At 37.3% G+C, this 64,168-nt stretch overlaps 2 protein-coding genes across 2 annotated transcripts in view; one reads left to right on the top strand and one right to left on the bottom strand.

Annotated features, from left to right (window-relative positions):
- Nucleotides 1-3,949: 3,949 nt before the first annotated feature.
- On the bottom strand, nt 3,950-51,781 carry LOC117438330 (cytoplasmic dynein 2 heavy chain 1-like; the record flags this gene model as incomplete). The annotated part of the gene is given in 55 exon segments (XM_034073879.1): nt 3,950-4,091; nt 4,908-5,021; nt 5,976-6,084; nt 6,873-6,923; nt 6,925-7,046; nt 7,049-7,124; nt 8,203-8,327; nt 8,462-8,629; nt 10,150-10,252; nt 11,662-11,806; nt 12,344-12,495; nt 13,262-13,508; nt 14,156-14,415; nt 15,456-15,611; nt 16,437-16,566; nt 17,070-17,277; nt 17,601-17,865; nt 18,527-18,726; nt 19,762-19,821; nt 19,824-19,876; nt 20,679-20,902; nt 21,059-21,241; nt 21,439-21,621; nt 22,755-22,957; nt 24,474-24,624; nt 26,629-26,748; nt 26,840-26,952; nt 27,123-27,240; nt 27,331-27,463; nt 29,116-29,498; nt 29,666-29,836; nt 30,237-30,351; nt 30,448-30,603; nt 31,511-31,716; nt 32,560-32,709; nt 34,049-34,176; nt 35,924-36,039; nt 37,247-37,374; nt 38,426-38,654; nt 38,746-38,885; nt 39,845-39,943; nt 40,053-40,205; nt 41,993-42,088; nt 42,867-43,062; nt 44,071-44,246; nt 45,146-45,270; nt 45,446-45,557; nt 45,752-45,865; nt 45,960-46,094; nt 46,321-46,553; nt 47,289-47,433; nt 47,989-48,107; nt 48,421-48,556; nt 49,561-49,731; nt 51,535-51,781. Coding segments are annotated over 55 exon segments (8,447 nt in total), but the record flags the coding sequence as incomplete, so codon positions are not given.
- Nucleotides 51,782-53,854: 2,073 nt separating this feature from the next.
- The window catches only part of LOC117438332 (DCN1-like protein 5), a 13,701-nt gene continuing 3,387 nt past the window's right edge, over nt 53,855-64,168 (top strand). The window contains exons 1-4 of the mRNA XM_034073880.1: nt 53,855-54,204; nt 56,832-56,923; nt 58,995-59,065; nt 59,512-59,603. Coding sequence (XP_033929771.1) covers nt 54,119-54,204; nt 56,832-56,923; nt 58,995-59,065; nt 59,512-59,603 — 341 coding nt within the window. The 5' untranslated portion in view covers nt 53,855-54,118. The remainder of the gene's footprint in view (nt 54,205-56,831; nt 56,924-58,994; nt 59,066-59,511; nt 59,604-64,168) is intronic.

Genomic DNA, 64,168 nt, shown 5'->3' with positions numbered 1-64,168 from the left:
CATTCTAGAGGAAAAATATTAACAAAAATAAGAAACCCATTCTTCACCTATAAGAAGGCATTTGAACAAGGATGTCAACTAAAATTCATACTATTCCTTTCTTGAAATCAGAGCATCTGCATGTACCAACAGAGGACACTTCACAAACCCACGTTAGCCACTACACAAGGCATTTCCAAATATGAGAGTATTTTGAAAAGCCATATGTTAAAAATGTCTTAAATACATACCTGCAGGTGGTTCTGCCTTTTTATTAGCTCTCTTCTTTTACTGTTATTGATGGCACTGTATATACGAAGGAATGTCATATACCTGCTAGGTGTTGCTCCATACATTTTACATGATTTGTGGATTGCCAGAAATGACTTCAGAAAATCAGAATCACCTGTACAACACAATTTGTTACACAGAAATAATATTTCATTTCTTATCTCACATTACAATAACCGAGGCAGGGCAACATAATACATTTTTTGCGATATAAATTAAGGGCATTAAAAAATTCACAAAGAATACGTATTTTTCAAACACTTTCAGGGAAACAACATATTTGAAACAACACCTGAAATTCATATTCCTTAGAAAAAAATATGCTGAAATTGTTTCATTGACTAATGCTTTATGAAAAGTAGCTAAAAGTATTATGCAAATGAGTGTTGGGTCATGTTTAAAGTTTAAGTTGTATTATAAAACCAAATTACTCTGAAAAAGGGGCATTATTTACAAGAAATTAGTTACTGGAGATAAAGAATTATTAACATAAATAACTAGGTCTAGTGCAAGAGTATGGACAAATGCAGACTGCATAACTCTTAAATTATCAGATGCTGAGGTTGTAAAATAACATTCACATAGAAGGAAGACAAGAATAAAACAAAACAAGGCTTAATCAGTTTATAAAAATGAATTGCAATTGCTTGTGACAGAAGAGATCATTTTAGTCAGCCAGGATGTATGTTCTAGACCACTGATGCTCAAAATGCCTGCTATTTGAACACTGCTAAAGTCTATGAATATGCTGGCAAAACCAGGCTAAAAGTATCTATGCTATTATCTATGCCCAACAGAAAAGTGGTGTTTCAATAATAACAAATAGTGGGTCCACCTAAATATTACCTGAGTGTTTTTTCTTAAGTTCCTTATGTGCTTTTTCAGTCTTTTCTTGTTCATCTGTATCATTCAGAAGCATTTCAGGTATCTAAAAAAATGAGCATTTTTTTTGTATGAAAATTATGAACAATGAAAATATGAGTTAAAATTATAAAACCCAAACCTTTAATCTAGTTTCTTACTTGAAAAGACTGAATACGATAACTTTATTCAGAGTAAGGTATTTACTGAGTACATACAGCATTAAAAAGATCAGTTCTGTCTTTCCCTGTCACTACATTCCTGTTGTCTCCCACAAAAGGAGCTTTTGCTGGCTGCAAGACAAAGAAACTAATTCTCAGAGGACTCTTACAGTAACCCTAATGTCAAACATGTAAAAATATATAAAACTCAAAAGGAAAACAGCCAGTCTGAACTAAAACTGTTGCACTGGAATTAAACAATGCCTAAATCTAAGTCTTTGAAGTGTTTTTCATGTTCTACAATGGGCTTACTTTGATTTGTTATCAACTATACAACATACAGTAGTAAAAATAAAGTATTTCCAAAGGTTCTGGCATATGACTAAATGATCACTCAAAAAAAAGACAAAAAAAAACCCTACTGAAGTGGAAGTGAAAATACCCTGAAAAATACTTTTTTTAGCTGTGGACAGAGCTGGTCCAAATATCTTTGCCAAACAAATTTTTAGTACAAACTGCTGTACTGAGGCACAATGGAAAGTGAAAGAGTCCCAGCAACCCTGGCAGAAATGGACACTGTGTCACCAGCTCCCATAGCTCTCCCAGGAGGGTGACCAACCCCATGGTCTAGGTGTGAATGATGTGAATGGGAGAGGCCAGATCACCTTACATAGACTGAAGGGATTACTGCATAGGAATCTTGGGACACATTATGGAATACAATGGAAGACCATTTCATATTACACAAGACTTACTATGGGCTGGTGAAGGACCCACAGGAGTTGGCTTGCCAGAGGTACTAGAAGGTCCAGGCCAGCTGCCTGAAAGACTGTGGAGCCTGGCAGTCAAATGAAACCCAACTGCATGTGTCTCTATGTGTGTCCATGCCTGTGCAGGATGCAATCAGGAGATCCTAGATCCAAGGCGGCTACGAGAGGGACTGGATGTCTAAGCCCAGTTACTGGATCCTACTACGTGTGTGTGAACGCACAGTGAGGCAATATGTGTACAGCTGGAGTAGGTTTCTGGCCTCAGGAGCCTGTACATCCAGATGCCAGCAAGTGGGGAAAACAGGGCATCCAGAGGCAATTACTGGAGGTACTATGTGTCTACACCCAGCTAGTAGTCAAATCCACATTCTGCACATGTACATGTTTCCCACTAATGGGCCTTCACTGTGATCACTCATAGAAGGGAACAGGAAAATGCCAATAGTGCTGTTTGTGTTTGTGCTGAGGGTTTGTTTGTGTTGTTCTGTGTTGCCAATTAAATGTATACACGTGCTATATATATGTGTCTATGGCTGTGCCTACTGGGAATACACGTTCAGCTTCAGCACTGGTTCAGGTTGGGGCTGTGAAGCTTCACAGAAGCCTTTCCTCTATCAGCATATTGAATTTGGCAACCTCAAACATATATAAGTAATGTATATCTCACACACACACTCTGACCATCCTGAAGCAAGCAGATTTTGATCCTAAAAAGAATATATGGAATCTATTCCACCAAAAAGACTGAGAAGTAACATGAGGTTTACAGTGCAGTCTTAGATCTAGAGAAGCTCATATACATATTACAAGCCTATTTTTTAACTAGGTGTCAAGCACACTAGTAACAGCAGATATCATCAACATAGCTGGTGCGGTCGGTTGACCCTGGCAGGATGCCAAGTACCTACCAAAGCTGCTCCATCACTGCCCTCCTCAGCTGGACAGGGGAGAGAAAATATAGCTGAATACTTGTGGGTCGAGACAATGACAGGGAGAGATCACTCACTGAATACCATCACGGGCCAAAAAACCTCAACTTGGGAAAATTAGCTTAATTTATTACCAATCAAATCATAGTAGGTTAATGGGAAATAAAAATTAAATCTTAAAACATCTTCCCTTACCCTCCCTTCTTCCTAAGCTGAAGTTTACTCCCAAATTCTCTACCTCCTCCCCTCTCAGCAGCACAGGGAATGGTGAACAGAGGTTGGGGTCGGTTTCTGCTGCTCCTTCGTCCTCAGGGGAAGACTCCTCACTCTCCTCCCCTGCTCCAGTGAGGGGTCCCTCCAGCAGGCTGCAGTACTTTACAAACTGCACCAGTATGGGTCCTTTCCACTGGGTGCAGTCCTTCAGGAACAGCTGTCCGACTGCAGCTGCCGGTCTGAAACTTTTTTCCCCCTTTCTTACCTATGTTATCCCAGAGGTGCTATCACCATCACTGATGGGCTTAGCCTTGGCCAGCAGTGGGTGCATCTTGGAACCGTCTCGATTTGGTGCTACCAGGCATGGTGGAAAATTCTGGCAGCTTCTCACAGGAGCCACCCCAACTACCAAACCCTTGCCAGGCAAACCGAAGACAGTTGGTTTTAACATTTTGCTTGCAGTCTATTTGTATTTTGTTCTTAAATGCTGTGTTTGATCAGTCATAGTTAGCATTTTGTTCAAGTCAGCCCACAGAGAGAACAAAAATTGGTGCTACTGGTTAAATAATAATGCCAATAGTTCTTAACTGTTCTGCAGAATTTTCTGGGTTTGTACTACTGCACAAATGAATTAAATGAGCACAGTGACAATTATGCCTTCACAACTTCAAATCTTTTGATCTTATTCACCAAAGGTCAGAGCTACTAATTTAAAGAAGTCACAGGTTTTCACTAATTAATTTACCTTTTCATACTGTTTTCTGACCAGGTTTCCATCCACAAAACTTGACACTTCTTGTAAAGTGCTGGATTACTTTCACAGTTTATTGTGAAATTTATATTGGTAGAATCCATGATCAAGACAACATGCAGGTTTTGTTGGATCCCTAGGAAAATACAACATATTAAATATTTAGTAGATAATCTAACTACCTAATGGTAGACTTATTGCAACCACAACATAAATCACCATCTTCCAAATACTTATAACAAGCTAATTTCTGAAAAAAAAAAAAAAAGAAGCTATTACATCACACTAAGTCCTGAATGTTTATAAGCAGAACTTAAATTAATTTACTATAATGGATTCTCATTATGTATGTTACACTGTATTCTATTTTTTAATTTAGAAGAGCTGGTAGTATTCAAATAGATACCTCTAGTACAGACCAACAGAACCAAATAGAAGGAGTTCCAAGGCCTCTGAGTACGACTGCCAGCATTTGTATTCTTTCAGTTAAGTTCTTCTATTTATTTGTAAACTATTTAATCTACTTGTTTGTCCAAGGAAGAAACCTAGTTGTAAACTTGCTTATGATTACTCAGACTTCAAAGTATTTGCAGGTATAATTGACAAATAGAAGAAAACTCTGTAACTAGACATATAAGCTAAATAAACCAGAAAATGATGGGGACAAGATCTTTCTTCCTTCTAGTTACTTTCAAGAGCAGATTTCATAGCAGCTTTGTAGAACTTTTATGTATACAAAATCCAAAAGACAAAAAGTCCGAAGAATGAATTTTAAGCTGAGAGTTCTGTGCCCCCAAACATCACACTGTAACCATTATCCCTGCCTGCTTTTAACAACAAACTAAGAGGTAAAAATGCACACAAAACAAGGTCTGTTAGAAATTATTTGTCCATTATTATACTACTTTTATAACTTTGCAATAAATTATAACTTATAATTCTGTTCACATACGGTATGTGAAATAGTTGAAAATTGGTCCTGTAAATCCATCTTGTGAAGCTTGATCCTTCAGAGGAGATAGCAACGGTTCCAATTCTTCTATTTTATACAGCCCAGGAACTTCTCCTATTTCAAGAATGAATTTTAAATGGCAGATCAAATACACTATAATTCTTCAAATTCCTCTGAAGGATTCCCTTGAATCATCTGTACAGAGAGTCTGAGTATGGCATTATTCACCTCCATACTTTCACAAGTGTTGTCCCAAGTACTCCATCATTCTTTTCATTATATCACGAAAACAACAAACCAAATTATAGTACTTCCATTTAACTTAAACAGCTCACTTTGTTAATATTACCTGGAATATACACAAAAACTCATTCCAATCTACCTAAAGACAGTGATCCAATATAATATAAAAAATCAAATAAGACTGACAGAAAACAGAAACATGAAGGAAAGTACCCAGGTCCTCAGACAGAGGTTCAGCACTGGAATCTGATATTGTAAAGAAACTTGGATTTGCACCTAGGAGACAGAAAAGATCTGCTGCTTTTATCAATGAGCTCTGAAACTACTTTAGTTCCAAAAAACTTTTGGTAAGAGTGCTTCAATGAACCCCCTGATCAAGGAACAAAGCTAGATAACCAAGTCACTTTTGTTCCTGTTATTTATCATCTCATTACTTTCAGAAAATTGCATTTTGCTGGAGTTCATTTAAGTAAAGGACTCAGTCTATACAATTTAGTAAAACATTGGAACACCTCTCAATTTTGAATTGTATTAGAAAAGGGAAGCTGTAGAGTAGAATACATTATCTTTTGTGGTTACACTATTACAAAGAACTCCTTTGAAATAAGTGACTTACTGCAACTTTCAGGAATTGAAGCACACCTACTGTAGGATAGTTTAAAGGATAGCTAAGTGAATTGCAAATCAATTTCTCACGTACAAGCATTCCAGCTAAAACAAAGTATAAAGCTAAGTAAGACTTCTGGTATGGACATAAAGTTCTGCCTCACTGACCTAAATCTGTGCGGTAAAAGTAGAACCATACTCTTTTTGTACTTGTCTCACCTGAAGACAATAAACTGTTGACCATCTCAAGAAACATGGAATGAACAAACTGATAGTCTTCGAGCAGCAATACCACCTGCTTTGCTTCAATGCCAGCAAGCTCCATCACCTAGAAGCAAGGAAAACATTTAAAGCTCAGTATATTGAGTATATGTATTGTTTGTAACAGAATAAGTTTTTCCTTGATTATATATTACATATTTTCTCCACAACATCTACACTAATATATATTTACAGAAGACTACTAGGTGATTCAGTTATATGAGATATCAAATATGAAGAACATTCTACCTAAATGAATAGCATGGTAATGAAAAAAAAGTTAAAACGGACACTTTCACAGAACATATTTACGTTCCAGATGTGACTCGATTATAGAGTTGTATCACTTTTTGTGTGGGCTTAGCTTTATATTTTTCTTTAGCATTGTTGAAGGTACTGTGGAACTCCTGATTGAGGGTTTGGCATTTGTTTTTAAATAACATGTTAAATTTTCCTCAATCACTAAAATTTTACTTGATTCAGCTACTATCCTGTTAACTGGCAGACCAGTAGAGCAGAAAATAAAAATATATACAAATATGAAAATACATCTATGAAAAAAACATTTCCAATATTCACATAAACTTAGAATTTATGAAGTCCACAACACTCATAAAAAACATGTCTGGTATTCAAAAAAGTTGAGTTTCAGGTAATTACTATAAAGAACAGTGTACTAATCTAGGCACTAAGAACTTCTAAAAATCTGCTCGTTTCATTTAGACTGCTAATATTTTGCTTTTTCTTAAAATATCTCTTCATGCAACACTTCTGTCCTTCAAATTCCCATGTTCTTGTTTTTTATTTTAATACATGCCTACAACACTATAAAATGGAAACCACGGAGTGACTTACATATTTAAGATCATTTTTGAACTGCTTCAGTTCATAGCCTCTGGAAATTTTTCGGAGAAAACAGAACAGCTCCATGCATATGACTAACTAAAGAGGTAAACTGTTTCGCACGACCTACACCACTCCGTCCTGCCAAAAGAAGTGATCCTCCAGGAAAACTTAGCACTCTGTCCATTTAGACATATAACTGAGGACTTCATGGAACAGTAAGATCTCAATCTCTTTTTTGTCTCGCCCATAATGAATAATACCCTATTAAAAAAGAGAAAAAAGAGAGATGCATTCACTAATAATAATTAGAAGCAGTGAGGTATAAAAGTATCTAACATTTAAAAGTTTAGAAAAGAAGGGCTTGAAAACTTAACAGGCCACACTAGTATTAAATTACAAATAAATTATTTATGTGACAAAATTTAGATACTCTGCCTAGCCATTATCAGTAATGAGTACACCACATTATCCTCAGCCACCAGGATACCCTAGAAGTCTTTGATATATTGAAATAGAAATCTACCACTTAATTAAATAATTGACCAGAACAAAGTCTGAGCTGTGTCTCTGACTACAGATTAATTAATACATAACTTAGAAGAGTAGTTTAGACAGCTAATTGCTGCATAATTGCAGATTATGGAATGTCTTAATGAAGCACACATTATAAACAGATCCTGAAATTAAATTCTGGCCTTGTTATACTTCATAAAACCTCATCTTTAAAGCCCAACAGAATTGTGTAGTCAGAAAAAAAACAGACTTCTGTTTATACTGAGGCTACTGAACTTCACCATTTCCCATGCAGTCTATTGGTCACAAGTTGGCAATTAAGGAGAGGAAGCAGTTTCCCATATACAAAAAAAGCCCCATCACACAATGCTAATAAGAGATGATATCAATGCTCTCATCCTGGAAATCAGTCAGCCTAGCACAGTTAACATATTCACGTTTTCTCATCGAGCTCAGTTTTTGTGCATTACAAATCTCCACACAAACTATTTGCATTTCTTCAAATCAAAATTACTTTAGAAAATTACAAATTCAGAAAGCAAACATTTTATAAAACCCTAATACACAAATATGTATGCACATCAATATTGCATATCAAACCATTGCAAATCACCAGGACTGATGCCCTTTCATTAAAATAACCTTGCTACATGATACTTCCTACTGCCTCCATGTAACATCGCAAACTTTCCCTCACTTGATCAAGTGTAAAAGATGATCCCTCAAACAAGCAGCAGACCCCACACTAAACCTGGCTGTTGCATGCTGCTTCCCGGAAAAAAATATCTAGAATAATTGCTGTGCACATTCTTTAATCTTGTCTCACTTTTTGAATAATATCCTTCAGGTCTGTTGAGTTTAGTTTGCCAAGTGGCCTCCCATGTGGTGGTAGTGCCTGTCCTGGTGTGACAAATGCCTCTTGACAAGCTCCCCAGGTTACATAGAAGGTATCTGTGAAAATGAAATTACACATTTGAAAGGTTAGGTGCTCAGCTCATATGCTATTTGACTTGATCAGACTGATTTGATTAAGCAGTTCCTAAACAAATATTTCAAGTTTGTGTAGTATGTCTCAAATGGTTTACCTGCCATATTGTCCAGAACATCTGAGCCCAAATCACCTTGAAATACTTTCATCAAAACATTATCAAATATCTGAAGTTCTTTCATGTCAACAAGTTTGTCACGGAACAAACGATGTGCTTCATAAGCAACAATTTCCAACACATAGTCTGCAGTTTGTATTGATGATCCTTCAAAATTTAAGGAGAGATTTAAAATTAAATATTTATAATAAATATTACAATTCTCAAATTTTCAATTTTAAAATATGAGATTGAAAAAGAGAAAGTAGAATTACATACCAGCAGGAAAGCATCCATAACGAAGGAGTAAGAGAAAAAGCAAACATTATTAAGTGCTTTTTAATAATATCATTATGGACCATTGCAAAATAAAATAAAACATATTCTATTAAAAAAAGTGCTCCAGTTCAGTGTCAGCATTTTAATGAAAATGAACAAGGTGTTGCACACAAAGTAAAAACTAAAAGGCAAAATTCCAGGTAATCAAAACAAGAACAAATAGAAGACTGTTTTAAAGGAGAAGAGAAAGACTGATAACAAACACTAAAATAACAACAAATATCAGTAACAGTCTGTATTACAAAATGCCACTAGAAAATACAAAGCTGCAATATTCTTCAAAAAAGTAAGAAGGAAGACGAGATGAGTAAATGACATCCCATATTGTTCAACACTGAAAAGTGTGTATGTCACCTTAGAATACAGCAATGGAGTCCTTAAATGGGTTGGGATTACCCATGCATTGATTATCAGTGTAGGTTTTCTAACCTCATTCAAGCTACATTATACCATCCTATGATCCAAGAATGAGCACAACATTCTTATCACTTTTATAGTCTTCAAGCAGCCCTCTGTGTAGCCCTTTAATTAATGTAGAAGCTAAAACACAATAAGGTGTAATTGCTCATGACCTAGTAATAATAGCAGCTTCTAAGACAAGATTAGACAGAAGCCTATGCTGTTATTTGGAAAAGCATACAAAATTAAATACCTTTACAAGTTTCGTAATTTCCAAAGTTAAGGAAAGAACTTTCAGACAAGACTGTGATTATCAAGCATTCCCAAACTGTGAAAACATTTGGGATCTTCTATAGATATTTGTAAACTCTTACATCAATGAGATAGTTTTCTAGATGTTTTCTATATGTTTAAGGGTGGTTATAGTCTTCTTTCTTCATTAAGCGGTCATAAATGATGTGTATTAGTTGTAGTTCTGCAGTTTCCTCACATAAATGTTTATACAATAACCTCATCATGTTTACAAAGTCAGGTATAAAAAGACAAGCATGAGAGGCAAGTTTCTGGGAATCCAGAAGACAGACATGCTGAAAAAAACCCCAACACAACCCCCTCCCCCCAAAACAAACAGAAAAAAGTTGTGGGGAGTAGGGGTACATTTCAAGTTCTCATAATAGATAATGCAGTCCCAACCTACTAACTTCCCTTAATTTACAGATGGCCCCTACACATATTTGAAAGCACCACTGGAGCTTTTAAACGTGTTTACTACATGTTATGGAATGAACTGTTAGGCATTTTTTCCCTCCACTGAGTTACAGATAGTTCACAGTTTAGGAAGAGTGCCATAGGTGAACAAGCTGCATGGGAAGTCAACAGTAAGACTGACATCAATAATAATTTAGGGTATTAGAACTACTTTACCAATGAAAACCAAATAAGTGACTTACCACCTGCTAAATCATATCTGAATAAACCAAGAACCCACTGAGTAAGAATACATGGTGTGAAAAGGTAGTGACTGTGATCATCAACTGTGAATTTAGCTCGTACCTAAAAAGAGAAGGGAGGGGAAAAAAACAATGTTCTAGAATGTAAAATACTTAGAAATGTAGCTTTATTTTTTTCTAAAGTATCAGACAAATTAGTTTTCAGTTTAGCCTATATATTTATTTTATTAAAGAACTCTTTATTTAGCTTTTTTTTTAAAAAGTTCAGAGATTAATTAAGTGCTCTGAATCTCTTCTCTGCCCAGCCTGTAGCTTTGCCTGGGATTGCTCCAACCCAGGTGTAGGACCTTGCACTTGTCATGGTCAAACTTCATAAGGCTGGCATCAGCCCACCTCACAAGCATGTCAAGGTCCCTCTGGATGACATTCCTTCCCTCCAGCGTATAAACTGAACCACCCAGCTTGGTGTCATCAGGGCACACTCAATTCCACTGTCCCAATACCGATCCCTGAGGGACACCACTCATTACTGGTCTCCAGCTGGTCATTGAGTCATTGACCACAATTTGCATGCAGCCATCCAGCCAGTTCTTTATCCACTGAGTTGTCCACCTGCCAAATTGATGTCTCTCCAATTTAGAGACAAAATTAATAATAATTAGAACATTTCTTCTGTACTATTTTTGATGCAAGCAACTGAACCTAGGACTTTTAGTGCAGTAATAGACAAAACACACCTTTTTTTAAACTGAAATTAAATACATTATAATGTAAAATTGAAAGGGAATAAAAGAGTGTAATAAAAGAATACCTAAAAGAGTAACAGTCACTACAAAAGACTTCACAGCAATACTTTTACCCCAGAGAGAATATTTGAATTTACAACTATATCTTTAATTCAGAGAATAACTGAATCAGTTATTTGGTTCTGGTTTAATGAGATTTAAACTTATATTTCTTAGAATAGACTTATGGTATCGCATGAAACTCCTGGTAAGTGGTGCATGCTAGCCAGTGACTATACCTGCATTCCAGGAGAAGAAAATGAACCTGTGTGTCTAAACACCTAACAGTGTAAAATTTTAATAGGTAGTCCCTGATATGTATAAAGCACTGCACCCTTGTATCTCTCTTCTCTATTCATAACAACAAACCATAACATCTGAACATTTAACAGTCTTTGAAGTACACTCTATCCCCATCCATTAAGTAGGTAAACACTATAATTCACATTTTACAAATCAAGAACTGAAAGTATAGATGTGTGAAGATGCTTGCCAAAATCATACAATAAATCTGTTAGAAAGCAGGAGCACTTACTCTGTTTGCCTCTAATACCTAAGATTGTCTGCAAATAAGCAGCTTTAAAATTGATACGAACATATGAAAAAGATATAAACTTGGATTTTAATACTGACAAATTGTTTTATTCTCTTGCTAATATCAAAAGTTGTTTTTTTTTAAATTCTGAATTCTCAATTTCCTTGAAAAAAAGAAATCAAATTTACATACCTGTTCATATACTTGAACCATAGATCCTGCTAGCTGATGTATTTTTGGCAAAGAACCCCAAACAGGGTGATTCTTCAGGTTTTTCTGTAGTACAGGCTCCAAGTAGGCACTATAAATAGCTTGCAGTTGGTCTCTTTCTGGGTAGCTACAAAGAAAAAACCAAAAAGTAATCATTATGGACTATCATCGTTAATTTTTTAATATAAAGAATCAAGTTATATACAATTGCTGAGAAATTTTCATGAATAGTATTTCCATCTAGCAGGTAAGTGAAATTACGGTTTTATTGCAACAGCCCACCCTCAGAAATCTTCTAAATACATCTGTAAATGCATTCAAACTGTAAAAAAAAAAACAGACCAATTTCTTTTCAGTTTGTCTAATTCTGTAAGCAAACACCACCTTAATCTAAGGTTGCTTAAAGCAGTTTACTGAAAGTAAAAACATTCAACAGGAAACATATTTCAAACACTTCACTATCAGCAGGTAGCTATAGATTGCTCCATAGCTGGTTTCTAGTTCCAAAAGGCAACAAACAGCACTGAATCTTAATATCCCAAACTGTTAGAAAAGATGAAAGAGTAGAACAGCCATATCTTCATAAAGACTAAATTGAGCAGGGGCTGTACAGACAGAAGCTGAATCTGAGTTGTCAGAGTCAAAGTAATTTCCACATACTTACTCAATTGCACAGAGACGAACAATAGAAGTAAACCTGGAGGTAAGTTTATGTCTTCCCAATGTTCCTCCAGAACACATGGAAGCCACAATTTGTATGTTTTCTAAACCAACCCATTCCAGATTTTCATCATAAAATCCTTGATATGTAAGAACCTTAAATAATTAAATAAAGATTTCATTAAAAAGAAAGCCAATAGATTATTGTAGAAAACCAAAAAAAAACCAAAAAGAAGTCATGAGCAGCATATCATTACTACTATTTTCTTAATTGACAGAAGTATACTATTCCCCCCAGTTTACTATCAGCTGCAAACCTGCTAAGGGTACACTCTGCCCTATTGTCCCAACCATTAATGAAGCTGTTAAACAGGTACAGGCTTTCAACTAGTCTTTGTACTAATGATCACCACCCTCTAGTCCTGGCTGTGCAGCCAGTTTTTCAACCCATCTCACTATATGCTTATCCCGCCTGTACATTGACAGCTTTTCTGTGAGAATCTTTTGGGACACAGCATCAACGGCCTAAAGTAAAGTCCAGATAGGCTATATCCATTGCTCTCCCCTTGACTACCAGGTTTGTCATTTCATTATAGAAGTTTATAAAGCTGGTCAAGCATGACTTGCCCTTGGTGAATCTATGCTGATCACTCCTGATGAGTCTTGGCATTTATATGCTCACTGCATTACAACCCATTGAGGCAGGCACCATTGTTATTTACTCATGTATATAAGCCAAATAAAAACGGTATCTTATTTCTTGTTGACATCTACACATTCTATCAAAGCACAAACACAACTAATGTAAATACAGATGCAGACTGCTAACTCTGAAAACAATCAATGTAGGTATTTACTACATACACTAAACTATTTCCAGTATACTTAAGTCTCTTTATAAATAACAGACATAAATGTTCACCTGCTGTAGAAAAGCCACGAGAGTGCTTGTTCCCCATTTATCAGGTTTGGGTAGATTGATATCTTTTAAGTATAAAACAAGCCTTTCACAGTCCTTTGGTCTGTATACTCTCCCAGTGTTTGTACTGATTACAATGCAAGTTTGACTTAATTTTTGTAGAAGATGTTGAGAAGTAGTTTGCGCACTGCAATGAATGGTAGCAACCTGAGTGGATCGGAGTTGAGAAAATGCATAATGAAGCAGCATCCTAAAAAAAACAAATGTGTACATACATATAAGCATAAGTAATACATAAATGCATTAAAATACTGTGTATCCAAAGATGCTGTATAGTTTTAATAATTAAAATGCATGGAATACATACTACATTAATGTAAAAGGTGATTCATGAGGTTTTCTGAATTAATCATTCTTGCCTTAGTATTTTCAATTTAAGAAATTCAATTAAAGTGTAGCATACAGCTATACGAAACAAATACCCAGCCTAAATATATTGTACATAGTGATCCAACCCAAATAAGAAACCTAAGATGGGCAAATGGACGAGCTAAATTCAGTTGCCCACACACAGGAATCTAGTGCCTCTTGAGATGAAATTGGATACCTCATGTGCCTCTCAGCTGTTGCTCCAGGATAGCAGAGGTTTCCCAAAGGTCCTGTTTCATACGTAAAAGCCTCATTCAGATGTGTTAGATGCACAGAGGCAGCCTGAGCTTTCCCTGTAGATCTGCAGATGAATTTACCTACTTGCCCCTAAAGAAGGCTGTTTCATTTGTAGCCTAAACAAGCAATATTCTAGCAGAAAGTTGTATGATAAAACCATTATAACAAAATATTACAGACTTTGTCAAATAGCTAGAAGTATGTTTTGCTTAAAAAGGAAATACTTTTTACCCCTTTCCACATCCTTCAGGACCCACAAGAAGAAATGGCTGCTTATTATTAAAGTCTAGCCAGGGTCTAAAGTAATCTAAACATCTCTGCATGTCAGGGGTTTGGATGACAGGAAGCATCTGGAGATTACTGAAGTCATCAGCTGTTAGATTTTCAGGTTTCTTCAGCTGATACTGCATTAGCTGTCCAGTGTCAGCATCGTAGTATGTGTCCAGAGGCTTCCTTGGATCTGGTGGCGATTCTTGTGCCCAGCTGAAGATCTTCAAAGAAAATAAAGCTTCCATTAAAACCATAGTCCTAATGACAAGATCTACAATTTCAAGCTAATCAATGAATGTACAAAGAATGCTGTAAAATCAAACATTTAATACTTCAATTTGATAGTTTTTAGGCTGCCTTTGAAAATTCAGTCATGTTATGCATATGCCTTATGATTAAGCCCTTAACTAAACAGTAATATATTACTCTTCCAGATACTTTTTCATAATATGAAGAACATTAAATAAACTGTATTTAGCAAAGCTTTATATAACCTTTTTTCATATGAGGCAACATACTTACTAATAATCATAAGAATGAGGTAACTCCTTCACAGGATGCATCAATAGCTAATTCCAGAAGTTGAGTCTAAAATTTACCATCTGACCTGTATATATGTTGTAGCTCCAGGCTGTCTTTTGGAAGGAACTATTTCCTTCTCTCAACACAAAATACAAGTGTGATTGTGGAGATAACTATATCCAGGGACAGGCTTCTGTAGACATTATGGACCAGTATACCCACATAGTTTCCTAACTCTGTGCCCTACTCCTTGTGGCTCCAAATATCTACACACAGAGAGAACCATATCCCAGTGCATACAGTATATAATGCCTAACTAATGCTGTGAGAACACCTCCCTGGTGAGGCGCAACAAAGCCCTCGCACTCTGAACAGAAAAAAAACCCTCACAAAATAAAATCTCTATTAACATACACAATACATATACACCCACACAGTTTGCTATATAGGGTCCTTGCATAAAACAGCATGGATAGAGATGGATAGAGGCCATTATGCATCTCTTGAAGCACCACTACAGGACTGCTACCTGGGCTGGATGCACTTAGCAGCATATCAGGGTCATCTGAAACATTCCTTTACTTCTCAGACATTTCTCTATAGGCAACTCAGACTGCAAACAAGTTAGAGCACAGGCAGCCTACTACTGTAAATTTGTATTGTTAGAAGACAGAAAATCACTATCCCTACTACATATACTAAGAAATTATTAATAAACTGTCTGAAAAAAAATTGTTACCTCTTTTGCAAATTCTTGTCGTGATTTTGTGTTGAGATTGCCACCAAGACCACGTAACAAGTTAATAATAAACTGTCCATGATCAGTACACCCACGGAGATGAGACAGTCCATTCATCACAGTTCCAACTAAACTTGTTTCTACCACAGAGTCATTCTGTAAATTGCAAGATGTAGTAGATTTGAATACATTCCAAAAAAACAAATGTGATGTATTGCTAGCAGTCATTGTTCATTGACACTGCCGCAAATGATGAAAGATCTCAACACTGCTGTTCTAGAAAATACACTTGAAATTAAACTATTTATAAGCATTGACTTGGAAGTTTTAATATCAGACTACATACTGATGTAATTTAGGATATGCAATTAGAACTTTCCTTGCAGATTTTGAGAATCTATAAGAAATCAATGCAATTGTATACTGGAAAAAGTCTCTCTTGAATGAATCCTTTATGGATTTTGCTGTATAACACCAAAGCAGATTTGCAGCCTCAGGATCAATGTTATGTTTTTTCCTATGTATACACATGAAGACACTTGAAAAGCCTAAAATCTTCATGGGTGAAAAACCAACAGGGTAAATAAACCTAAAACCATAATAGGAACATATATGTTCCACAAGGGGAGGTAATGCAGGTCTCACAAACACTAAATTACTGGTCACAGCAGTGGAGATGTCTCCTAAATAATGTCTTTGTGCAATATAAGCAACTTGTTCAATGTATATGCAAATCCTTCAGGAAAACTGGAAACAGAGAAGCATCTAGAATCCTTAAGAAAATCTAGCATATGTAGAAAAATTATCTTGACATACATTCCAGATTCAAAGAGTCCAGATAATGTTAAGAAAACAGCTACCAAAAAAAGTTTTTTTTACTTAAAATTTAAAAATTAACATGAATCAACCCTTCAGTGTTAAACTAGAAAAATGAATCAATCTTAACAGAAGCTGAAATTTGATTAAGTATTCAGCACTAACCTTTTTCACAACCCAGTTTAAAGCCTTTTCAAAATAGTCCCCAATCCAGTTTTCAAGGTTGTATCTACATTCTTCAGGCTGACTTCTTAGCCAAGACTTTATCAAAGAATTAAGATCTGTATCTTCGTCACTAAGTCCAAACAAAACAAAACGAAATTCAGTTAAATACAAGGCATCCACATCTCCACATAGACAGGTTCAAATTAACAAGAAAATTCCAGGAAAACTTCAGGGAAACAGTTTAATGAGAATTTCTATACAATATTCAAGCTCTCTAAGGGTCACAAACAAACAAACAAAGAATCCACCATGTCTCTCTCAAAAAAATATGAGATATATTAGTCAAAAGTTTATAACATGACAGCACACCTAAAAGCAAAACCTAAAGTAAATTTCCCCAGTGATCTGGTTCATAAATGTAAGCAAGTAACTAAGTAGTTCCATCCAATTAGACTATCTTTCAACAGAAATGTGAGGTTAAAAGTTTCTTTTAGTGGGAGATGTCCCTGCCCATGGCAGGGGGGCTGGAACTAGATGATCTTAAGGTCCTTTCCAACACTATTCTAAGATTCTATGATTCTAAAAGCAAGTATTTTTGCTTACTTTAAAGTATGTAATACTCCTGTGACTTACCTCAGAAAGATCATTCCCATTCGAGATATTGTAGCAGGAGAGGCACAGCTAAGATCATGAGTTTCAAATATAAAGTTGACATTTAAGCCAAATTGAATTCTTTCTCCACTGGGCATAGTCAACAATCTATTGTCATCCAAAACGGAATTCAAAGATTCAATCCATTCAGGATCAATATCACCATCACATATTATCCATGAAGTAATATCTATTAACAGCACAAAAATAAAATATCAGACCCAAGGAAAACACTTAAAGAATCATGCGTTTTGCTATTTTAACACTAGTTAAAATACTAGTGTTAAAAGCCTTAACATAAGCTCTATGAAGAGATTCCTTACATGTTTTACCTTCTTCTTTCTATTTTTGTTCTCTTACTATAAAATTTGCAATAGTCAGCATTCTAAGATTGTCACCAAAAGTTTTTCTTACCTTATAGTATCCACATAAAATAACATATAAAAATGTATTTGAAAATAAACAATTTCAATAATTTAGGCATAAGGATGTATAACTCCCTCACAAACACACCTTGGGGTTCTCGTACAACTTGTCGAGCACTATTTGTAAGTACGCCATCAGACCATTCTCTGGTATCCACGTCAATATGGCCTAGCAACTGGTGTCGAGGCATAGCTTTGGGATTCATAGTGTACTGTTTCACTACTTTGCCAGTTTTACCAAGGGCTGCCTTTAACATCCGCCAAAGTGTTGATTTCCCTCCTCCACTTGGACCTACGATAACTACACCCATCCTTTGACGTAGCTGCTCATATAATTCCAAAGCCTTCTTGATCTAGATGATAAAAGAGATAGTGGCTATTATTTAGTTTTACAACTTCACAATCATTCTTTTTAATGTTTTCCAATTAACCTTGCATGAAGTCATTTTGTTTCTAGAATTTTATTTTTTGAAACGATAGATATTTGCAGAAGTTATTAAAATTATGATACTAAATAATATCAAGAAATATATTTTGCATGTTAGAAGCATTTCACTAAGTCACTAATATAAAAATAGCAGCCTTCTTTGGGCATATATTTACCAAGAAACTAATGAACCTTTAGTCACAAAACTTAATCTAACTCTACAATAGATAAACATAGATGAGACACAGAACTGCTTGATAAACCAAACATTCACATATTTAATTCTTTCACTGTCCAAAACATTCACTGGCATTTATACCTGGCCTGAATGAAACTGTGTCATATGTTCACAACATAATTTACCTTACACTATTTTTCTTTCAATTACACAACTGATATACCATATTTCAAACACACACCTATTTTTTCATATACATGTAATTAGAATCTAACTACCAGTTACTGACTTTTTTAGAAAATATTTCTTTCAAAAGTAAACAGAAATTAATCAAATGAATGTAATATTAATCGGTTATAACTCAGAATAACACATTTTTTGCTGTTTTATTGCTGTAGTTAATGTTTACCTGGGTGCTTATAATTTCCAAGTTTGCTTCTTCAAAGACTTGTTGTAAAGCTGTAGTTAATTCTGCATACTCCACATCTTTAAAGTCAATGCCAGGAAATACATCTTTAACCAGTGCATCAAAACGTGAGCAGTCCGCAAATGTAAGCTTTGACATGGTATTAAGCCGCAGAGCTTGAACCACCATGTGACTTTCATTAACTGAAATAAAAGCAAAGAAGACAGATCAGTTTAAGCTGTTCACTGGGTTTTTTTCCCTTAGAATGTATCAGCACTTGAACTCACACTGCTAAGATATTGAAGGTGGAATCACAGCATAGACTACATCCTAGTTCATGTATTGTTCTACTTATAAGTTAGAGAAGTGCCTTATTGTATGTTTCATATATGTTCACAAACCCATTCTATACAGATAGGAGACAGCTATGATGCTATACAGATAGTACATAATAGCTTCATGATGAAAGTGGGTCTAAGAGTATGATAGCTTACTTGTTAAATTACTCATGACAGAAATTAAGGACCTGGATTCCAGATCTTACTCTGCCAGAGTCCGAAGTCACATCTCTGAAGTGTGTCCTAATTAACTGTGAATATTTACAACTAACACTCTCAAAACTCCTCTGGAATCTGAACTACCATGGAAATATAAGTGTTTTGGAACCAGAACAAAAACAACCACAGGAAAGCTTTACTCTGCCAGAAAAGTTAGGATTCTCATGATGGGAAAGGCATAGGGCTCTGATCTTTTTTTTTTTTATTTTTTAATCACATTGCCTTCTTATGTAAAACACATACACTTTTCAGAGAACAGGACTAGGAAGCACAGGTGAAAATTATCCTGTGTTTCTGTTCTCCTAATGCAATCTAACTCCATGTAACAATTTTAGCAAACCTCAGATGGAATCAAAATGGTCTGGTGACTGATGAATAATGATGGCATCAGAGAATCAACCTTCTTGTCCTAATCCAAGTGAAAACAAGAGTCTTTGAGAATCACTCAAAATCATCCCAGAATAAAGTCCTATATCTGTGTTCTTATAAGAGCTCCATCTAGAATAGGACAACAGTCTTTTGTGATCTCCTAACGGAGGACTTTCACAGATATTTTTTTATTTTAAATTGCCTCCAGATCTAAGTCACGGCTTCTCAAAATTCCAGGGAACAAGAAACCTGTAGTGAATAATACCGGTACAATATCCCAAATAATCAAAAGTTTGGTATGGTCAACCTTACTTTCTTTCTTTGTTTCACTTTTCTTCAACTGATGAAGAAGATTGCCACAGCTTCTCAAACAGTCTTCAATGCTCGTAAACCCCAATCATAGTGCTGCTGTGGTGTCAGAAACTCCCTAAATTCAAGAACAGCAATAATGTAACAATCTTTAGGTGATGGCACCTGATTTTTTTTTTGCCAAATGAATATGCTCATTATATAGGTCTGGGCAAAAGAGAGACTGATGAGTATTTGTAGTGCCATCTGAAATGCATTTCAGAGATACAAACAATGACACTGAAATTTTCAGAGGGAGTAATGTAATTACGTTACTAATGTATGTATAATTGTCCCTCAAAGCATTATGTAAAACCTCTGAACTTTGTTCTCTCTAATATACATACTTATAACCAGTCACTTGTATTTCAACAACCTCAAGAGTCTAAATTCAACACAATGCTTGTGAACATTCATATGTGAGCACAATAGGGGAGCAGTACTTTGCCACCTTGAGATTATAACTGCTTTCCAATTATTTTCACACCTGAACCTCCCAATATACTGCAAGATTTTTATTTTGTAAGTCAAATTAATATCTACAGAGATTTACCATTCAGATTTAAGATTTACCATTCAGATTTAAGAGCTGTATTGACTGTAAAACTTTTGATGACTCCAAACCTGTGGCTTTATTCTTAATTTTATTTCTAACAGATTTCTGCAATATCCATTTCATAAAATAATACAGAAAATTAACAGAAAGTATGTGTAGATTGCATCCCTACAGTCACAGGCTAAATGGAGACTACTAGCATAGTCTAAATGGAGAAGAAACAAGATGGTAGCAAGATAAGCACAAAGATCAATGCTAAAAGAAAAGCAGGAAGGAAGAGAATTAGAAAGGTAACACAACTTGGGGTGGAGGGAAGGAAGCTTACCTTGCTAGATTAAAAATAGACACTAATTTTCTACCGAGTATTTTAGCATCCTTAAAGCCTTCTGAATACAGAATCACTTCTGCAATGAGTTCATTGTCTGGATGAGTCATAGCAACTGGCCTGAAAAGTTGTTTGAGGTTATCAGGCAGTTTTTGTCTTCCTCCATAGCCTTTTCCAGCAGGATTCAGGGTGATAAAGATTCCAGAATTATGATCCACTTCCACCTAGCATTAGAAGTTCACGGTAATAATATATCGTCATATGAAACAGTATTGAGCAATGTTTTGTGGACTATGTTTAGCTACAGTAGTCACTTTAAGTTTAACCCTGTTATTTATAGACTATTTTTATAAGAAAAAAATAAGTAAGTTTTCCTGTACCTTTTTTCCAAGCATCTCGCATAAAGGACTATGTTTCTTCAACGCATGTTGGATTGTCTGAATCTGCATGGATACTGCAGACAGTACAGCTTCCTCAAGTCTGTTGAATTCATCAAAACAGCCCCAGGCACCACACTTCACTAAGCCCACAAATATGCGCCCCATCGATTTCACATCAATGCCCTTAAAATTAGAAAGAATACTATCAAACTTCAAATAACAACAAAACGATGAAAGACTGTTTCCCAGCCATTAAAAAAAAAGTCATTGGAAATGTCACAAACATCTAATGGAATCTGTACCAAAACTATTTCTCAAATATTCCTTTATGAAATATGGGCATAGATATCCATCTCCTAAATATGCAAAACCATATTCACCTCATCACAATTGAAGACTAATACTTGTCTTCCAAGAAGTCCACCCAAAGCCTTTACTGATTCTGTCTTTCCAGTTCCAGCTGGACCATAGGGATTTCCTCCAAGGCCCATCTTCATAGCTTGAGTAAGAGTTAGATAACACTTATCTGTCAAAGGTGTATAAACAAGTTTAGGGGAATTACCCTGCAGAAACAAAATAAATCATATTAATTAGTAAACAGAAATTATTGATGATGCAATTTAATTTTATTCATAATTCATTAATTTGAAAAACATAGAATCATAGAATAGTTAGGGTTGGAAAGGACCTCAAGATCATCTATTTCCAACCCCCCTGCCATGGCCAGGAACACCTCACACTAAACCATATCACCCAAGGCTTCATCCAACCTGGCCTTGAACACCGCCAGGGATGGAGCATTCACAACTACCTTGGGCAACCCATTCCAGTGCCTCACCACCCTAACAGTAAAGAATTTCTTCCTTATATCCAATCTAAACTTCCCCTGTTTATGTTTTAAACCTGTTACCCCTTGTCCTATCACTACAGTCCCTAATGAATAGTCCCTCCCCAGCATCCCTATAGGCCCCCTTCAGATACTGGAAGGCTGCTATGAGGCCTCCATGCAGCCTTCTCCAGGCTGCACAGCCCCAGCTTTCTCAGCCTGTCTTCGTATGGGAGGTGCTCCAGTCCCCTGATCATCCTCATGGCCCTCCTCTGGACTTGTTCCAACATTTCCATGTCCTTTTTATGTTGAGGACACCAAAACTGCACACAGTATTCAAAGTGAGGTCTGATGAGAGCAGAGTAGAGGGGCAGGATCACCTCCTTTAACTTGCTGGTCCTGCTCCTTTTGGTGCAGCCCAGGATACAGTTGGCTTTCTGGGCTACGAGCACACATTGCCAGCTCACGTTCCGTTTCTCATCAATGAAAATCCAATACAATGCTTGAGATAACCATCTCATTAAATACATAAATTTGTTTACAGTTATGAAGTTTTCCTGATTATCAAATATCAAAGCATTGTGCAATTTTTTTTTTTAGAATTACAGAAAAAGGGTCAACACAGAAGAAACTGCACTCTGACATACAGAAATAGCAAGCTTATTAGGAAATACTTATATACATACAAAGCAGCTTACATTTACCCCATCAATATCAAGAATGAAAATGATTACAGTATCTTCTATGAAACAGCATGCTAAGGACACAACAAAGTTGAAAAAATAGCAACAGCTGGGAGGCAACCAGCAGCATGTGTGAAAGTGTTTGACACATACAAAAGACACTAGGTAAATACTAAAAATACCACACCTGATATTCATAAGTATACTGGAGTTCAGCATCTACCATCTGAACATAACATTTTTGGTCTTTCATATAAAACCTCAGCTGCTTCTTCCAAGCCCAATCTTCAACACTGTGAACTTGAGCTTGATTCAGCTGCTTCACCACATCAATGTTATGAATGATATCAAGAATCAGAGCTTTCAGCTTGAGCTCAAGTATTCCTGATTCTGCAAATAACCACACAAACACACACACAAAAAAATCACCACAGTGTAGTCAGGAAGATAAACATTACCCACTCTCAAATTCATTGTGCTGCTTTCTACTGTCAGCAAATTTTATTCAGGTCTTGTTTCAATTATATACAGAAATATTACCTACTACCTAAAGTAAGCAGCATAAAGTGAGATCCTGACAGAGAATGTGAATCATAATGTAACTTCAGTCATTTGGAAGTAATTCTGTCTGCTTCTACACTCAATAGACAGAGGCTTTTCTGGAAAGCAGTTTATTCCAAGAATGTTTACAGCTATGTCCACTTCAGTAATCAGTTTGTCACAAATCTGTTAATTCATCTGCAGCAGATCTGAAAACCACACTACACACAACCTGGCAATTTTACTAAGATTAATTAGGATGTTGCAAAATCAGTGCTCATTAGCAGATTGGGTACATTAAGTATACTCTGAGAACATACTGTTTAATTTAGTTTCATTTGAAAGAAGCCCAGTTTATGTTCTATGCCATTCCACAATGGGAGTTAGATGGAAGTAAGTGGGGATAATCAGGCAACTCATTTCAAACTCACGCCTATTATCCAAATCAAAAAGTTATTTTAAATGTATTATACAATAGGTGGAATGAATGCTCTTCCATAACTGATTTCTCCACTGTCTATAGCAAGAGTGCAGAAAGGGAGCTTAGATAAATAACCACACTTACAGACTGCTGAAGGTAGGTGATATGAATCCTAAACCTAGTTAATACATCAGATGTTAACAGTTCATACAGTAAACAGCTATACAAATGTGGTGGAAGATTGTCAACTACATGTTAAATTGAATCTTTTTATACATTTAGGGTATAGGGGTCATAATAGAGCCCACAGCCACCTCATCAAACCTACACTATAGAGTTTTACATCTGAGGTAGTCATTTAAAGTCCCCTTATGGTCAAAAGAGAGGAATAAGCACTCAAAGGCATAATTATTCTGACTGATTTGCACTGTATAAGATTCAGAACAAACATGCCTTGAAAATAAGTAGTTGATTGGTACTGCTACAGAGGTATGCAAGAATTATTAGTTCAGATGTAGAGGTATATATCTAAGAAAAAGAGCATCACCTACACAGCCATACAGAATATATTGTCATGGCAAAGTACTTCAGCTGTTCTCTGATTAGTTCCCATGAAACATAACATTACAGCAAAGTTCAGTAGGTGAGGAAAATTATCAGTAAACATATAAACCAAAAAATAAGTATTTAAAAATAATTAAAAGAGGGTTTTGCATATAAATGCTCCAAGGTAAATTTTAATCTAAATAAAAAAACATTGTTCATCCTGTAACATTAAACACACAAATCTTGGCAGTTATAAGTGGGTAACTTTATGTAACTCAACCTTATGAACTCAAACTGAGATAGATTTATATAATTTCCTGCTTAAGTAAACAGAATGTCAAATACTATAAAACTACATAGTCATTATGAATAATTATATATTAAAAATCATTTTGATACCTGTACTTCCAGTATCTTCTATACCATTATCAATGCTAGTATAATGTTCCAATTTAGCCATGAGTTCTAATTCTAATTGTTGCAGACTATGGTCTTTGATAGCACTTTCAACATCTTCAGTGAACTGGATTTGTTCTGCCAAGGAAAGAATCTTTGAGAAAAAAAGTTCTAATTACATTTTCGAAATAGAGAGGACATACAAAAAAAAAAGTTTTAAAATTAATTTGTAATTATTATGTTTGATATTTATAATTTTTAAAAGCCACAAATTTGCTATACTCTTAAGAACATATATTGCCACCTTAAAACCTGACAAAATTTAGCGAAAACCTGAAATGTGATCCAATACAGCAAGTCCTGTAGCTGTTCTACAGCATGTGCTAGCAACACATCTTTTCCATTAAATGGTATGTCAGATGGAAACCTAAGCCTGTTGAATATGGGTTCAGCATGCCTACAATACAATACTTGCATAGAATCACAGAATGGTTTGGGCTGGAAGGAATCTTACAGATCATCTAGTTCCAACCCTCCTGCCATAGGGAGGGGACACCTTTCACTTGAACAACCTGATCTAGCGGAAGAGAGTGACAGACAGGACCACTGAGCAAAGGGCATGGGGTGGTGTGACAGGAAGGGATAAAAGAAAAAAACAACAGAATCAGGCTTAAGCAGGATCACTCCCAGCCTGCATTTGTACCTCAGCAAGGAGGTGCCTACAAGGCACCATTACAGAGAAATCCCTCAAACCCTCTCCAGAAACTCAGCATGCAGGGGCACCTCTCTAAAGTACCTGTACACTAATACATGCAGTATGGGGAATAAATATAATGAATTACAGATCCATATGCAGTGGCAGGGCTATGGCCTTGCTGGGACCATGGAGATGTGGTGGAGTGGCTCCACTGGCTGGAGTGTTGCAAGGGAGGGATACAGGCTCATTAGGAAGGATAGGCAGGGAAGACAAGGAGGGGCAGTTGCCTTTACATAAGGGAATAGCTGGAGTGCATGGAGCTCTGCCTGGGGATGGATGAGGAGTCAGCTTTTATAGGTTAAAGAAGACAGGTCAAGGTGACATTATAATGGCTGTCTGCTATAGGCCACCTGACTAGGAAGAAGAAGTGGATGAGCAGCCTCATTCACAGGCCCTGGTCCTCAGAGGGACTTCCACCAACCCAATACTTGCTGGAGAGGCAACACAGGACATAAGCAACACAGGAGATTGTTGGAGTCCACAGATGACAACTCCCCTTTCAAGAAATAAAGGAGTCAGTGAGTACAGGTGCTTTACTGGACACAGTCCAATGGAAGGCCACAGAGATGATTTAGGAACTGAAGCATCTCTCCTGTGATGAAAGGCAGAGAGAACTGAGACTGCTTAGCCTGGAGAAAAGACAGTTCAGGGCAGAATCTTATCAAGGTCTATAGATACCTGAAGGGAGGGTAAAAAGATGGAGCCAGGCTCTTTTCAGAGGTGCCCAGTGACTGGAAGAAGTAACGAGCACAAACTGAAACACAGAAAGCTCTGTCTGAACATTAGGAAACACTTCTTTACTATTAAGAATGACTGAGCACTGGCACAGTTGCCCAGGGAAGTAGTAGAGTCTCCACTTCTAGAGGCCTTCAAAAGCTGTCTGGACATGGTCTGGGCTGAAGCAGCTTGAACAGGTGTCTTGGACCAGACAACCTCTATAGGTTCCTTTCCACCACAATCATTCTGTGATTCTGTGTGATTCTCTGTGCTACCAGCCAAAATTGCATAAAAAAATTTCATATTCATGACTATTTCTGCTTATACAGCTACACTTTAAAAACAGTATTTTAACCAGCTTCAAAAAGGGCTTTTTATGTTACTAAGTCAGCAGCCATGCATGTAACATTCACTACCAACTAATATCAAGATTTACACCAAATTTAATAAATAGATGGATGTTAGATCAGGTGCCATGACAAAGACTCAAGATTTCAAATGTTTACAAAAGAATTCTAAGAAAACATATTTTTAAGAAGTTCTCTACACTATAAATTTATAAAATGGATTTGTTCATGGTTAGTTTCTTCCAAACCCATATTTATACTTCTTTATAAGCCTCTGAAAAATAACTTATTTGGTAAATCTGAGACTACACAGTGGCATTACTGGATCAACTGCTACCTGGGAAGGAAAGAGCGATGGATCAATTGAACCTTGTGATTTCTTTCCAGCTTCAACACAGTCAATTAACATTTTTTTCAGTGTCTCCTTCATCTGTAAAGCCAAACTGTTTAGCCACACCTAACAGGGAAAAGAAAAAAACTTAAAAGTTACATTACAAAATAATTTCTCAAAGATACTAGAACTGTAGTTGGGTAGGATTTTTCCTTACCTCCACATCATTTGATAGAAGAACTTTATTTCTAAGTGGCACAGTTTCTCCTTCTAACGACTTCATGGCAACTATGTATTTAAATTCTTCATCAAAGGTCACATTATTAATTCCTGTTAATCAGGAAACAGCACCAAAGTTACTTATTGCTAAAAGGCAAACATTAAGTACTCGGTGTCTAGTGGTGACAAGAGAGAAATAAAAAGCCTGCAATAGATTATTTGGCTTTGAAGAACCTTATTTCTAAATAAGTACATTTTACAAATGAAGATTAATTTATTACCAGCAAAAAGTTTCTTTAGATGAGACTGGATAACCAGTGGATTTGTGGGCTGTCCTAAAATTTCTAGTAAGTCATCATCTCCAATGAAATAGAATCTTGGAAATGCTGAGCGCTTTTCCTATATAAACACAAAATAAATCAATTTTGTTGATTTAAATTCAAACTTACTGACTGTCTTTATAGAAAATCATATTTATGTCAGCTGTACCTCCAAAAACTCATTCAAAGATCTCTGGCATCTCTGAAGCTGGTCAAGTATGGTAATTAAGGTGCTCCTTATTCCTGCCCGGGCATTCAGTGACGTTATCCTGTTGTCACTCTTGATATCTAACATAATGGATCTTGACAGAAAGAAAATTTGAGTAATTCATAAAACAACCATGACAGTTTCAATCTGGATATACAAGTAGTTATGTAAATAAAAACTAAAGCACACTAAAACAAAACTGAAGCTCATACAATCTCTACATAGCATTTAGATTTCAGTGGTTATGATGAAACATTTCAGAATTTACATCAATATCTCTCCAATGTATTTTAATAACAACTATTTCTGGCTACCCAAAACCAAGCAAATTCAAGTCTTGACTTTTATTTCCTTCTAAGGGGTCAGCAAGTTCGCTGATGACACTAAACTGGGAGGAGTGGCTGACACACCAGAAGGCTGTGCTGCCATTCAGTGAGACCTGGACAGGCTGGAGAGTTGGGCGGGGAGAAAGTCCATGAAATTCAACAAGGGCAAGTGTAGAGTCTTGCATCTGGGGAAGAACAACCCCATGTACCAGTACAGGTTGGGGGTTGACCTGCTGCAAAGGAGTGAAGGCGAAAGGGACCTGTGGTCCTGGTGGATAGGAGGATGACCATGAGCCAGCAATGTGCCCTTGTGGCCAAGAAGGCAAATGGCATCCTAGGGTGCATTAGAAAGCGGGCGGTTAGTAGGGCAAGAGAGGTTCTCCTCCCCCTCTACTCTGTCTTGGTGAGGCCGCATCTGGAATATTGCATCCAGTTCTGGGCCCCTCAGTTCAAGAAGGACAGGGAATTGCTTGAAAGAGTCCAGCGCAGAGCCACAAAGATGATGAAGGGAGTGGAACACTTCCCTTATGAGGAGAGGCTGAGGGAGCTGGGTCTCTTTAGCTTGGAGGAGAGGAGACTGAGGGGTGACCTCATCAGTGTTTACAAATATGTAAAGGGTGGGTGTCAGGATGATGGAGCTAGGTTTTCTTCAGAGATATCCAGTGATAGGACAAGAGGCAATGGGTGTAAACTGGAGCACAGGAGGTTCCACGTTAACATCAGGAAGAACTTCTTTACTGTGAGAGTGAGAGAGCACTGGAACAGGTTGCCCAGGGGGGTTGTGAAGTCTCCTGCGTTGGAGATATTCAAGGCCCACCTGGACAAGTTCCTGTGTGATGTACTCTAGGTTACCCTGCTCTTGCAGGGGGGTTGGACTAGATGACCTTTTGAGGTCCCTTCCAACCTTTGAGATTCTGTGATTCTGTGATTAAGACAGATAATGGTATATATCTTTCTACATTTCTAAAATCTAAAATATATAAAGTATATATAAAGTATATATAACAGGTTTCCTTGACTTGTTTGGAAAAAAAATAAACCATTTGCTTCTCCCAAAAGTCCATCTGTGTACTTTCTTAGTGAACAAAGTGTTTGCCTTCAACAAGAAATGATTCCTGAAAAAAAAAACAACCAATTACATCACCTCTGCTTCTGTTACAAGACTGGTTGGTGTTTGCCAGCCTTGTTTGTGATCTTTGACATTTCAGGTGATTTCATTCTTTACATGTGCCCAATTAAATGAAACCTATGTTAACAACTTTATGTATCACTGCCACACACATGTATGTACTGAATTCCTGTTGCTGACATTCATCTCCATACATATTCCACTTGCTGCATATTTTTTCACCATGAAGAATGTTCTAGCCAACTCGCGTCAAAGATACTAAAAAAATAAGTCTCACTCCATAACACTAACCTGAAGTCCTCATCAACTCTGTTAAAACGAGCCTGTTCTTTGGGCAGAGCTCCATGACCAAATATCGGTTCCAAATAGACCCATTTCCTCTGAATTTGGTTTAAATTCTGCAGATACTCATCCAACTCAGCCATTTTTTTTTCCCAGATGGACACTTTATCTTCAAAACCTTTGTAGTAGGGAGAGTCCTTGAGGGACTGTAGAAGACAGCGATGATCTCCAACCTGGTTGACTATGTCCTTCCAGTCTTTAATAAGCCCAATAGTCTTGCCTTGGCTATCTTCATAATCTGTTAAGGTGAAGACAGCTCCAGCTCCCCAGAGTTCAAGCTCACGTAATGCTTCTCTGATTGTTACTTCACCTTGGGCCCGACAATTCAAATCCTATTTAAAAGCATGAACAGATTTAATTTTAAACTACAGAGCTTGCAGTAAACTTTCCATTAAAAAATATAACACAAATTCTATTTCTATAGCAATAAAAATATACATATGCATATAAAACAAGATTTATTATACAAAATAAACTGTATAACCGGAACTATTCCTACCTTAAGTTCCATTGCTTTTTCTACAATGGCATCTGTCACTTTTAGCAGATCTCCAAATAACAAACCTTCAAGTGTAGTGCCTCGGGGAAGACCCAGAAGACGAAAGAGATCCAGCCAGTGATCTGGAGAAAGATGTTCTCCTCTTATATATTTTAGGAGCGGAACTATCATCTATAGGAAAAATGCATATGTGAATCCATATAGTCTTTATGAAAATTATATACTTGATTACAGAGTAACATGCTATTCAAACAAAACAAAAATTTACATTCTTAAACCAAACATCATTTCTTTCAGTTCCTGTATTTAACGTGTAGGAGTATAACTCTGAGGAAAACTCACTGTGAAATATGTGTCTATGTAAACTGTAATGACCCTCCTGTTAACTGTAAGGAACTAAAAGGTTCTCAAAAGTATGCGAAATGTTCAAAAGAGTATCAGAAGATATTTTCTTAAATTGTAACTGGTTTTTATTCTAAGAATTGAACAATGAGCTACACAACAAAGGATATTAGCTAGTAATACCAAAACAATTTTTGTTTTATAATCTTTTTTGTAATTAGCATCTTACTTTATATTTGTCCACTTCTTTTTGCAACTTTACTGTCATTACAGTATGTTCTTCCATCTTCCTCATTTTGTCATGCCACTTAAACAAAAATTCTTCAAATAGGTATGTTTTACTCCTGCATGAAAATCGAATATAAAAAGGTCAGGACAACACAGTACTATAACCACATAATATATATATGTCCATGAAAAAGAAAGTAATAAAATCATACCTAAAAGTAATCCAGTCTTCTTTGGCTTTTTCCTGAAGGCCTTGATAAAACTCTTCATATAATGCCCAGACTTCTGCGCAACTCTTAATATCCTGACATACAACTTTTGACAATGAGAAGTCGGGCTCTTCCAATTTAAAATGATGGCATTCTTCACTGAGTAAAAAGAAGATCACAGTGTTATACATTATATGATTCCATTATACATTTATTTTTTAAGAGATGTTATCATATGGAAATAATTACACCTTCTTTAAGAAAAGCTGTTGGCTTGACTGAGGAAAATCACTGCCAACTGCAATTTCCTTATAGTAACTTTCTTGGATAGAAATAATAAAGGTATATGAAGGATAACTCCTACACAGTGACTTTCTCCCATATTCACAATTATTTTCCATAAACTTTCATTTCTTTCTCATTTATCAGAAAAGCAAATTATCTTGTGCCCCTAAAAACAAAGCCTGAAGGAAAACAACTTTTCATTGATTCTTTCTGCTAGGTAGAAAGAATTCAGTAATTTTATTTACTATCATATTTAAGTGCCAAGCTAAGAATTTAAATAGAAAACTTGTCCACTCAAGATTTGCAATAATGAGCTTACTGAAAGCAGGCAGCTAGAGCAAAAATCTCTTCCTTTTGCACAGAAGTCTATCAGACAGGACACTTAAGAAATAGGAGAGGTAAGCTCTTGCCCACTTAAGTAATAAGAGGACTGAAGTAATAACTCACACTTCTTGAACAAATACCTCAAACCTTTTCAGTAAGAAGGAAGTTAGAACCAAGCATTTAGTGTACAGACTCTCTTATGCAAAAGCCTAAGAGACTTCTTGAATTCTTCCATTACAAAAAACTTTAGAAAAACTTAGCTTGAAAATTTGTGTTACATAAAATCAATAAAAAGAATCCTGAAAAACTAATGAAAAACATGCAATACAGATAAAATTAAATTCCTTAAAATTAAATATCGTTGTGATAAAATTTAGTCAACATTTTCTGAGATACTATTGCTGCAAAAGATCCATACATAAATGAATAAGGTGCACAGGGAAATAAACAGACATACATGAGCTTTTCTTTCATGGTTTCAAGTTCATTGAATTCTTTTTCTTTTTCCTTTATGATCTGAGCACTTTTCTCAAGTGCATCCTGATCACCTGTTTCAATGACATCATCACTTGGCTTCAGCTGATCCCAACGAGCTTTAAATTTTTCAAGGTCTTGAAGATAAATATTAATACGTGAAACCACATTTCCTTTCATCATTTCAATCTGTAAAGCAAGAGTTAAAATGATTTCTAACTACACATATGATCAAAATCAAAGTATTAACTTCAAAACTTGGTAAGTACAATTTGATCAAAATCAAACTCAAAAAACTTCCTTGTATAATACCCCAAACTTTCTTTTTCTGGTTTAATTTCTAAAAGGGAGCACACATTTAATACTTTTTTTTATGCTGGTATTTGAGACCTATTTATTCAGTCTAGGCTATCTATTGACCTTGCATCTTACAACACCTAATAAAATTGCTCTATTTGTATGGCATATTGCTATCTTCAGTAGAACTTCAAGTGAGTTCAGGAATTTGCCTATGGAGTGGAATTACAGGACCTTGCATAGCTTAGCAAAGTTTGTGACAAGAAAAGAATAAGCCCCATAGAATCATGTAGGCTGGTAAAGGCTTCTAAGATCATTGAGACCAACCATTAATGTACAGTACCAAGTCCACCACTAAACCATTTCCCTGTGTGCCACATACTGACTCTGAGCAGACAAAAGTGCATCCCTTAACTGTTATCCTGTTTTCCTCAGTTAACCACTGCATTCATTAAGCAGTCTGTCACCAGTTCACCTCTGTCACCAGAAAGTTTTTTGAGACAAAAGTACAATGTAACATTCATTTCAATATCAGTTCAACAGAAGTTTCACCTACTTACTGGTTAAAGAGTTTAAGCACTCTTCCCTTAAAGGGTCTCCCTCAACCTGGTAATGTTGATGTTAACACTGAACTGAGAACATTTCTGGATTGAATTTCAGAAAAAATAAAATTCTCCAGACCCATTCAAAATAATATCAACATTTTTATGTAAAGTATTAATCTTTTATTGTTACCTCTTCTGCAATCATAAGCTGGTGGCTTTCCATCATTAAATCAAATTTATCCCATGTAGCTCTTAGGTTACTGAGAGTGTCCAAACCTGTACCAGCCACAGTTCGCAGAAGTTTGTTTTTATCTTCAGCTTCTTGAAACAGGAGAAAAATCTAAACTCAAATAGATTAAAAATATGTGTATATGTAAAAAACTCAGCAAATCATGTTTATCCAAACTATAAGCAAATATATTAGGATCAACTGTGCATGCATAGTTTATATGTTTAAACACAGGTGCTTTTTTAATACTATTTATAGAATAACATTAAAACATTAGAAATAGCATTTGATGCATTTACAAATATCTTGATCCTGACATGAGATATACAGAAGCAAATTTTCCCTATGAAACAGGTAAGTGCCTTGTTACATATAGCAGAGATCCACTCAGTCAGATTTGAAAACATCAGCAGAGCAATAGACTTCAGCAAATATGTATATATATGTGCTGGTTCTGGCTGAGATGGTGCACTGGTTTTGGCTGGGATGGCTAATTTACTCCACAGTATCTGGTCTTGGGCTATGTCTGGATTTATGATGAAACAGTGTGGATGAAAGAGGGATGTTTTAGCTATTGCAGAGCAGTACTTACACATATTCAAGGACTTTTCTCCTTCTCCCCCCACTCCACCAGGGAGTAGGCTGGGGATGCACAAGGACCTGGGAGGGGACACAGCCAGGACAGCTGACCCCAACTCACTCAAGGGATGTCCCACACTATATGGCATCAGGCTCAGTAAAAAGATGAGGGAAGAAGGAAGCAGGAATGTTCAGAGCGATGTTTTCCTAAGTAACCACTACACGTGATGGAGCCCTGCTTTGCCAGAGATGGCTGAACACCTGACTGCTGATGGAAAGTGGTGAATTAATTCTTGGTTTTGCTTTGCTACACATCTTTTGCTTTACCCATGAAACTATCTCAACCCAAGTGTTTTCTCACTTTTACTCATCTGATTCTCTTCCTCACTCCAATGTGGGGGGACTGAGTGAGCAGCTGTGTAGTGTTTTCTTGCCGGCTGGGGTTAAGCCATGACAGATGGAGTTCATTTTCTTCACAGCTGCTCATATGGTGCTATGTGTTAGATCAGTGATGAAAACAATACTGACCATACACTAACATTTCACCTGTTGCTGAAGAGAATTTGCATAGCATCAAGGCCTTCTTTGTTTCACATTCCACCCCCAATCCCCAGTGAATCTGTTAACAGCACACACACTTCAGACACCTGCACATACACCTCAACTTAGATGTGTTCATTTAGAAATGAATCCTTTCCTGGATAAATACTGTCCCTCAAGGGACAGTACTGTGCTATACAAACCACTGCCCTGACCCTATATGGTCACTGCATGCTCTAAACTAGTTATATTAAATATAAGCTTCCATACTAGAAAGCAATTACATTTTTTTGATAGCTGTTGTTCTGGGTATGATAAAACAGTATCTTACCCCTTCTTTTTGTTCATGTAGGCTTAAATATTTTAAATTGTCTTCTGCTATTTCCTCTACAGTCTGGGGTCTAATCACTAAAGTTTCCATAGCACCATTGAGAAATGAAGAAACATCACATAGGTGAGCTATATAAAGGTGAAAAACAAAGTTATCACAGAGAAAATATTTGTAGCAACAAATATCCAAGTCAGACAAATGTACTGTGATAAAACATTGTTGTAAGATATAATAATGTATGCAATCTATCTACTTAACAAATTGCAGACCCCAATCTTATTTGCTGCTTCAATAAAACATGAATGATTGTGTTTACAGATAGCTTTTTAAATGTAATCCACTGTGTTCAGTGTGGATCACTTCTGAGAACTGAACACAAATACATAAGACATCCTGCCCCTCTACTCTGCTCTCATGAAACCTCACTTGGAGTACTGTGTACAGTTCGGGTGTCCTCAACATAAAAAAGACATGGAACTGTTGGAACAAGTCCAGAGGAGGGCCACGAGGATGATCAGGGGACTGGAGCACCTCCCATATGAAGACAGGCTGAGAAAGTTGGGGCTGTTCAGCCTGGAGAAGGCTGCATGGAGACCTCATAGCAGCCTTCCAGTATTTGAAGGGGGCCTATAGGGATGCTGGGGAGGGACTATTCATTAGGGACTGTAGTGACAGGACAAGGGGTAATGGGTTCAAACTTAAACAGGGGAAGTTTAGATTGGATATAAGGAAGAAGTTCTTTACTGTAAGGGTGATGAGGCACTGGAATGGGTTGCCTAAGAACGTTGTGAAAGCTACATCCCTCGTGGTGTTCAAGGCCTCATTGGACATAGTCTTGGGTGACATGGTTTAGTGGGAGGTGTTCCTGGCAATGGCAGGGGGGTTAGAATTAGATGATCTTAAGGTTCTTTCCAACCATAACTATTCTGTGATTCTATGATTTATACACTTTCTATATCTGTAGAGGTCTTTTTTGAGTAAATGGAGAAAAATAGATCTTAAAATTGCTTTGGGGCTTTGAGTCTTTTTGTTTTGTTTTAAAGAAACTAACTAAAGACATCTAGCTTTAAATATTACAAAGATTAAAAAAAAAAAAGCATGTTTAAGCTATAATGTTTTATTTTCCTACCAAGGTAAAACTCTTCGGTACTGAGAAAAGATCTGTACAATTTCAGAGAATAATACATATTCCAGAAAACAATCTTCAGGCTATGGATATAACTCACTTCCTGCACACCGCATTCTGTGTTTCCTGTTCTGATTGTTACATTTAAATCCAAAAGCACTGGTATTTCTCATCATCTAAACCGTACTGCATTTTGTCTACCTGTTCCATATACAGATAGACCACCCAAAAAAGGGAATATTTTGCAGTATATCACTCTGCATTTTGACAATCTAAGTAACAAATAACTGTATTAAGTCTTGATTATTTAATACACTTCATGAAGTATTTCAATTTGTGAAAGAAAAATCTAATAACATTTTTAATCACAATATTTCATGATGCCTCCTTCAATTAACCTCAGATGCCTAAGAAGTTTTCCTCCCTCAAACATCAAATAAATCTTTCTCCCTGAAATGACAAAAGAATTTTCCTTCAGAAAAAGAAACAAGCTAAATAATGTTCATATGCATCCTTTTACATTCAGAACAGATGTGGCCACAACACATGAATAGGCAAGATGCACACAGACATCAAAAGGTCCTAGATTAGACCTGCAGTGAAAAATTAGTAACAGATGAATTTATCTGCACTGTGATTCATGCAGCCCACTGTGCCTGTGAGTAAAATATTTCTTAAAAGAAAGTACTTACATTAACACAAATGTCCCCAAGTAGAAAAGCAACAAAAAATGCTACTCATTTACTTACCTTGAATAGATTTTCTCAGAGAAATTACAAGAATATCATACAACTTCTGGATGAAATCATCGATTACAGTTTTCACAGGGTTGCAATTAACAGTTAAACAATCTATCTTGATGGTGCTTCAAGACAAAAGATAGAAAAATTGCAAATATTCAGCATACTTGCACATCAATTTTTCTAAGACCTATGCACATCTGTAGTTCACCATGATTTGGTAGCCTAGTAAGAAAAGAATTTCCTCATAATTCTACAAATAAAAGACATAGCTTATTGGGAAAATTACTCGTTGTAGTATGACCATTATGCATATTCATGTATTTTTATGCGGACTGAGGTCTAGTGTTCTGTTCCTCCAAGCAGAAAATTACTTGATTTTACATAACCAAAGACCGCAAATTCAAAAGGACTACTTCTATGTTCAAAAATAAAAATATTTTGTCTGTACAGTCCTGTCTTTAAATCTCCAATTTCCATGAGAATTTACTAACTCAGGCTTCACCAGTCCTAAGAACACAAGAAAAGCCATAGTGAGTCACTTCAACCCACCGTACCTAACATATCACAAGTGACCTTAAGTAGACACCTGAAGAACACTAAGAGAGGGCTCCATTATTTGATACCTTCCTGTGCATCTTCCCTCAACACCAATTATTTTCAATTCATGGAACTTCATAGCCACATTCTGCCTATAAGACACATAGCTAATTTCTTTTCTATTCACCCCAGCCTGTCCTTATCACTTAGCCAATAAGTTCTACCAGCCTATTTTCCTGCAGGAAATATCATCTTTTTTTCCTTCCACTTTTTCATTTCCTCTTTCATTTCTTTCCTTTTATTCATAGCAGTTTCATTTGAGAATTCTAACTGTGCAATACACTATATTCCACAAGAATATATGTAAGAATAAAAGCCTACACTAGCATATCTTAAACTATAACTTATAAGAGATAATCAAGTGGTTCAGTACAGGAATTATTTAATGTATAAATATTTACTAACTCTGTTCCTAGCTGCCACATGTACTTCACATGCATAGGACTTAACTAAAAGAATTGTTAAAATATTACCATGTTTTGTAGTATTTCAGAATCAGCCCTGACTTTTTAGGGGATTTCCCATCATATCAAACAAAGACATTAAAAGTTTTCAGAGCAGGCTGAACAGATAAAAGGGGATAAGTGTCTAAAAATAAAACTGAAAAATAAAAACCTACACATTTTAAAAACACTTCAAATTCTCTGTAAAAAGAGAAAAAAAATCTATTTTACTATTACCTTTATCTGATAGAATACACTATTCAAACAAAAGAATAGAGTTGTACTATACCTTGGAAGTCGTTCTGCTTCCTTCCCTCTCACTTTCAATGCTTTGAAATTTTTTTCCCAGTCCTGTTTGCTAGAAAGATGTGTCTTCACCAGAGTTTCCAGATCTACTTGACCAATTATGATCCATTCCTTTTCAACGTTTTTTTTTTTTCATGTATGGAAAAGAAATATTTTCCAAAATAAAAACTTGGTTTTTAGTATATTACAACATTTTAATAATGTTTCTATGCTACTGTCCTGGTTTGAGCTGTAGCAGTCATTTTTCTCCTTCTTGGTAGCTGGTGCAGTGCTGTGTTTTGACTTTTGGGCTGAGAACGGTTGCTGATAGCAAGTATGTTTTGAGTTACTGCTCAGATGTTTGTTTTGTCCAAGGCCTTTTCTGAGCTCATGCTCTGCAGGGGAGGAGGGGAGGCCGGAGGAAGGAGAGACAGGACACCTGACCCAGGCTAGCCAAAGAGGTATTCCATACCATAGCATGTCATATCCAGGAGGTAACCGGGAGAAACCTGGAAGGGCTGGAGCTCTGGGGGGATGGAGGAGGTATCAGTCGGTGCTCGGTCGGGCAGGGTGGGGTGAGTTATGGGTCAGTGGCTGGTGAGATGTTGTATTCTCTTCACTTGTTATTGGCTTTATCAATATTATTTGTAGTAGTAGTAATGGCAGTAGTGATTTGTGATGTGCCTTAGCTATTAAACTGTGCTTGTCTCAACCCGTGGGGGCTACATTCTTTGGATTCTCTTTCCTAACTCTCTGGGAGTTGGGGGAGTGAGGGGGGGGAGTGAGTGAATAAGCTGTGCGGACTTGGTTTAAACCACGACAGCTACATTATCTTTAATGTCTGTGCTCCTTCAATTACCTACAGATTGACAGTGCAAATATGAGGAAGTACAAAATGTTTTGATGCATTCACACATCTAAGGATAACCAAAACAGACTTTGAACAAGAGTAAAAAAAAGACAGCTTTAATACTAAGGTTTCAATCGGAACCCTGCATATGCTTTGAGTTAGGTATGTGCTTAAGTGGTTGGCTTAACACAGATGGACTTACTAAGCTTTTGCTTATATGCCTCAGAGAAAAGGACAACAATGCACAAATGTCATTGATCAGTTACTTCTAAAATATCTGAAACCTAAAACTATAGAAATAAAATAAAATAATGGGTAAAATATTGAAAATACCTTGAATTGATTAGAAGTGTCTGTCAGCCTTCTGAACAAATCCTCTGCTTTGCTGAAAGCAGTGAGAAATCCACTTACATTTCTTTCGGTCATAACAGTGAATATGGACTCTTCTTCTGCTTCACTTACTCCCCTAAACTGATTTGGAATGGAGATGAATTTCTTCATTTCTCTATAATATCTAGCTCGTACTTCTTCAAAAGGAGGTCTGAACTGCAACTGGCCTTGCCTAAAAAATGAAACAAATCATAAAACAACTAGTATTTAAATGTAATCTGAGGTAGAATGCTTTCTTAACAGGAAAAGAGAAAATATCTTACTTGAATGTCAGATCAATATGTATTTCTGGTAAATTCTCATTGAGTGCTTCTAAGCCCATTTGATACTGCGGCTCCAGAGCTTTGTAAAGTTGATGATTCCAATGCTGTCTCCAACCTTTCATGTCAGATGATCTGAAACCCTAAAATTCAACAGTGTTTATTTTTACTTTTATTCCTCAAGCCATAATTATAAGCTGAAACTGAGCACAGTACAATGCCCAAAGACCAGGATCTTAGTAAAATTCAAAGAAGTATGAGACCACTGGAACAGGCTCTCCAGGAAAATGGTCACAGCATCAAGCCTTTCAAGAGTCCAACAAGCATCTGGATGACGCTCTTAGTCATATGGTTTAGTTTTAGATATTACAAAACAAAAGCTGAATCAATGTATTTATTTATTATTCTTATTACCCAGAAAAAAATTGAAAAACCTATAAAAAAAGTACTGCATTTATTTGTCTGGCAAATACTAAGTTAAATAATCTGGGTTTGCACTGGAAAGGCTAAGAACACCACACCTATCAAAGAACAGTAATAACATCTAGTTACTTTGATAAGTGACATTTTTAATCAAAATCTTAATAATCTTACCCAATGATGTTAAGGGACTCTACAAGCCTAAACGATTCTATAATTCTGTTCTAAAAGTTGACAGATGATAAGTGAACAAATAAAAAAGTGGCTTTTTCATCATTTCAGACAGAAATGAACTTAATTCTAAATTTGATATACTTGCTCTATTCCACCTGAGGATAGAACACCCATCCACACCAATTTCTTTATTTGTCCTTGTATGAATGGCTCAGACACAACTGATTTACATAACCTAAGGTTTTCCTATTTTTTCATTTAACATGTGAGCTGACCAAGTTTTGTTCTTCTCCAATTGATAGCACGACATAAAACCAATCATCTTCATCTTTCTCATCTGAGATTTTACCTCACATCTGGCAACAACTAGTACACAGTCAGTTTTCCTGAGCTAGTTAGTAACTCCTGAATCAAAATTCATTAAAGCATGTTATGTTTGAGTCTTAAATCTTGATTAGTGTTGAAAAATCAAATGTTCACAGTTTGCAATATGATAATGAAACCCTGCCTGTGACTCCAGGCTGGCAAAACCAGTTCTGAGCTCCTGGACACCATTCTTCCAACGCTGCTGCTGCCGAAGTAGATCAATATTCATGAGTGATATAACCTGTTAAAAGAATTTTTAAGAATAATGAAGATATTCATCACCACACAAATGAAGAAAGGGTAAAGTAAGCTATAAGCGATGTGATTTCAATTTCACCTGGAAAATATACCTTTTCAATAAAGTTTGTGTGCCACTTTCTTAATTTTCTATTTTCGGTGGAAAGCCGTTCAGCAGCAGCTTGGAGTTTTTGGATATAAGCTTCCAACTCTCTCGGATTATCCCACGTTATTTGAGCTTTTCCTCCAGGACCAGATTTGGAATGCTAGAAAAACATACAAACTTTGTCAGATTTAATGGCAAACACAGTCTAACCGTCTACCAGTCAGCATACAGAAAGTGGTAATACGAGAAACATGGTTTTACTCCTAGTAAAAAATGGAGGACCTCCCTCTCACGACTGCACTAGAGACACAATAATCTGGCAAACCACAGACAAGTGGACATATCATTATAGCTACATCAATAGACTGGATAAGGATTTAAATGCCAGACTTTTAACAGAGCTTGAAATAAATTCACTGATGTTGAGACTCCTGTCCCACACACAAAAACAGCCTTCTTAAGCTAAGAAGACACCTTAAACTCATTCTTTCCTCTTTGTTCTACACACACCAAAAACCAAAATGTGACATTCATAATTGGTATCCTACTTCACCTGCTCATCATAAAATATTTTTTTTAATTACACTGAAAAATTCCAATAGTCAGTGGAAGAAGTAGCTTTAGGGAGTTCCATTATTCTGGGCTTTTTATCAGGATTCTGAGGGGTTTCTGCATTTTGCTAAGTTTACAGTAGAAAATCACAACACAAAAGCATCTGAAGTTCCACAGGTGGACTTATCCCTAAAAGATGTGGGACAGAAATCATGTCAAATAAGAGAATATGATGTGGCTTTGAACAGTTCTGCAGCATTTTAGGGTCTGTACACTAGAATCTGTGGCATAATCTGCACCAAGACCAGGGGAAATTTAAGAGAAAGTTTGGCAAGTTTTTCCAGGAGACCTACAGTTTGGTCTGGACTCCAACATTTTGTGTGAACTAATTCCAACCACAAACATGCCTTCTGTTTTCAGCCCCACTCTTTTACTCTGCCTTGCAAAAGGGTTCTCAGGAGCAAGTTTCCAATCATTTCTGTAATGCTTGCTCTGGAGATGTTCTTCTGTGCCCCAATACAGACTTTATAGGCATGTTATCACTCTCCCACCATTTTCATATCGTACAAGAGTTGGAAGAGGGTGGAGTGCTTCACACATATCACAGCAGTGAAATGAAATTCATAATAATCAACACGTTTCTCTAGACATAAAATAGAGATACAGTGTTAAAAACCCTATAGATTGTAGTGTAATTTTAAGTTCAAGGTCCCTTCAAAGCAAAAAAAAAAAAAAAATTATTTTCCTCCAAAATTCCTAGAAGAATCTAAAACTTTTTTATGTGTTGTGAATTCATAGGAATTACAAAAAAGATATCCAAACCTTCATCTCAGAGCAATTATGTTATGCCTGGACACAAACTCACTGTAACAAACTGCACACTACAAATTCTTTGTTCTTAATCTGAACTGGAAACTATCCACTTTCAACCTGCCCAACACATGCATTAGAAACATTCAAGAGAATTGCAAAATCTGCAAAGATTTAATAGCAGTCAGTGAAACCATTGCTTAATACTAATGTATCTCCAGAATAAAGTATATGCCATTTTTACTAAAATAGACTAAAACAACATTATTTAGAACTGTTAGAAATAACATTCCCAACTATTAAGGTATTGACCACACTATGGTTTATGTGTAAATTTACAGACTAGAAATAATTCCTGATAGACCATATGATACTAATATCCAAAGTACAAAGGAGTAAGCAGTTATTTAAATGACAGTATTAAAAAAGTGGCCCATTGATTTCAATAAATGTTAATTAAATATATAGTGTTACTCATATGGAAAGATTGCAGTTAAAGTCCAGCAATAAACATAGAAAAAGCAGCATAGAATATGCACAGATATCTCTGAAATTAAAAGTACAAAGAGAAGGGAATTCTTTCACCTTAATTATCTGTTCAAATGCTAGAGCAGACTGTAACATCATTGGCTTCTGACTCTCAATCATCTGTTGATCAATAGAGTTATAAAAATGTGCCACCTATAAAATTGCAAGATGAAATTTACAAGAACAGACAAGAATAATATATAGCAATAAATGCAATGCAGGATATTTCCAAAAGTATTGCCCAATGAATGCCATTAAGATATAACTATTCTAGTTTGCAAAAATAAAGTACACATGCAATGCTAATGCTAATCTTCTTCTAGTGATGAATTCTAACAGCAAAAAAGACCACCACTTACATGGCAGAGCTGATTATGCTATACCTTAAGTGAAAGTGTTTCAGGCTCTGATTTAAGTAGAACAGTTCCAATATTTTATGCAAATGTAAGCATTTAGCACAATTTTAGGGACCTTCAAATACCCATGACATCCAACAGGGTATGACAAAAGACCTAAGAGAGATCCATTTACTTCCAGATTGGCAGCTGAAGTAAGAGTGATACCCCACAACTCAGTTTAGTCAATGTTATGACACTTTCCTTCAGTTATAATAATCAGAAACTAAGACTAAAACTAGGAGGACAATTAATTAGTAATCTTATTTTTGTATATTCATACACTAACTTGACATGGCTTTAATACCATAATTCATTTGGTTTTAAAAAACGTGTTCTGAAATTGCAAAGTATTTCTTTGGTTTGGTTTTGTTTTGTTTTAAGGGCTTAGGTAATTTCTTCAAGGAACACATCACTTTCATACAGACAACACAAGAAAAAGCTTGGCCACACAATCAGAAAAGATAATAGTCTGAAGAAGTTCTACTAAAGCTGGAAGTCAGAACAGGAAGTTATTATGGCATTTAATCTTATACCTGTTTGAGGATGACCGCTTGCTTACAAAACTTTTGTGCAGTGTTTGCAGTATGCTGTATTTTAGCTGGTATAGCAAAACCAAGTGCTGACAGTTGACGTACTTCTCTTAGGAGAGTCACCAAACGATCTGAATAAAGTATGTTTAGTGTTCCAAAAACATGATCCAACTCCATTACAGGACTATTAGCTTGGATGCTAAACAAAAATCAAATTAAATGTATTATTGACTACATTTTGATATTGATCCTTTCTTTGGTGGATTTTATAACAATACATTAAACATTCTAAAAAGCTTGATGCCATTCTATTATGTTTTTCTATGGTTATTAACTTTTTAATTAACTCATAAATTATTCCAATAACATTTCTCTTAATTAAAAGCCACTGAAGACACGAAGAAATGAACAATGCCTACTGGTTTTGCTCACAAAGTTTTTCTGGCTTGTTACAACAGTCAACAGATATCTCGCAGCTAGACAGCATTTCTTAAATACACTGGATCAATTGAGTGTGCTCTCTCAAGCAGGCACTTCACAGGCCTCAGCCTTCAGCACTGATAAGGAGAAGAAATTTATGGTAATAGTAAATTAGATGGCTGGTATATACTGGAGTGCTGAATCTACTTATTGCTGTATTTGAGTGTTTTTTGATCAAATATAGTTTACAGGTACATATCATCAGCATCTTCTGAAATGGGACACTTTTTTCAAATAAAATTTGCAACACTCAAGGATGCATGCAGAAGCTATGTGGCAAAGCAATTAAAAAATTGGTAAGATATATTTGGTTTAAATTTCTTTCTTACCCTTCTTTTATCTGCTCCATTTAGATTGCAGAATTTCTTGTCAATAACAATCAGTTTGTTATCCTATATGCCTATACAGACTATATGCACAGTCATTTGCTTTCTAGACATCATCACTGTATGGTCTGCAATGGATGACAAGTACTAACAATAAGCAAACCAAGTATGTTTTTCATTCCAGGTGTTAACAGATGCTGCAAGATTAGTTATAAACATTGTCCTGTATACTTCACCTTATAAAGCCTGGTAGGATGATGAAATGATAATAAACTCTTCCTTTTTGGTTTTCCACTCATTATCAATTCTGTAAATTTTTTTATTTCCTCCATCAAGTTCTATTGAATTACACCACACCACAGATTTCAGCATAAACTTTATTTAAATGAAAATGTATTTACCAAAGTCCTGACTTGGGATTTGATAATTCTGACTGGATGCTTCTAGACCAATCATCAAATTGTTCTTGTTCATATACTTTTAACTGTTCCTGAAAAGAATCTGCACTTTGATGAAAAGTTTGAAACCCAGGTAAGTCAGACAGAAGAACCTCAGCCAGCTTGATAGTGTCATCCACCTTAAACACAATCACAATGCAAAGAAGTTTAACTTCTGAGTATTCAAAGAGATGAAAAATCACAATAAAAATCAGTATTACAAAACATCCAAATGACATTAAAAAGCTATTAGAAGAAAAAAAAGGGAATCCAGAATTGTATCCCAGATGTCCATATTCATATTACAGTAAACTGGCTCTGAATAAATTGCACACTGTAGGTGCTAATAAGATAACCCAGGGCATGCAACACCATCTTTAGTTATTTTCCATAAAGGTACAGATCTTCCATGTGTCCTTTGATCTATAAGGATCTATAAGGTCCATGCCAAACTCAAAGGTATCACAAATGAGATTTCACATCTAGATGTGTGAACAAATTAATGAAAACCCTAGTCAATACAATCAGTGGAGATTAAAGAGCTATCACAGAATCCCAGAATCCCAAGGGTTGAAAGGGACCTCGAAAGATCATCTAGTCCAACCCCCCTGCAAGACCAGGGTAACCTAGAGTACATCACACAGGAACTTGTCCAGGTGGGCCTTGAATAGCTCCAATGTAGGAGACTCCACAACTCCCCTGGGCAACCTGTTCCAGTGCTCTGTCACTCTCACAGTAAAGAAGTTCTTCCTGATGTTCACATGGAATCTCCTATGCTACAGTTTACACCCACTGCCCCTTGTCCTATCACTGGATATCTCTGAAGAAAATCTAGCTCCATCATCCTGACACCCACCCTTTACATATTTGTTAGGGCAGCCTAAAGTAGACACACCACTGACACATCAGCTGAACTGCTCTCTAGAACTTTAGCAGACCAAGGGGAAGAATTCCTGGGAGAATTACCTACAGAAATCTCAAATACCATGTTTTATATTCTGTGATAATATTGCATCTAAACAGTAATGGAATTTGTTACCTTTAGCACCAGCTGCCGTACCCATACAATATTATTGACAACTTCAGAAAGGTTTTTGCCTGACAGTGGTCCAGAAACATCACCAGGAACACCATGGCATCGAGTTTCAAAGTCTCTTTGATAGTCTAACACAAGCAAAACATTCATGTTAGACCAGAAACCTAATAGACCAAGATTAAAATCATTACAGTAGTTATAAAAATTTACTAGGGATACTGACATAATTGTGAAAGGAAATGAAGAATTTCAGTATTTTCAAAAAACCCTAAGGCAATTAAGTACTTTTAAATACATTTTTACCTTTGACATAATCTTGAAGTCTTGCTAGCAATACTTCTCTCTCAAAAAGCAATTCTTTGCTTATATTCGGATGCTTTATCAGTTCCTTATGTTTCTGAAATGTTTGAAGTAGCTGAAATATGAAGTTTAAAAGAAATTATCTCTTTCTCCTGAGAAAAAAATTAAACATATTCTGACAATACTCATTATTGCTGTCCATAAATACTATCTTTGGCTCTAAGGACTTATTCCTGTTCTCTAAACTAGCTACTTAAGAATTCAATAACTATCTTTAAGACAGTGCTCAGACTACAAAAATACTCATACCTGTTGAGGGCTGTCCTGAATTTCTGAAATAACTTTCTTCAATTTGCTTGCTATTTTTTGTTGCGCTGGTGCTACAATTCTTTCATACTGAGAGACTGCTGCTTTCCATAATGGCTAGAGATAATGAATTCATCTATTAGTTTAGAATTGTCCATAAACATCATAAAAAGCCACAGAAAAAATGTGAATAAATTAAAACTAAGCATACCTCTGTGTAAGGATTATAGTGTACAGGATTTAGGCCAGCAAAAGGTTCAAACACTTGGGTAAGGCATAAAGCATTTTGTTCTCCAGCTGGCAAAAAGAATGCAAGTTTTTCATGAAGTGTTCTAATAGTTAGCACCTATAATGGGAAAAAAAAATTATATGTGCAACATTTTTAATAAAAAACTTACATTTAGAAGCAAAAAAGCACCAGTATCACATCCCATACCATTCCTTTTTACAAGAGACTTTTGAAAGAGTCAAGTCACACATGGATTATTGAATGCTGTCTGACTCTGAAAAGGCAGTACAAGTTTTTTTAATTCTTTTTTAACTTAAACAGTGCCTAATGAAATAAACCATACCTCATCAAGACGTTTGCCAAGTTTGACTAACAATTCAGGGAAATATTTCTCATTTTTCCATGGGTGTAGAGTATAATATTGCCACAGTTGTCCAGTTAGGTACTCACAAACCGACACCCACTGCTCACAAATGAAGATGCCAGCCTTTAGATTTTCTTTAACGCTGTGGAAAGCATCCTTCCACAGATTCAAAGCTGCTAATTTTTTCTGAACATATCTACCTAGTGAGCCACCTAGAACACAACGAAGTAGACAAAAGAAATCTGTTATAATTCCTTTAAAAGCTTCATCATATCCCAACCACATTAAAAAAAAAAAAGTATAATGTCTTTATTTCAAACCACACAAATATATCAATAATTGATTATTTTGTTTCAGATTCAACAAATCTCTCAAACATCTCCAGATTAAACTGAGGTTGGTCCAACATCAAAAGCTGACAGATTTGGATTCTGGAATCCACCCACAACCATCTGTCTTTACCAGCAGTAATGGCAGTAGCTGGCTGTCCCCAGCAATCCTTCCCTCATGCGCATACGCATGTGGCAGCAGCAGGCAGACTCTTATGCCTGTCCCAGAAAATGGGACTGCTGTTGAGAGAGAAGCAATCACCTCCACACAGACTGAATCAGCTTTCAAACGAGTGTTTATGTAAGCAAATTTCCTCCTCTGAGAGAAAGACAAAGGGTCAGATAGAAGCAAGACGAATCCAGTTCACAGGATGAAAGATATCCAACTCCATCTTGTTATTACCTGTCATCTTCCCAAGCACCTGTGAAAGCATCTACCAGAACTAGCTGAATTACTGGACTATAAGGCAAATAGTATTAATGGTCATGATTACAAGAAGAAAGCATTTTTTGCTGCAGGCTACCACTGATGCCTTTAGGAAGAAGAAGGTCTCTGCTCAAGAATTCATTTTACTTTTTCTCAACTGCTCATTTAACAAAGACTGCATATAGGTTTACCTATTACATCCAGGAGATTATGCATGCGTGGCTGTGGATAAGGATCATGTTCTGTTTGCCTCCACACACCATCAAGAATACTCTTGGTAGTCTCCACCAAATCCACAACTTCAAATAATGAGAGACTATCCAGGTTGAAATAATCCTAGGGAAAAAAAAAATTCCTTAATATGATTTCTTTGCAATTCGTATTGTAGAAATATTTACACTTTTCTGAAGCTGGAAATTGCTATAGTTGTCTGGGGTTTATTGTTTAACAGAATATGGCTTAATCCTCTCAAAGATCAAGCCCTTGTGTAAGTTTATTCATGTGAAGAATGCACTGACAGTGAACCTATTCAAGCAAGCGCTTTACAGGTGACAAAAATATTGCACCATGGCATTATCATCTGCTGCATTTTCAGTTTTCCTTTTGTAACTTCATGAGCCAATTTCTATTTCACAAACTGTAGGAGACTTATATTTCTATAGCAGCTCTTAATATTCAATGCTCAAATCTGCTCCCAAGTAACTGCTGGCATTCCCTTGTAACACTGTCAGTAGAAACTACATGAATGTAATTTAAAGTAATATTTTGTCTAAGAAAAAAATAACCAAATTGTTATATCTTCATACACTTGAAAAGAATGTACATACACTGACACATATTTCATAAGAAGAGTCTACAAATATATGACTGATCACAAGAAAGAAAACATACTTTTGCAATGTCCTCAAATAAGTCCTTAAAATAAGAAGCTCTCTCTTTACTACACCATTTACTTCCATGATGAGCACATTCTATCCAGTACTGGAATTCATCTGCTGGTGTAAGTATAGCTGCAAATAATAAGGTAAAATATTTAAATATGAAATACACGAATGGTTATTAAATATTTTCAGTCAGAAAATACCTCCTAAAGCAAATTTTTACCCTATGGTTATGTAATTATCTTTCAACTTCTTACTCTGACTAGATTTAGTATAAAGTTCATACTGAGACCAGAGTTGATCATCACTAATTCCAACCTACACAATACAACCATTTATATTTCATACTCTGCAGTCGCTGGGATATTGAAGTCTGAAAACTCAACCCCTAAATAAATTAAATTTTATCATTAACTATAAAAGACGTAACTGCAAAACAAACCTTGCACATCATCTTCATTGAATTTTGATCCTCTGTAATTAGGATCTGATCTTCTGAGAACAGTACTCAAGCCAGTTTCAAGCTCAGTTAGAAGTTTTTGGAGTTTGGGATCAAATGCTTTACTCCATCTCTCATCCTGCAAAGATAATTTCAAAAATTTTGTCATGTGATAGAACAATCACTATTTTCCTCCCATTAATCCCATTAATCCCAAAACAAACTTGATTCAGATTAACAGTAGTAACCAGCACAATGGGACAACATAACAGTTTACTTTTTCAAATCAAGGAAAACTACCTCATTCTTTTCACTTAAAAATTCAAAATAAGCTAGAATAAAAAACTATCACAAAATCAAAAGTCAGTTCTTGAATTTATAAAGACACTGCAAAATGTGTTCAAAATTCCTTGTTAATGAATTCTCTTAAGTTATATAAATTTGTTATCTGGTTCTACAGTAGAATCTGGAAAATGCTAGAATCAAATAATAAAAGCTATTGTATTTTTCCAAAATTATTTTATTAATATTATTACATACTATTTTATTAATATTGTGACATAAAATAAAAAAAAATTAAATGCTGAAACTGCGTGATCATCTTATGAAATACAGCCATGGTTATCATTTTTGATAAAAAATACACAGAGCAAATATATTCCGTAACGGAACAGAAGGAAAAGCATCAGAACACGTGAAAAAAAAATAATAAAAAATGCAGCTGTACAAATTAATATAGAATCTAGCACACTTACAGAGAGAATCATACCACGTATTACAGAATCATGGATTGCATGATACAGACCTATGCATTTCATAGAATAAGAGTAACTAAAACAAGAAAAGGACACAAGACCAGAGTTACTGGTGCATACGAGGTATAGAGCTGTTGTCTCCATCAACCACCAGTGCTTAGTGTATTTCACATCTCTAGTCAGGCATGTGTATGACCACAATCCTCCTCTCATCCTTACTGACAGGACATGAAGTACCTTCTATAACCTAGAAATTAGAACTATCATCCATTATTTCTGTTCTTTAATTTTAAAACTTAAAATATTTATCACAGTATAGTGAACATCCTCTCGAATTTCACTGTTTCAATACAAATCTGTAAGACATTTAAACTGGCATATTGCTCACCTTCAGTAACACTGGTGCAAAAACTTGTCGTACAGCTTGATAAAGGGTATTAATTGGTGAATCTAGCATAGATGATATAAGAATATTACTGTGAAGATTATCTTCTGTGATTATATCTGGTCGCAGCTTAAAGAACACTAGCACATTCTCCTTTGAATCATTAGCTTCAATCTGAAATAATCAAGACAGGATTTGTTTAGAAAACTGCATATTATACTAAATTATGTACACAACTTCCACAAATTATTTGCATCAAGAAAAAAAAATACCATATTACTCCTATGGGCTCTGGTAACATTCTGGTAGTATCTAATTTGCACCAAAAATGAAAATTTTTATTATACTAATTCCTGAGCTCATAGGAACCTGAATTACAACATCAAATACATAATGCCTTTTTGATCATAAAATATCTGTAAATACCATTGTTTATATATTATTATTACTTATGTCATTTTGATTTTGAAAACTCCACTTCCCACTTCCTGGGGACAAACCAGAAACTCCGCATTGTGCCTAGGGAAAACTAAGCATGAAGTCTTATTTTTTTTAATTGTATTTTTATGCGACATAATTTGGGAATATTTTTCTAAGTATTCAGTACTGTTCTCCTGAGTTTATAAGTACATATTTCAATTCACTGATTTCTCAAGGTACAGAGAAAGACATGCTCCTTCACCAGTAAAACCGTAAGTTGTAACATGACTCTAACTTCCTTCACAGCCCAACTTATGTATAAAGCTCCAAAAATTGCCATATAATAAATTATTGAAACCATTTTTGACTGAGAATTCATAAAACAGGAGAACATTATTAAACATTTGATAAAACAATATCAAAAAGATACACTTGCTGAAATTCCAAGTTCTGTGTAACTGAACATTTATGAACTTTTCCTCTTAAAAGATACTGAGGACTAATTAAACAGTGGACAGTAAAATTTACTTTCTTATCAAGTTTAGCATATCAACAGACATCATTTCACTGAGACAACAGGTATACATTGTAGCCACAATATATGCCTGATCTTCCACAGCTGCTGACACTGGCTCAGCAGCACAACCCGAAAACTGGTACAAATAAATGCTCATTCTTGCACGAATAAAGCACACACTCAAGTTCACAGACTACACAGGATTACACAAGGAGGAATACTAGTGGTCCACACAGCAGTTCACATATTAAGAACCCATTACACTAGTCTTCAAAGCAGAAAAAAGCTCTGTCGCTGACGTAAGAGACACCATACCCCTTGTCTCATAGCAGAGACACACATCAAGACCCATCCACGCTTTGCCTGTGCACTCTGCCTAGTTGCCACACCAGGTCCTGATTGCACAGTGATACTCAACACCACATCACATCCCCACAGTATCACTGGGATAAGTCGTTCGCTGCACACATTCACTCACAGCAGGACATTTTTTACAATGAACCTCAGATATGCTCGCAGCTGGACACATCAGTCTGCAAAATACATTATTTGGACAAACACACACCTTCGGACTTGCCAAGTATATGTCAATGTGCCACACTGGACTGCAATTCCTGCATGGACACTGGCAATGCAATTCTTCCAGTCAGCGGCGTGCACCCTCGCCCAGGAACGACACATGCATACATCAGAGTCCAGCTGGCATTTGCAGCAAGACAACATGCCATTTCCCAGGCTGCACTACAGCGACAATAAGGAGCACACCGCAACTGTGCAATCAGCACGGGCACAATCCCACAGCAAATATATCCTACAACTGACCACATGGTCTTCACAAACTCTTGGGCCAGTAATTCATGCAACCGACACAGAGACCAGAACAGATATCTACAGGAGGAAGGTGTCTCCCCACCCAGAGCTCAGCAATTTCTGAGCGCCGGACCCGCGCTAGGCCCGGGCTCGCAGCTCCGCCGCACGCTGGGACGCGGCGGCCACGCGGGGGCCGCCGGTGCCCACATGCTCGGCCGCTCCCGCCGTACCGTGTTGGAGGCCGTAAGATGGGAGCCCGAGCGCTGCACCACGAGCAGGAACTCGCTGCTGTCATCGAGGAAGCTGTTCAACTCAGGGCGCGAATGGAGCTCGGCGGCCAGGGCAGCGGGACCCACCGCCGGATCCAGGCCGAAGTAATTAGCAGCTGTGGCTGAAATGAAGCGCTTCCTCTTGTCTCCCTCCACGGCCATGCCAGATCAAAGCCGGGGTGGATCCAAAACCCCGGGACTGCGAGGTCGGGGGGGAGAACGGAGGCCCCAGCTCTAGCCCAGGCCTCTCGGCGTCCCCGCGTTGCCAGGGTCCGTTGCTATGGTAACTGAAAATGGCGGCCCTGGCGCGCTCGCGAACTTGGTCCGGGTGGCGGCAGGGGACGCGCTCGGTAATCGCCAGGCGCCGCGAGGGAGGGCGGGTAAGGAGCGTGCCCTGGCGCCCTCTGCCGGCTGTCCGGGGCCGTCCAAAGCGGTGGGGCACCCCCTCCTCCGCACTGCTGCTGCCCTTCGTTAGGGTCCCACGGGCATCGGTGCACTGGAGACGCTCCTTTCTAGCCCCCCTCCGTTACCGATCGGTTTCCGGTAACGAACCAGCGATTCCCGGGCCTGTGCTGCTTTGGAACGCAGAGTCGGAGAGGCACAGCTGCCCGGCAGCGGTCATCTACCTGGACTTGTGCAAAGCTTTCAACACTGTTCCACACGACATCCTTATCTCTAAATTGGAGAGACACCAATTTGATAGGTGGACCACTCGGTGGATAAAGAAGTGGCTGGATGGCCGCACACAAAGAGTTGTAGTCAACGGTTCAATGTCCAGCTGGAAACCAGTAACGAGTGGTGTCCCTCAGAGATCGGTGCTGGGATCGGTCTTGTTTAACATTTGTTGGTGACATAAACAGTGGGATTGAGTGTGCCCTCAGCAAGTTTGCCAGTGCTGTGTGGTTCGGATGACAAGCTGGATGGAAGGAATGCCATTCAGAGGGACCTTGACACACTTGTGAGGTGGGCTAATGCCAACCTCATGAAGTTTAACCATGCCAAGTTCAAGGTCCTACACCTGGGTCAGAGCAATCCCAGGCACAGCTACAGGTTGGGCAAAAAGGAAATTCATGATAGTCCTGCGGAGAAGGACTTGGGGGTGTTGGTCAATGAGAAAATGAACATGAGCCAGCTTCAGTGTGTGCTTACAGCCCAGAAAGCCAACTGTATCCTGGGCTGCATCAAAAGGAGCATGACCAGCAGGTCGAAGGAGGTGATCCTGCCCCTCTACTCTGCTCTCGTGAGACCTCACTTGGAGTACTGTGTGCAGTTCTGGTGTCCTCAACATAATAAGGACATGGAACTGTTGGAACAAGTCCAGAGGAGGGCCACGAGGATGATCAGGGGACTGGAGCACCTCCCATATGAAGACAGGCTGAGAAAGTTGGGGCTGTTCGGCCTGGAGAAGGCTGCGTGGAGACCTTATAGCAGCCTTCCAGTATCTGAAGGGGGCCTACAGGGATGCTGGGGAGGGACTATTCATTAGGGACTATAGTGATAGAACAAGGGGTAATGGGTTCAAACTTAAACAGCAGAGGTTTAGACTTGATATAAGGAAGAAATTCTTTACTGTTAGGGTGGTGAGGTACTGGAATTGGTTGCCCAGGGAGCTTGTGCATGCTCCATCCCTGGCAGTGTTCAAGACCAGGTTGGATGAAGCCTTGGGTGACATGGTTTAGTGTGAGGTGTCCCTGCCCATGGTAGGGGGGTTGGAACTAGATGATCTTAAGGTCCCTTCCAACCCTAACTATTCTATGATTCTAAGGCACGTAGGTCCCTCCCGCGAGGCCCTCCCGCCGCAGCCCTGGGTGCCACAGCGAGCAGCGGGACATGGGCGGGCGGTGGCACCACCCCAACAAGCACCCCTGTAGAATAAACGTGACTCGCGATAAACAACGATCGCGCTCCTGCTTTTGCCCAGCGCGGGTGGAGAGATCCCCCGTGTGCGCTCCCCCCCGCTCCCGGGGATCCGGTTCACGCTGAAGGTAGCTCCGCTTTCCGTCGGTGGGAGCTGATGGTGAGCCCGGACACCAGAGCACCGAACTGGCACATGCTCCCACGCTTTATTCTACTGGGACAATCCCGCCCGTTCTTCGTGCTGCGCTCCCCCCGCCACCGCGCGCGGCGGGCGGCCCGGCTCACCGCGCACCTCCGAGCCGCTTCAGCCAGGCCCAACGGCGGGCCGTAGGCTGAGCTGAGACCGGCAGTGGGGCGGTGCCTCACGGCAGCTCCGCCCGCCCGGAGGCGTGTCCCGGCGGTTCTGTCACTTCCTGCCCAGCGCTGTCTGTGTCCGGGTCGCTCGCTGTTCCCTGAGTAGTCGCTACCGCTCGGTTCCTCGCTCCCACCGCAGGCGTACAGCCGCTTCTGGGATCGGTGCGGCGAACGGCAGGGCGGCAGCGCTCAGCGCCTGTGGGGAACAGTGGAGCGGGGCAGGACGGGACGGGGCTTCTCTCGTCTCCTCACCGCCGGTTTCGGGAGGCGATAGCGGCCGGGGGCGGTGAGCCCCGGGGGGCCTCGGCTGCGGGCCCCGCCCCGAGGAAGGACGATGCCGGTGAAGAAAAAGAGGAAGTCCTCGGGGTCGGTGGCTGCAGCGGCGGATGACACCGGCCTCAAGAAATGTAAACTCGGCAGGTACCGTCTGGCGGCGCCCAGCGGGCTGCGGCGTGCAGGGCGGGGCGAGACGGGCCCACGGCGGTGGCGGCTGCTGCTCCCTGTCACGTCCCGAGCGAGTGGCCGTGGGGATGGGCCGTTCCTCCGCCCACGGGGGTGCCCGGTAACTCCGCAGGCGTGCCTGGGGCTGGGTGCGGAGTCTCGGCCATGCAGGTGGCCCGAGCGCGGCCGTTTGGCCCCCCCGGTGTCGGTGGGCATGGCCGGGGGACAGCGTGTGCTGGTGCAGGGCACTCGCCTTGGGAGCGGCAGCGGCTGCTTCGTCTTGTTCACGCTTAGGCGAGAAATACCGGAGAACTTTTCCCGTTCCCTGCTGGTTTTGCCTTTCACTGAACCAGTTGGGCCGATTCCAGCATTTGTCCTCAATCTAATCTTTCGCCCTCTTGGCTGGACTGGACATGTCTCCTCACTTTAAGGTGGCCTATATTCAGTGTCTGCGTTAAATTATTTCTTCTTTTTTGTTTGTTTCCCCCCCCCCCCCCCCCTGCAGGGAAATGGAAGGAGAGGTCAGCACACTCCAAAACAAAGTCTGGAAAGGTCTTTCTAGTAAATACAGGAGTCTGAAGCATTTATTCATTTCCATTAAAAGACCACTAATGCTGTGGTACCCCAAGATTGCCATTAGAACAATAAACCATTAGTATGGCGTAGCAGGTGCCTCCAGTGTGGCTTCCCTAAAATAACTGTATGCTGCCTTCACTTATTAGAACTTGTTAAGTATGTCACTAAACCAGTAGTTACAACAGACAACCTGAGGACTTAAGAATACCAAGCACTTATGAAATCAATGCTATGGGAATGGCTATTGCAAGAAACTGTGGCATATATCCTTTCTCATGGGTTGACCAAGCTTGAGCTTAATACGTACTCTGGCTTTCATTTTATTATGACTGTCCGTTTGGATAACTGTTCCAGAACACCCTTTCTGCAGTCACTAATGATCTTTCAGTTTCCGTATAAATTTACTCGTACGGTTAATAACCGTTCATGTGCCCACACTGTCCTTTATGGAACATTCGTGTTATTTTTCTGCCTCACAGTGCATTTGAAGTGAGCATTTGTGTTTACTCATACTTTATCTTGCTAAAATAAACAAGCTAAATTCTTCTGATCTGTGATCTGATTTTGAGTTTCTTTGTTCAGCATGGCTCTTCTCTCATCTGTTCCAGTTTATCTTTCTTGAAGGCTGCTGACCAAAATTTTATGATCTTCATTTCTTCTACTAAAAAAAAAAAAAAACAAAAAAACTCTTAAAAAAAGAAAACTCTACAGGAAGCTAGGAGTCATTGCGCAAAACCTGTGATGTAAATGAGAGTGCATACTAGGTGATCACAAAATGTAAGATATGCAAGCATTTTTGACATAGCATTCTTATAAAGCAATATATTGGTAATATTCTTTAATAAAACCAGTAGTTACAAATGGATATATGTTAAACTGGATAAAACCAACAAGCAGTCGCATAATGTATGGCTCTGTGTCTTTCTGCTGACATGTGTTTTTAATGGATTTTTTTCTATAGTACATCTTTAGTTCTACCTTTCAGCACGTAAGGCTTTGTCTTGGAGAGCGTTGATTTCTTTTTCAGTGGAGCATGAAGTGATGCATGGGAGGTGAATTTGTTCATTACCTCTCAGAACTAAACTATACTTCTCCTGCATGACAGTTTCATTTTAAAATTGCAGTGTAGGAGCTGCATAATTTTAAATCCTCTCATAAAATTGACTTCCACCTCATTCTTAGATAATCTTAGCTTGTTCTAGCAGTATGTAACTTGTATTTGAAAAGAGCATGCATTAAAAAGGTGCTGCAACTCTTTACTGACTAAAGATGCTTTCATGTGGTTAGTGTTTTTACTGGAAGAACTCAGTTATTATATGTATTCTTTTAAAGAACTGTAAATTATGGAAATTCTGTTCCCAGGGAAACTGTCACATGATGAAGACAAAGTCGGGGGGAAGCTGAGTGTGCTGAGCATTTTTAGTCTTATCATACATTGCATGTTACTGTTCTTGCATGTGTACATATATAGAATTTACAGATATTTAGTCTCATGTTTAATTTAAACAAACTGACTTGAGTTTTCTTCTCAAATCTGTATGCTTAACTATAAATAGCCTGGCTTTTAAATATGTCAAACTGCAGCTCCTGTTGACCTAAATGAGATCTGTGCATATTCAGTACTCTTGAAGATCATGCTATTTATTAGATACCTAACATTAAATGTCTGTGTGTATAAATATAAGCAGATAAATCATTTGAATTACTGAGTAGTGATATTTTGACCATCTGTGTGTGGATTTTTTTGGTTTAATATCTACAAGATATTACTTTCGCATTTCAGAAAAGGTAATAGTTGCAATAAACTGGGCGATAAGAGGGTTGTATTACAGAGTAATCTTACATTCCAACGAGTGTTGAAATAGGATGACAGTTGCCTTTTAACAAATACAGCTTCATTGCTATGTTTCTTGACTTCATGGAACAGTTTAAATAGTCTGAACTAATAATAAGTAATTTGGAATTTAATTTTTAGTGATTTCCCATTTCTCATATTAAAATAACACTTATCATCCGTGTGTTTCTATAAGCTATTGCAGATCGCAAGCCTCTGGTAAAGTGATAAGTGGAGAGGAACATTTTTCAAGCAAAAAGTGCCTGGCTTGGTTTTATGAATATGCAGGTAATGGGTTAATATCTAAAACTGTATATAGTTTTATTTAAAATAAGCAAGTACATCAAATATTTGCATTTTGCTTTTTTTTATGCTGATGTAGACATGAAAATTATGTCCACGTTTGCTTCCTTATAACGTGCACTTGAATTAGTATAGCTTTTACTATGGCCTTTTCAGTATTCGTTCTTTTTGACTTTTTCTTCTTTATACTTTATAACTTACCATAGCATTCTCTAAAATAAAATGACTGACATTGGACAGTACCGTGTTGAACCAGGATATACCAAACTATTCTACTTCTTGTTTTGAAATACATCAGAACTAATGTATTTTCCTTGCAGACTTTCCACAGTAATGAACAACTCCTGGTTCTAGTAATCTGCTTTCTAATTTAGGTGTGAGGCATATTCTTTAGGCATAGTCTTTTTTAAGGAAACTAATAATTCTTGGTTTTGTTTTTTCTTTTGATAAATGTGCCTACACATACTTATAACTTTTTTTAAGGCCTGTAAATTTTGTTTTTGTTGTTGAGTCACCAACTGAGTGTAGGAGGCTATACTTTGTTAGTTAACCAATAATCAAAATAGGCCATTCTTCTATCATAAAACAGAATTGCAGTGAAATGGCATACTGTAGGAGATTAAATATTTCCATTAAAAGAGAAAATTACATAAACACTCATATAGATTAATTGTACATATAATTTCTGGGCCAACCCTCTGTCATTAGCAGTGAACCCTTGTGTCTGTTTTCCTTCATAACATAAACTTAGGTTTTTTTTAACATGTTCTATGTAAGGACTTCTCAAAACCAGATGGCAGTGTTTTGCCTTGCTTACCTAGGTGACATGTTCTTTGCAAAATTTTTCAAGGGTTTGTGATATTAAATGCCAATTGCATTTTCAGAATGGCTACTTTTACGGGAAAATAGTAGTTTTTATTGACTATATTCTTGTCTCACAGTGAGCAATTATTCAAAGTATGTTGTCCAGCTCTCAAACAAATTCTTCTTACAGTAACAGTAGTGGATACGGTTGAAGTGGAGGTATCAAGGGAAAGAAAAAGAAAAAGGCTATTCTATCTATATATAAATAGCAGACTTAACCAAAAAATTGTAAAATGCCATGTTGATTTGGAAGATAAAGCCTTTACCTTTTAGAAAGGTTCATATTCGCTGAAACAGTGTTAACATAATGCTCAAGATACTTCAAAATAGCATGTCAACAGGCCTTCTAATATTTGGTTGCCCAATAGGTGTGATTTTTTGGACAGGCTTAGAAACAACTGAAACCAGAGAGAGATTCACAGAAGCAAAATGTGTTGTAGAGCGTCTGTATGTGCTCTCTAAATACACTGTTTTACTGTTTCTTAGAGCCTTTCTTTGTGTTAAAATGAAAAAGTGACAGCATAACTAACTGTTTTGGTCTTAAGTTATTTTCACTGCATTCATAAGCTTTTTTCTGCTCTGTATGTGGCTAACATGCTTAGCGTTTTTCTGTTCTATAGTTACCACTCTTCTCATATTACTCAGCATAATCAAACTAACATGAAATTATTTGACAATTCATCCTCTTCTGTTGCAAACCCACAATGCTAACACCATTGAAAGAGTAGTATCTGTAGCAGGAGCTCAGGCTAAATTAATTTTATTGTTGATAAAATAAGTTGAAGAACATTATTCATAGAATAACTTCAGTGCAGAGTAATGCTACCCAGGTTGTCTTCAAAACAGCTCACCACCATAGCTATTTGGAGTCAAGCTGTATCGAGGGGAAACTTGGAGTCTTTTGAAAACTCACATATACACGAACTAAAATAGCTTGTCTGATGTTGTAGGGAGGCAGTGCACAACAGAAAAGTTCTGGTTTAGTTTTGCTTTGAGCTTGTAGTATTATTTCTTATGTATTATACATGTCTCCAGGCTGCAACTGATAGAATGGTTCTAATATAAAAACTACTTAATCGAGAAATCCAGTGTTTTTAAAGGTAGCTTATATGCTATATGGCCTAACTATTGTGTTTAACCCTTTTGAGAGAATGTTACTTAGATTTCAGTCTGGTTTCTTTTGGTTTTGAAGGTCCAGATGAAGTGGTGGGACCTGAAGGAATAGAGAAGTTCTGTGAAGACATCGGTGTCGAGCCTGAGAATGTAGGTTTCTTGCACAATTCAAGTAATGCTTTAAAAGGGAGTGTTGGATAAGATTTAAGTTCTGTGTGAAGTTCTTCAGTAAGCAAAAAGTTATTTATCATCCTGCTTTTAGGAGCTGTTGTAAGATATTTTAGCTCAGCAAATCAATTATGCATAGCAAGTATGTGAGGTTTTCCATTTGGTTTGTTATAGGAATGTCTCATTTTTTCAGAAACTGAAATTAACAGAAAGATTGCACGTAGTTGAATGATTAAATCGTAACAAATATAAAGTGCAAGTATGTAAAATTACTAGAATGTTTGCATGTTTTTGTTTTTCTTGGACATCTGTAAGTCAGCCTTTTCTTACTGACTTCTTTTTCTCACCTTTTTTTTGTGTGTGTTTTTTGTGTTGTTTTTTTTTTTTGTTGGTTGTGGTTTTTTGTTTGTTTGTTTTTGTCTTCCTAGATTATTATGTTAGTTTTAGCCTGGAAGCTAGAGGCCGAAAGCATGGGATTTTTTACCAAGGAAGAATGGTTAAAAGGAATGACCTCACTACAGTAAGAGGTTTTCTTACATATATAAGAGAATGTTGTAATGTTATGTTCGTACCACGAACTTGCCCTTGTTTTTTTTGTGCGCTAGCAGTAAGACACAGAAACTCTTGCTTTTAGGTCTGGTTTCAGTCAATAACTGGAAGTAGCTATTCTTCACCAAGTTGTGAACCTGATGAGTTCACTCAAATGATAAGTTTTGTCTAACCCTAGTAAGCCAGGTATTGGGGGCTTCTTTCTCTTAGAGAAAATATTTTAAGATATTATTCTAAACACAGATAACTAGATCTGGAGATACACAAAAGCATATCTCAGCATTGGTATTCTCGAAAGTTTTTACTGATTGCTGAGCTTTATAGGTGAGGACTGCATTGACAGTAGTTCTGGTTATTAGTGTTACTTATTAAATGCAGGTCAGAAGCTTGATACTTAGGTTAAGTAACACTTTTCAATTTATAAACAAATTTCTGTTTGTAAGAATTTTTTGGGAGATGATGCTTTGCTTGCTTTTATGAAACGAATCAGCTCCTTGAGGCTTACTTCAGTTGTCACTGTTCTTCATGAAACTGCTTATGGTGCATGAATGTTTTAAGGGTAACTTGTTATGACACTGCATCCAGTATTAAAAATGTCAGAGAGCTACTGTTGCAGCTACAACATGGTGGGAAACGGGCTATTTGATCCTTGGGGTTGGCAGAACTGCCTTATCAGTTGAGAACTGATTTGGGAAATTGTATTGGGCAGATACCCTCTGGTTATTCAAGACAGTGGAGTAAGTGACTCACCTAACTGTTGTGTGCAAATCTTATTTGATTTGGGATCGGGCTCATGACAGACACCTTGATTGTTTTGTGACTGTCAGAAGCTCTTAAATTTAGTAAGAGCTGGAATGATTAAATTGCCAGGGTAAAAGAGATTAAATTGTGGGTGCGTAAGTTTTTAGATGCAGTGAATGGGTTTGATTAGGTAATTTCTCCAAAGTACTTCTTTTTAATGGCCAAATTGAGGCTCTCAAGTTAGCCAGTCTAACAGGATACAGACACAAAGACATGAAATCAGGCACATCTTCAGAACCAATATTACAGACTTTGTTTATAATAGTTTGCTCTATAGTTTCTGGCTCTTTTAAGAACAGAGCTGGTCATGCTGTAGGCTGAATGTGTTTAAGACAGAAAATATAGTACTACTGTGCATTTTTATATAACCAGACTTATGATCAAAACACTTGCCTAAGGTTAAAGCAGTTAACCTGCATGTTCCCTGGGTGTGCTTTAATAGCAGGCTGCAGACTTAAGCATCTGGATGAAGCAGTGACACACATGTAAAGGAGTTCAAGATTCCTTGGCTTAAAAAGATGTGCTGGTTTGGGGGGTGAGTGAATGAGCAGCAATGTGGTGCTTTGTTGCCAGCTGGGGTTAAACCAGGACAAAATAAAATACAAATCTGTGTACTTGTGCTGTTTGTGCTCACTGAGAAGGGAGGATCATGTTATGGAATTCCATCTGGAATGGAGAAATCTAGTTTCTCTTGAAGGATATGACAGAAGTTTTGAAGGAGAAGACTCTTACACTCTTAAAGCAATAGAATTTTTTTTGTTTGTTTAATTTTATTTTTTGCAAGAAGAAATGACATTAAAATGCATTGGAAGCCCAAAGTCAGAGTTAGTTTGAAATAAGAATTCTGTAACATATGTGAAATGTCACATAAGGTAATTGCATGAACAGGGTTGGGTGGAATTCAGCTCTACAGTATGACACTGGAATGTGTGGTTCATATGCAGGAGCTGGATTTCTGAAACTCTTACGGCAGTCTCTGGAGATCTAGTCAATGTAGTGGAGCCTAGGGAGGCATTCAGTTTACGCTGAGACCTAGTGACTGCTCTCCTGAATTGCTCTTACAGGCTGGTTGGCTAGACCTCTCTGAATGGCAACACCTAAAGCTTAGACACTTAAATTTAATCTACTGTTAGACACCAACATTTAAGTGCCTGAATGTTGAAGGGGCATTTTCCTTCTCTGTGGTTATGTGATATGCTGATGATGTTTGCTCTTTAGAGAGGACAAGGAAAATAAATATGTGATAAAGTATACACTGTCAAAATTAAGGTGGATCAAACACTAGCAGCTTGTGATACTTAAACAACTTAAGCTGTGGAAGTGAGTTTTCTAGTATATCGTGTTGTTAGGGTGAATTCTGCCCTACGTATATTTGTGTCTGTGTGTATGAATATATTTATGTATATGAAAGCTAGGTGCCTGACTCTAAATTAATCACCTGGAGCTCCTTTCATAGTCAGCTGAGAGAAACAAGTACCTCTACTGGGCAATTTATCAGGTATTTTAATCACCTCCTTAAGATGAAATGAGTAGCCCCCAGGAAGTGAGCGTTTATGTACATTTGGTTTAAATACAACAGTGTAGTTATGAAATTAAGGTGAATGGTAAAAGATTACAGTTAATTTTATTAAACTCACAGAAGCCATTGTTTGAACTAGGTAAATAGAATTTCACATGAGGGAAGTGAGATGTAAGCAACTGTATTGTTTGAGTATTTCCCTCTGGCTATTTTTTTAACCTTAGAATTTGAACCAAATTTTACATTAAAGTTGTGCTTTTGAAAATGAGTGGTCAGGTAAGAGAGGAAACTAAATTAGATTCCAACTGAGGGAAATATAAGGTCATGATCTCACATTTTCAGGTACAAGCAAGAGGGGCGGAGAAGTCAGGTTTGTAACTTCTTGCTGTTTGTGGAATTACTAGTGAAACCAACTTCCTTGGGTTGGTTTTAATGATTGCCTAATACCAGCTGCTTTTCCAGTGATCTTTTTGCTTGTTATTGCCTTTTGGTTAGAGTTTGTGTTTGGTTAGTGTTTGGTTAGTGTACACAAAGCCTAGTGTAAATATTTTTTTATTTTTATGCTGCTATAGTATTCAGTGTATACTGAAATCTGAACAATCTTTGGTCCCTAGACCTGTAAATCAATTGGCATAGCAAATCGATGGCGTTGTCAGGGCACAGAAAAGATGGCCCTTTGCTTTATTACACCATTACTTCCTTGGACCTCTGTATGCTCTAGTTGCAACATGTAGCCTACATTTCAGAAGATCGTGCTTCAGTGGATGACCGAATGGATGGGCTAGATGTGTAGCATTTCCTTTTAACCACCTGAAGAGCTGAATGATGGCAGAGGAACTCTTATAGATAAAAGACTTTCAAACTATATATACTACTATTATATGGTTTTGGTTTAATGTATGTATACCTTTTACTCATTTTTCTTTTTAGTAAAAGACAAGTATTTTTGAATAATCAAGAAATACAAAACATTGGATTATCTGAGTAGGATTTATTGAATCATCACTGTCTGTGTTAGTGATGCCTCAAATGAACTCTACCTCAAGAGAAATCAAAATCGGACTGCATTGTGGTGCAAATTTTTAAGTTTTGTTACAAATATGATATAGGGATGTGAAGAAAATGTAGTAAGCTGATGTTTAGTTTTGCTGATCTTGAGATAACCTTATTTAATGCTATCTTTCAGTAAAGGCAGTTCAAAAAATCGCATTTTATCTAGTCCCTGTACAGGAGTTTGGTGTTAATTCACTTGTGGTAATTAGAAGGTTGTTCTGACTGCTAGGAAGATTATTCTGTGTATGGGTGACCTCAGTAATCATGTTTACAGTGTAGCCACACAAGCAGCTAGATCTCTATAAAAGAAGAGTTTGACAGTTTGTTATCTCACTAGTGTGAAGAAAATCAGTGACTAGGAGTGGAAATGCCTTAAATGGCTTTAAAGGAGCTATGTGCCTGCATCAGGCTTTAGAGAGTGGTGCCTGTTTATTTGACTGTAACCTGTGTGACTGTTCAGTTTTAAATAGGTTGGCAATAGCTTAGGAGTCTTAAGGCTTAACTGAGGCAGATTTTCATAACAGCTTTTTGAAGATAATTATTTCTGCCTTAAAATGCATATAGCTAATAGTACAATAAACACTAACAGGAATTTTACTTTGTACTTGAACTGAACAATTTTTACAGTATGCAGTAAGACGTTTGAGCACACAGAAATTTGCGTTTATCCATGGTATGGTATCCCAGTCAAATTACAAAATGTGTGGTAAACCCATTTTAAGTAGTTTATGTATGTCATTAGTACACCAAAATGATAAGTATTTAGTTAGGTGTTAAATAGGTAGATATGTCCCAAAGTATAAAGGATAATATTATTGCAGTATGAAGGCTTGAACATGGAAAGAAGAGATATGCTATGCTACGCTACAGAGGCATTTATATTCTTAATACTGTTTTAAGGGTTAAACAATAGAATACATAGACCAATTAGATGCCTGAAGACAAAGTAATTTTATCTAAAGATAAAATTACCAAAGCTTTTTGAATAAGATTTTTTTTTCAACTTAATGTGTGGTTTATTGCAAAATATATTAGTTCTTGTCATATGAATATTCAGCCTAATTAGCTAATACTTTTATTTATTTAGCACTGATCTTGGCTGGGACTCTGTGCTGCTTTAAGTAGATGCTGCTAGAGACAAGAAATAACCAAAGGCTCCATCG

The sequence above is a fragment of the Melopsittacus undulatus genome, unplaced genomic scaffold (assembly GCF_012275295.1).
Source record: "Melopsittacus undulatus isolate bMelUnd1 unplaced genomic scaffold, bMelUnd1.mat.Z mat_scaffold_145_arrow_ctg1, whole genome shotgun sequence".
Lineage (NCBI taxonomy): Eukaryota > Metazoa > Chordata > Aves > Psittaciformes > Psittaculidae > Melopsittacus > Melopsittacus undulatus.
The sequence above is the reverse complement of the archived record's forward strand: the minus strand, read 5'-3'. Positions and strand labels throughout refer to the sequence as shown.